We start from the raw sequence: 72089 nt of genomic DNA, 5'->3' as shown, positions 1-72089 counted from the left end.
TGCAAAAAACTGAGTAAGAGCGAAGGAGAGGGAGTAAAGCCCATGTGAGGGCTTAATCGCTTCACAACTGTGTGCTTCAGTGCTAATAGTGCAACGGGGACCCTGTTTTTCACACCAGGCACACGAGAAAGTTCTGCCTTCTGCAAACGCGCGCTTCACGCTCCACTTTTAATTTGGAGGAAGTGAGACTCTTACTGAGTAGAGGAGGGCACAAACTGAATTGTTTTTATTATGGGTATTAACACTTAGTTGGTTGAAATTCTAAACTGCCTCAGGCATTGTGATGTGAAGCAGAGGAAACTAAATATTTAAAATAAATAAATAAATAAATAAATAAATAAATAAATAAATAAATAAAGGGAACAAACTACTATGTGCCTCCACAAGCATGCAGGGAAGAGAGGCTTTTTATGACTGTGGGCTTTTACAGGACTTTTATGCATTCTCATTTTCCTTGCATCTAACTTCCTGTTTCCTCAAGGGGGAGGGGGGTTCAGTTCTGCATGCGTTTTGCTCCCTCTAGTGGTCAATTCAATACAACACCAATTTTTATCAAGAGCAAAAAGCTGCTGATTTAAACTAAAGGGAGAAATACTTTATTTAGAGCTATGTGATGTTGAATGACCATCAGGGGGAACTGGGGAAAACCCCCCCCCAAGAAAAACAGGAAGTTAGACATGAGGGAACTGAGAATGCATAAAAGCCCTTTAACATAATCTCGACAGGTACAATAATTATGAGTGTGCAGTGATTGGAGTAGTGGCTTTGGCCCAAATGATTCAAATAGGGCTGTTGAATTAAAAAAAATTCGGTATAGTTCGGATTCGGCTGAATTCGGCCTGTTTAGATTCAGGATATGCTGAAGTCCGAACTCCCCCACTTCGGGTCCGTGCAATTCGGCGGGAATTCAAAGTTCGGGGAAAAAATTCAGCCGAATAAAGCCATTAAAAACACAACCGCGCCTTTCCGCGGCTCTGGGGGGGCATTTTGGGGGGTAGAGGTCCCAAACTTTCAGCAGAGCTTCAAAGGATGTTTCTTGAAAGACCCCCCAAGTTTTGTAAAGATTGGGTCAGGGGGGGCTGAGATATGGGCCCCAAAAGGGGTCCCCCCACCCTTAATGTGCATCTCTGAGCAGAGCTTGCCGCCCACGCACAAAGCTCCCAGCCCCGACAAACAGCTGAGAAGTTTGCAAAGCATTGCAACAGGACTGCAAAGCAACACAATCTTGTAAGCAACACCTTTGCAACTGTACAAAGCAACACCTGACACCTGGGAGTTTGCAAACCATGGAAAGGGACAGAGGCAGCTAGCTATGCATAATGAGCAGGAGGGGTGGAATTTCCCCTTTTGCATTGGACTCCAAATGCATTCTTTAAGTCACCATTTGAAAACCAGTGTTGAGCAAGCATCCAAATAGACCTAACCGCTCTTATGAATGAGGGAAAACCTGAAGACACACAACTGAAACCCCCCCTCAAACCAGGGAGAGAGAGACTCGACGGGTAACACACACTCCAGGCAGAACCGGCAAAAGCCCCCTTTGGCTTCCCCCCCACCCACAGAAACTGCTCCCTCCCCACACACACACAGACTCTGCTTCCCCCCCCACACACACACAGAGGAGAAAAAATATAGATTAAAGCCCCCAAAGGGGTCTTACTGGGGCTGTCTTCTGTTCCATCAGGAGGGGCTGCGGAGGACTCGGTAATCCAAGACGATTCCATTTAGGCACGGGACGTTTTGCTCTGGAGATGCATACTGATCCATTCATCCCAATAGGGAAAAGGGGAAAGGGGAAAGCCCATATCTCGGGACCCCCTGACCCAATGTTTACAAAACTTGGGTGGTCTCTTAAGAAGGCTTATCTGAAGCTCCGCTCAAAGTTTGGGATTTGCACCCCCAAAAATGCGCCCCCTACAGCCACGGAAAGAGAAAAGGGGGGGAGCCGATATTTCTGCCCCCATTGAACCTATCTTTACAAAACTTGGGTGGTATCTTAAGAAGGATTGTCTGAAGTTATGCTGAAAGTTTGGGGGCTGTATCCCCAAAAAAGCGCCCCCTGCAGCCACGGAAATGGAAAAGGGAGGGGAGGGAAAAGGGGTGGAGCCCGTATCTCGAGACCCCCTGACCCAATGTTTACAAAACTTGGGGGATATCTTAAGAAGGCTCATCTGAAGCTCCACTGAAAGTTTGGGGTCTGTACCCCCAAAAATGCGCCCCCTGCAGTCATGGAAAGAAAAAAGGGGGGAGCCCATATCTCGGGACCCCCTGACCCAATGTTATTGTTAGAAAATACAAAGAAAAACAGAACATCACAGTTAAACATGAAAAAAACCGATACATAAATTACATAGACCAAGGAAAAAACTAGAAACAACACTACAAAGACCAAAGAGAGAAGCCATGCATGAACTTCATTTGGGATTTGCAGGAGTACTGAATTACACATAATGGAGTAAGCTCTCCTTCCCTGGAGGTTTTTAAGCAGAGGCTAGATGGCCATCTGTCAGCAATGCTGATTCTATGACCTTAGGCAGATCATGAGAGGGAGGGCATCTTGGCCATCTTCTGGTCACAGCTCAGCCCACCTCCACCTTTTTCTCCCCTGGCTCCAACGGACAGCACTGTGTCCATCCAGCAAAAACCTCCTTCTCTCCCGGCTTCTCCTGCTGTCAACCAGGAGCAGCCACCCTTTTAGGACACCCATTCCAGATTCCATTCCAGACATTGCAGAAATCAAGCAGCTTGGCCCCCCCTCCCACAGCTCTGCTCCTCTACAGCTACCATTCATCAGCCGCAGTGCTCCTGACATGTCCCCCCCCCAATCCCCCAATGCCAGACTTTTACAATCCTGCTTCTGACGGGGGACAGAAGGAGGGGGAAAAGATGTACTTTGCAGAGGCTGACAGCAACCGGGGTGAAGACGGTGGGGCCGGCAACAGCCAGTGCAAGGCCTGGGGGAGGGGAGATTGCCAACCCAGATGTGAGATCCTGGCTGCCTGGAGAAAGCCTCGAGAGCCACCTGTGCCGGGAGGGGTGAGGAAAGCATTCCCTGCATCAGAGCCAGGCATTCTTGGAGGGTCCAGTCAGACAAAGAGACTTGATAACTGCCTTCCACCCACAGGCGGTCCTGGTTTTACCGAGTATGCAGCCTCGGCAGCCTCTCAGCTAGTCCAACCGTTGCCAGATGCACAAGCACTGCAGAACCTTTTCCTGGATGCAGGCTTCCTCATTTTCGCTACAGCCTGCCAGTTTGCAGCGGGAGGGTCTGATACCACCTATGCCTTCCTTCCTCCCTGGCCTGAACTGGTTTCCGTGACTGATAGCCTCGGTAGATAAAAACTCTGCTCAGGGAACGTTTGGATGACCTTTGGGTACATTCTCCTTTTGGGTCAGAACTTTGGTTGCCTCCTTCCCTGATCCTGTGCTGCAGCCAGGATGCATTTGAAAAAGGGGGAAACACTTTGGGGAGGCTTGGGAAGTTATGAGGCCTTGGCAAGGACTTTGCAGCGGTTACCACCTCACCATCTTTTAGTTTGAAGTTATGAGGCTTTGGCAAGAACTTTGCAGAATGCCACCTCACATCAGCATGAAGCATCTTTTAGTTTGCCTTTTTCTTTTTCCGTGGATCTGTTCCAGATGACCTGGAGCAAGGACCTGAAGCAAGGAAGGAAGATTTTTGATGGAGATTTTTGGGGGTTTGAGAAAAAGTAGCAATGGTTGCTTATTTGGCTCTGAGAAATTTACTCAGTTTAGTAGCTTTCTTGAGCATAAAAATAGTCACTGCTTTCTTTGTGTCAAAGTAAGGGGGGAGCCCCCCCCCCCCGTGTCAAATATATTGCTCTTTACATGCTCTATGCTCTTTACATGACTCTGACTTTTGAGATTTTCAGGTATCTTGTTCCTTACATGCAAAAATTGAATTAATTGCCTTTTGAGTTTTCCAGGTTTTACTTTCAGCTAGGTTTTACTTCTAGCCACTTTTGTCTTTGGACAGAGCTTTTGTGTGGCTAAAAACTCTTTACTATGGACTTTGCTATGGACATTGCTTTTCTACTTTTTCAGCTATACTCTACAGACATTAAATGCTCTATTTTTCCAGGCCACTATGGACTTACAGGCCTTTGGAACTCTGCATATGCTCTTTATATTTTTATCTCCTGCTGTCTGGCTCCTGCTTGCAACGTACACAATTTTTCTTGATGTCAGATGAAGTCTTCTTGAGCAAATGAATGTATCTATTATATGTTAACATTGTTTGCCTTATCTTGTTTTCCTGTGGCTCAAAATCTGGGCTCCGAATTACTTATTGGCAGAAACTGATGGTGTCTGTGGGAAATTTTATTTCTCAAATTGATTGTTTACAGAATGATATTTTTGGAGATGCAGTTCAAATACTGTGATGTTTATGAGAAAGATTATGCATGTTTCCATACAAAGTCAGCAAAGTGATTCTGGTATTTGGGATGCTTTGTTTGCGAAAGGATAAAGGGATGTTGTTGGTTTTACTCTAGAATGTACTTTCCCCACCCAGAGCTGGTAACCTTAGATCTCCTGTAGGAACCACAGAGTGAAGGAGAAATGGAAGTCCAAGTGGCTATGGAGAACAGATGCTCTAGTAATTCCAAACCCTAGCTTTGAGACATATAGATGAAATGTAATGTAAACTGGTTCAGGTTGGAAGAAGTAAGAGACTGAAGCCCTTTCTCCTAATAGAACATGGCCCCTATTTAAAACAGGAATTAAATAGAACACTGAATTCGTATCTGAATGTTACAAATGGTGGGGACCTCAGAGCCAGTCTGTGTACTCATCGAATCATAGAATTGGAAGGGACCACCAGGGTCATTTAGTCCAACCCCCTGCACAATGCAAGAAATTCACAACTACCTCCCCCACACACCCCCAATGACCCCTACTGTATGCCCAGAAGATGGCCAAGATGCCCTCCCTCTCATGATCTACCTAAGGTAATAGAATTAGCATTGCTGACAGATGGCCATCTAGCCTCTGCTTAAAAACCTCCAGGGAAGGAGAGCTTACTCTATTATGTCTGATTCAGTACTCCTGCAAATCCCAAATGAAGTTCATGCATGGCTTCTCTCTTGGGTCGTTGTAGTGTTGTTTCTAGTTTTTTCCTTGGTCTATGTAATTTATGTATCATTTTGTTTTCATGTTTAATTGTGATGTTCTGTTTTTCTTTGTATTTTCTAACAATAAAACTCTTAAAAAAAAATACTCCTGCGAATCTCCATTCAAAAATGGAGCTCTCTGGGTATCTGAGCTGGGGTAACTCACTATTAGTCTAAACCGCCCTCAAAGGGTCAAACCTACTGGGCCTACCCCACAGAACAGTGCAAAGCTGAACGACCACTTGCATGAAGATCACCAGTGGGCGCAGCGTAGAGATTGGTGGACATCCAGAGCGAGACACAAATCTCTGCTCAGGCATGAAGCTCCTGGGTGACTTTGGGCCAATAACTAACTTATCTCAAAGAGCTGCTGTGAGGATAAACAGGAAACCCCCAGCTTTGGATCTCAGCTCCTTGGAGAAAGTGTCATGCACAAATTAGATTCGTTTCAAGTATGTACATGCCACCTTTATGCAGCCTACAACTAGAAACAATGCCATAAAAACAATAAGCATAGAAAACCCTACTAGGAATGAGGCATTAAAGAAAGGCCACGCGGGATATGAGCATCGAACATACTGGGAAAAGTCCATAAAATAGACCTCATGTCAGAAGCAGACCATAAAACAGCTTTAAAAAAACAACAACCCTAAACGCCTGGGGGCGGAAGGGGGGAAAGAAATGTTGCACACAGAGAACAGGGCTTGGAAGGCAGAGCTTAAGTGACAGGTGAATCAGTCCAGGAAGAGGCAGCCCTTCAAGACATATAAAGACTAAGTTATGTAATGAATGAATGTTTAAAGCAGCTAATGTGACATGTGAGAATACCTTAAAGCTTGTAAAAAGAGCCCACCGTCTGTTCCTCCAGAAATACATTCGTACTTCAGTGATTTACACACAAGGACAGGCTTGTGTGGTTTCTCTATTGCTGCGGCACCCACTGATACAATGCAGCAGTAACTGGGCCTGCCACATGGCAGGTTGGCCTGTCCCAGCCCGCTCCCCCAACCAGGGCTTTTTTCATTTAAAAAAAACAGCAATTAAACACTATCATATGTAATGTCAATAATCTACATCAGGTTGTCTCAATTCCCCGCTTTCAAAAATAAGTCTCCAACCCCTTTCAAGCAGAGATACGCCTTATAGCTGCACAAAAGGAAGCTTTTCTTTAAAAAATGAAAGCTGGGAATCCAGAGACCCAGTACATAGGTTGTTTTTTAAAATCAGTATTAGTATTTGATCACATGAATTATATTTAATTACGGATTTAAATGCCAAAAAAAAAGTGCGTGCACACCCCAGTGACGAGGAAAAATGGCAGCTGAGGGAAAGGGTCAGGGAAAATCCAAACTTTCCACACCCACATTGCAAGCTGTCCTGACTTTACCAAGATCTTTCCCAAAACTTTAGAGCAAAGCAGGCTTGAGAAAGATTGGGGAAATCCCAGGAGGTGCACGAATGTACCACAGTTCTACAGGGGAAAAACCTGCTTCCCCCAATAACATTGAACCTGGGGTAAAAAGCTCATGTAGAAATGATCTCTGTTTTACTCTTCCTTGGCTTGTTCACCATCTCCAGATGTTTAGGGGACTTGTGAACAGCTCCTGCCAGTAAAAGCCCTGCCGATCTTCTGCATGTAGTCGTACATTTCCAAGGTCTCATCTCCAGTGCAGCAGAAAAGCAATTTCAAATTCTTCAGGTCAATTAGCTTTGGTGATGATGAGTTAAGAGTTGCAGCTTTTCCTCTTTTCAAAATGCTGCCTGTTAAGCATAGCTTCATTAGCATCTTAAAGTTACCCGTTTTTATTTTATTGTATTTTATTTTATTGTAATTTGGATACTCCTTCCCTTCAGAGAGCATTTTCTCTTGCCAGGGTTAATGCCTTCCCATCTAGAATTTTGTACGGAAGGTTTCACCTTCCAATTCAGGATCGAATTTGCCCATGTGACTCTAACTCCCTGGATACGCTTGATCACATATTACTTGACTGCTCTTTATATGTATCACCACGTGAGAAATGGTTAGGAAATAGGCTACATGCCAAGTCTCACTTGCCTAATAAAATAAAATGCCAATTCTTAATGAATGATGTAACTCCAGAGATCACTGTGGATGTAGCCAAGTTTTTGGTTGAAGTGTTGAAAACCCAAAACCTTAAAATCTTTGATACTTATGGTTCTCAGTTTTGATCTTATCGTACCGATTTTAAGATGTATGTTTTCTGTTTGTGATATTTGTCATAATGTCTATGCCATTAAAGGTTTATGGAATGGAATGGAGTTGCCCGTTTTTATTTTTACTGAAGCCAATAAGGCCTGCAGATTGGCTTAATAAAAAAAGCCATCTACGTTTGACATTATGGAATATTCCTAACATACCTGTGATTCTAAGGTGTGTGTATATAGTGGTACCACAAGGACTCCAAACATCTGTCCTCAGAGACAAGACTCAGGCTGCTGCCACAGCATGGCGACACAAAAATAACGTATTTTCACTGTAGGAGTTAAGAAGTTGGTTGAGAGTTGGTGCAAATAATGCTTAAAGTGTCTGAGTAACCTGGAGTTGACATCCACACTAACACAGAACTCTCTCGGGTGACCTCGTACCAGTTACCCCCAATCTAATGTACTTTACACAATTAAATTGGAGGGGAACCATGCCAGCTAATAACATCATTTATATTTTGTAACCTTAAAGATTGATTCCCGCAGTGTGCTTTAACCATGAAGACTGTTCAAAGGCTTCCTAATTTGGTGGAGGCACTAATGCTGACCTCGAAGTCTCACTTTCCTGCAGAAATTGCCCCACCCCAACCCAAAAAAACCAGAGCCCTGCTTAAAGGGCTGTTTTCTTGGGAGACCAGGACAAAAGCACAGAGGAAACTTAAACTAATCATGCACCATCGCCAAGGCCCGTAGCTTACATAATTTCCATACCAGGCTGCAGAGACAACAAAACAGAAGTCCGGTGGCACCTTAAAGACTAACATTTATTCCAGCATGAGCTTCTGGGAGTCAGAGCTGTTTCATCAGATGCTATGGGAGTCATTTTCCACTTTTTGACACTGGTGTTGCAAGATAATCAAAGCTATTTATATTTCCTTTACAAACTCAGTTCCTGAAACTCTTATAATCAAGCCGACCATTTGCACGTCTCTGTGTGAAGGATGTCAAAACAAAAAACCATCAGAAACACCTTAGGATATGCTTATTCAGGTGCCCCTTCTCTTATATGAGGACTACCCAATCACAGCCTAGATTCTCGACCTGCACCATTGGGGATCAGGATCTCATATCTGCACCAATCAGAACACAAATTGTTCAGAACTAGGCCCCAAAGTGTGGTGCAATTCCAGAACATATCAGTTATGCTCCCAATTGGACCAATAGCAAACTTTCTCCATTAGCATCAGCATCACCAGCCTCAACCATTTGTAGTTGGTTCTGCTCCCTACTGAATATCATTTCATCACCCTCCTGGACTTTGGTCCCCTGCTGAAAGTCACTGAACTCCTCCTCCCCCAAGACGACTTCCTAGTGCCACAAACCTGAAAGTACTGGGACCCTCCTCTTCAAGACAAGTGACATATGATTTTAGGAGTCCACTTTTAATAATCTCTGGGGGTTATTGCACCCAGAACTTAGCGTGTTATCAGCTTCGGTGTGTGAGTTTTGGCTGTGTATTGGCAATTCCTGATCGCACCGTGCAAACTCACAAAGCTTCCTTCTGTTTTACTTTCGTTCTGCTTCTCCGTTTGTGCAAAACATTCAGGGGAGGAGTGCGTGGAAGCGCCGCATCATGCCTATGTCGTGGATGCTTCCCCACCTCCTCCCCTCCTTTTTTAATGCATGCGCACTAGTGTTGGAACGATGGGACGCTGTGATTGCCCTGGTTTCCAAGTTCCCTTGTTTTCATCCGCCATTTTATGAGTGGTGGTGCTGGGGCGGCGGAGGCACTGTGCTGCCACTGCACAGCATATCGGAAGAACTTTTCCATAATGTTCCATACAGGCACTTCTCCCCCCCCCCCCCAATCAAAAGCCGTACAAATCATCATACGAATCACAGAGCTGTCTTACCCTTGGGGATTAGACCAATGTCCTATCATTCCTTCGTAGTAAAAGCACCATGAATACAACAAAATTAGGAACTGGAGGAACCCTGTACATCTGATTGTGTGTTGTGGGGGCCCTTTTGGAGAATGCTGAGCTAGTCATCGCCACAGAGAAATGTTCCTAAAGGGAAAGGAGTCCTCAGTGCCCTGCTTGGCGTCGTGCACGGATCGATTGCTGCCGCCCGCTTGCAGACTTGCGCTCACTTTGCTAATTAAAAGGATCCTGCAGCTTCCTCCCACCTCTCTTTCACTGACCCCATCTCTTCCCGCCGCTTTCCTCCCTTTTTTTTCAAGTCCCCCAAAGCGGGGAACTCTCTTTCCCCTGCCGGCCCCCAAGTCCCACGGATAGGGTATAAAATCCACTCCAAGGAAAACCATTGCAATGAAAGAAATGCATCCAGAAAAAAATAGTTTAATCGGGATTCCCACACAACTCGTTCGTTCAATGTCCCATTGTTCCAACGTTCCTTTGGTAGACCGCAGGCGGTTAAGAAAAAAAAATTAAGCAAAGTAAATGATTGGTGGACGCAGATGGGAGGGGGAAAGCTTTGTATTGGGTGCCGCCAACAGAGGGGTGGAGAAAACAATAGTGTCTGTGACTGAACGCACCCCTTGGATTGCCGTCTTTAAAACGACATGAGGAAATACTTTGTGGAATAGGCGTTTGGGGAATACATAGACATTTGACACTTCCAAAGCATTTCCAAGCCAAAACGGGAGGTGTAAGGTGCTATCAAACATAGATAAAATGTTTTTATAAACATATTATATACTTAGTGTGGTAACCCTCTCTCTCTCCCGCTTGCAGTTGTTGTCTTGCTGCTGAATTCCTGCTCCACAGCTTCCCCATTCTGTCCCGCCCAAAAGTTCAACCTCCATGCTTTTCTATCCACTCCAGCTTCTTGGCTCTCTTTCCTGTTTGCAGCTGCTCCATCTTTTTTAACAGCTAGAAGATTTTCCCACTAGCCAGGTGGGAGAAACAGAATTCAAACCTAAAAGTAATTTGGGCATTTTATTTAAATTGCTACAATTGAATATTAGGGTTGTGCCAAAGTTACTACCCTGACCTGGAAGGCCCAGGGTAGCCTGATCATGTCAGATCTCGGCACTTAAGCAGGGTCAACCCTGGTTAGTATTTGGATAGACCACCAAGGAAGTCCAGGGTCACTACACAGAGGCAGGCAATGGCAAACCACCTCTGAACATCTCTTGCCTTGAAAACCATATGGGGTCGCCCATAAGTCGGCTGTGACTTGACAGCACTTTTCACCAAAGTTATTAAATGGTACTGGTTTCCATGATATAATTACTTGCTCATTGCTTTTTCATACTGATTCCCCATGTTACAGTCTGTATTGGCCTAGACTAATTAAAAATTACTTCCTGTTTGTTTCTCTTCCATCTTTCCCTCACTGGGAGATATATTGTGTCAGACTAGGATCTGGGTAAAACATCAGCTTCAAGGTTCCAGTTTAGCCCATCACTGTTGCTTCCGGGTTCTTTGTGTGTGAAGGGATACCCTTCGCATGACAGACTGGGCATGAGGACTGTTTTGGATAATGGAGAAGTGAGCATGCAAGATAGGTGTAAAGAAGGGGAAATGTTATACTGTGGGCAAAGTGTCACAAAGAACACAGGTCTACACTCTCAACAGCTGCACTGCATTCATCAGTGTGGGAGTGGATAGGGAGAAGAGTGCTTTCTCTTAGATGAACCATCAGTGTAACAGCTGACAACGAAGACAGACTTAAAACACAGAACATCAGAGAAATAGAAATATCAGACACTACATTTAGAACAGCAACTCTGTGACATTATAATTTTAGTTGCAGAATGATAGAAAAACAAAGGATCCAGAGATCTCTCATGCTGGGAAAACGTCTGGAAGAGGATATTTTACAGAGCCGGCCAAAGGCTATTTGCCAATAAAGATTTCACTTGACAACACAAGGTGGCAGAACAATAATTTTGAAGTCAAGATCCAGATTGCCATAATTTACCCAGGAAAGCACACAAAAGACAAAATGACAGTACAACACAAGACACTTAGAATCATGAATTTTATTCACTAAAGCAACAGTGAGGAGAGACTTTACACATAAGATCTTGAATCATCTTTACAAGCAAATTCCAATATACAGTATTTACTTTGAACATGGTTTTTATTTTAAAGGGAAAAAATGTTTTAAGGGAACTTTTGCAGATAGTACTGAATTTAAAACAAATACTGTCATTAATATGGATTTATTGTGGTGCTTTCGACATTTATGTAGGCAGTGATCAGCTTTACCACAGCAGTGATCAAAATACTTTTGGATTTTCATAGAGAATGGTTGCAGAATAGTCCAAAACCAGAATCCATGATCATGTTTCAGGTGGGTACAATCCAGCCAAAGTTCATCATTTAAGCCCCGCTGATTACACTGAGAGAGAGCTCATTACCAATGGACTTTAGAAGTGTTTAACCTTGGCCAGACAGTGTCCATCATGTTCAGAGAAGCTCTGCAACCAGATAACAGACAAACCAATCCCATTCCTAACTGATGACCATTTTTATAGTAGAATGAACCTCTATCAAAAATGGGAGTTATGCAAAAAGTAATTATATTCTTCCCAGGCATGCTAACCTACCAGTATATGAAAGGTTTCATGAATGCATATGGAGTGACATGCAAGGGACAAAATAAACCACAAATGCCATTCATATTATCTAAGTTGCTTTAAAACAAATATCAGCATTTAAGACCAAAGACTGGTTTAGAAATGAGCCTATGGCTGGATTTAGAGTTCACATAATGCATTTCCCCGTGAGCTACTATAATGATTCGATGCTCATTGATTACTCAGTAGCTCACTTGACTGATTTTCTGGGAGATTAATATTGCACATGGCTTCATTTAACACCTCAAAAAAACCAAATGTAAATATATAAACCTGGAAGGCCGAACCTCTGCTAGGCATGGAGCATTAGTTTCCGCAAGTGCATCTCAATGGGTTTCTTTTTTGCCACAATTTTCAGCAACACTATGCAGGAGGCTTATCGGCATCACCCTTTGAGGGTTTCAGCCCTGGAGTCCTTTAAGTTATGAACATCGACTGGATATAATGAAGAACTAGTGGCGGGGACTTGAGGAGGCAGGAGGTATTTTATGGACTGTATTGTCCATGTCAACTTCCATTGTTTAGAACAAATCCTAACTATACATAACAAAGACTCAGCCACAGGCATTTAGATTAATTTAGGCACAACTCCAAGCAACGGAGTTCATTGTTTAAAGTGCAAATTAGTTTCATTCCATTTTCACATCCATTGTTAAAAAGATCAATACCTTCGTACGCACATGTGAGGAACAGTTTAATACTTTAGGAATTATTGCATAATATGGGAGAATCCAAAAGGATAAAATGCGCAAGACGTTTAAAGAAACCTAAAATGTCAACAAATCCCAACTGTTAATTTATATAGTCATCATAACCTTCTGCACTGGTACCAACAGCACTGTCACTTTAAATAAGCATTTGTGTCCCTTGAAATGTGTACTTATACCTATTAGAGTTCCGCTTCTGACGTGAAATTCATCAAGCACCTTCTCCATACTCAAGTGAGCCTTTGGTCCCACCTCTCTCCAACTAAATGACCTTTGCCTCATACCCTGGACTTTCTAAACATACACTGAAACATTCTTTGATATAGTCACACGCTGGAGTGTTCACACATCCTCTTTAAAGGGAGCAGTCAAATACCCACTGGGAAAGCAAGCATCTTCTAATCTGGCTTCCTGGATGATAACTGAATGGCATGGCAGTGACCCAAGACTGTGCACCCATCATTCAGCATGCTGCGATTACAAACTCACTCCCTAGATCCTTAGTGTGGCATCAGACAACATAACCTCAGCTGTCACAACCGTATTTGTAGTAGGTCTGCTGTCCTCAGCTTCACTTAGTTACCAGACTATTAAAAAAATACTAGTATATGTAACCCTAATCTTTAGAAATTGTTTTTATAAATTACTGTACTTAACTGAAGCTACTATTTGAAGAAAAGTCAGGTCCTGTCTCCAGTGTTTTCTGCTCATTGAGTGCTCTAAGGAATGCTATTGCAAGTAATTTTAATCATATGCATAAAAAAACACCCTTGAAGCTTTCCCACTTTAAAATCAAAGCAGACATTCAAACATTATGTAAGGATTTCTGAAACTCTGCTCTCAGAATAGTCGTCCAGGGCATTAAAAATGTCACAAGTGGCAACTCCTTCTTGGAGAGCAGCTGATCAGACTCGCTGTGCTAGCTACGCATAAATACACCTTGGTGGACCAGTGGGTTTTATATACATTGACTGGACTGGAAGTGACATAGTGAGAGTAGATGTGAAACAGGATGCAGTCAAGTCAAAACAACATTTAGCCAATAACAGTCTCAGAACTGCATAGACAAATCCAGGTAGAAATATTGTCGAAGGCTAGAGCTAAAGAACCGAGAACTTGGTTTTCCAAACTTTTAATTATTAGAAAACCAATGGGAACAGCATTACTGAATGGGAACCTGCTATATTTTTCTTTTCAAGGGGGAAGACCGACCTGCATCTCGACCCCAACCAGAAACAAACCATTTTGCTAAAATATCTGCTATAATGTCTGTAGATGAATGCCTAATAAACTATTATCCTATTTCAGCTGTCATAACCGACTGACGATATAAGCAAATAAGTTTAGTCAGACTGATTAAACAGCGCGAGAATGTGGTTTGTAGTCCCCTACATCCCAAAAGTTCAAGATGGATAATACTATAAAAACCCTTACAAATATCAGAACTTAGTCCTAACACCATAATTACTTCTGGCCACCAAAAGACAAATGAAATTGGTCACTTTAACCTTGAAGAATCACCAGAGCTGGAGCCTTGCTGTTGTCTTAAAGAGTTCCACAATTGAGGGCAACAGCCAAGAATATTACTTAGCATAAAAGCGGTGCACAGATAAACCTAAGAGGATGCTCTCAGTTGATTCTGGGTCTATGGCATATTTCTCAATATCCCTTCTAAGGGAGGTAGCTACGCTTGGCTTAAGAAAAGCAAACATTACAAAGGCTTTGGCTTAATTTTTTTTTAAGGCATACCTCTTGCAAGCCCACCTTTTGAATTAATACTTGAAGGACTTGAACCCTCTGATGTGGAACATCACCGAACACCTGGAGATGCCCTAGCTGGCAATTGTGCTCTGGTTGGAGTAAGACACAGATGCAGTTAACCTAATAAAGGGTTTGATTTTGGGGGATGAAACGATGCCTCTCAACCAACTGTTCATTCCTTATGTGCTTATTTAAGTAGTGGTTTATTCCCATGCTGTATGGTCCCATAAACATCTGGCTTCAACCATCTTCAGACATTTCACTTTTCAAAAGAGCTTCTCATTCCATTTCTCAGTCACTCCTCCACTTACTATTCACCACTTAGGAACTCGCATTGAAACCAAAATTATTAATCTCTGAAACTGCGAGTACCAGCTCTGCTCAGTTATCGCCACAAGATTCCTCAAAGCAAGTGTGGGATTTTTTTTTAAAGTGGTTTTAAAATCAAAGCTTTTATTATGAAAAAATAACTTTCAAATCCCTACATTTATGGCAGAGTTCTGTGCAAACATTTCAAGTTGGGTACTTTGAGTCTTGCAATATTAACAGAAATCAATAAATAAATGTTACAATAAAGTTAAACCTTACATGAAACACGTTATGAACATCATCCCCATGGGTATCACGGACCTTTAGGCTCACAGTCATATTATATACTATTACACAACAGTCTGCATATCCAACCATTGGTGTACAGTTATACTTCAATACCTACAGAATACAGAAGAATTCCACAGGCTCCCTACAATGCATGGATGGATTAAACGTGTCAATATAACTAAGATCCATTTCACCCTGTGAAATGAACTGTGAATACAGATCCAAAAAAAGCAATGAAAGCAAATTGGGACCCATTGTGACAAAAATAAAAACTAGATTAAATACCAAATATACATCCTTTAGAAAGTCTTGGGTAAAGTGTTTCTATAAATAGGAACAATTTGCATAGGCCTCTGAGATGCTGTCAGAATGATGGCTGAGAATGAAGATAAAGACCAGCTCTCTACAGAAGTCCACCACTTACAATTGCTAAATCAGAACCAAAAAAAAGGGTAGACTTAACGATTTATTACTCAATTGTCCAAACTAAATAGGAGTAGAATTTTGAACGAGCACCCCGTCCTCCTCAAACCAATTGCAGAACTCCAGCCACAAGTGATCACTGCAAGCTTCAGCATTTGCCAAACAATTCCTTTGAAGCTGTTCTCTTCAGTGCCATCGATGGACACCACAGGCTTCTGCAACCACTCGATAAATCATGTTCCGAAGAAATGATGCACATTTCTGTCAGGCCCGAAATCATGAGAGATCAGAGTAGAATAGCCAAGTACCAGCAGAGATGCATCATTCAAATGCTTGTAGGCTTTTGATGAAGAACCTTGACCAAGTTAAGAAAGGATGACAGTAGCAGCGTAGCAATACAAGACACAGAGATGTACATATGCAAGTTATAACTTTCAGTATGTCTTTGGTTTAGGGAGGCGGGAATGCCGGTTTGAAGTCACACTGTCACCAGAATGAATGCTTGAACTTTGATTCTGCATATTTTCTTTTGCCTGTGTTGGTGGCTTGGAGCGGTTTGCCTTTGACCAGGTATTTTGAAGCTCAGGAGGTACTGGGAGTTTCGGATTTGTCGTTTGCTTGGGCCTAAAGGCAACTGTTGGAGGACGGAGCTTAGAAGTTCTCTGGTTCTTACTATTCAGGTTCATCTGACTGGATCCTGACTGCAGTTGCGTTGGGCTGTTTGGTGGGAGTAGCTCAGGCTCATTTGGAGCAGAACAGTCTTCCAGCGATGACGCTGCAACAGTAGCTGAAGGAGGCACTAAATCATTCTGATTCAGGGGCTTTGTAAGTTTTGAAGTCTTTGGCAGTGAAGCCTGGTTTGTCCGTAAGCAATGCTTTTTTGGGACCAATCTGGTCTGGACTTCTTGGATACTCACTTGGGTAGATGATTGCAAAGAAGAGGGATGTGGCTGTGGCCAATTCATTTTTCTACCAGTCAGCTCTCCTATTTCTTCTCTGGCACTCACTTCCTTGACGGAATGTGCATTCTCCTCTGGCTTCCTTAACTGCATATTTAAAGTGCTTGGTTCATTTAGGCTACGGGTGAAGGAGCCATTTGCAGCATTTTGATATTCGTGGCCACATTTTCTCTGTTGATCTTGATTGGGGTGTTCACTGTGGGCCGCGATGTGTGATGTTTTTATTAATTTTCCCTGGGCGAGGTCTGTGAAACGGGGAAGGAGGCTGGAAGGCTGTAGTACTTGAGGCTACAGGAGAGAAAGTTACATGCCAAGAGATTAGGGGGTGAAATCAATAAAAAGAACAGAAGACTCAGTGATTTACTAAGACACTTACAAAGTCAATTTTTACATTAAAAGTTGACATTTAGAACACAGGTGAATCACAACACATTCCAGACATGTGCAAAGGAATACAACTCAGCAATATCAAATGAATTGTTCAGCACAAAGAGACTCAACCTCTAGTGATGTTAAAGGGACATTTAATACCTCAGCGAAGATCCAGAGGGTAGCCATGTTGGTCTGCAGTAGAAGAGCTAGATTGGAGTCCAGTAGCACCTTAAAGATAAGATTTTGGGGGTATAAGCTTTCAAGAGTCAAGGGGAGCTTAGAATTTTGAAAGCTTATAACTGAAAAATCTTGTTATCTTTAAGGTGCTACTGGACACCCTATCATTGCACCTATCATTTTCTATTGTACAACAGTTTTTTCATAAATGCGTAAATATTTTAGAGGTCGTAAGCTTACATATGTTTGAAGTGTTTTCCAATGTATTTTGAAGACTTTCTTGAGATGAACACTTCATTAAAACATATCTACTCAGTGAGCAAAAAACCATTTTTAATAAAAGACTTTGTATAAGCCCTGCTTACTAAAAACGTACCTTGTGACTGGCTATTTTGGCTACTAATCTTCATTCAATCCCACCACAGCAAGATTTAGGACAGGGAGGGTCACAATTCAGCTCAGTGACCGTGTGTGCTCTGCACGTGCAAGAACCAGGTTCAACTCCTACCGATCTATTTAAAGCATTTTAAGCTGCAGGGCTGGAAAAATCTCAGCCAGAATCTTGGAGAGACATTGCCAGACAGAACTCAGCAAGATAAGGCAACTTATGAGCACTGCATTTGATTGCAAGAATGTGCAGGTTTTACCAAATGAACTACTGAAATTCATTTCTATTTTGTAAATATTTTAAAAATATTTGTTCAATGTATATTTTTAAATATCTTAGTTCATTAATCTTTCTCAATTGAATCTCAATTGAACAAATTGCCGAAGATTTGCTTATCCTCGCAATTACCGTATATACTCGGGTATAAGCCGACCCGAGTATAAGCCGAGGCACCGAATTGGACCACAGAAAAGGGATTTTTTTATTGAGCCGAGTATAAGCCGAGGGTCAATAATGCTGCGCTCTAAAATGGCGGCCGCCATTTTAGAGTGGGAGGAGGATCTCGCCCCTGCCCTGGGTCGCCCTCCCACCCACCCCGACCCCAGCGCCATCCTACGGGTGGAGGGAGAAGAGCCCTTGAACCCCCTACTCACCGGGAGAGGCAGCAATGCAGCCGGCTAGGGGTGTGCACCAGAGGCCCCACAAGCACCAACAGGCCCGCTCATCAGCTGGCGAGTGGGAGGACCGGCCCGGGCGGGCCCCGCCCAGCCGACGAGGCGCCGATGACGTTCCCTGGCCCCCGGGTTGGCCAGCCAGACGGGGCTGCGGGGAAAGGTGGGACAGCATGGTGGTGGGGGGAAGAAACCGCCGCCGCCCAGCAGAAGGTACAGGGCAGGGGCTCCCTGGCGGAGCGTCTAGCGCACAGGCCGGGTGATCCATGGGGGGGGGCAGGGCAGGAAACCTCCGGCGGCGCGGCCAGCGCAGAGGCTGGGGGATCGGGGGGGAGGGCAGGGCAGGGGCTCCCCGGCGCGCGTCCAGCTCCGGCGGCACGGCCAGCGCAGAGGCTGGGGGATCAGGGGGGAGGGCAGGGCGGGGGATCAGGGGGGAGGGCAGGGCAGGGGCTCCCCGGCGGCGCGTCCAGCGCGCAGTCCGGGTGATCCATGGGGGGGGGAGAAGGGCAGGGCAGGAAACCTCCAGCAGTGCGTCCAGCGCGCAGGCAGGGTGATCCATGGGGGGGGAGGGCAGGGCAGGAAACCTCCGGTGGCGTGGCCAGCGCAGAGGGGATTGGGGGGGAGGGCAGGGGCTCCCCGGCAGCGAGTCCAGTGCGCAGGCCGGGTGATCCGGGGGGGAGGGCAGGGCAGGAAACCTCCAGCGGCGCCGACGACATTCCCTGGCCCTCGGGCTGGCCAGCCAGATGGGAACGCGGGGAAAGGTGGGACAGCGCGGTGGGTGGGGGGGAAGAAACTGCCGCCCAGCAGGTGCGGTGGGGTAGGGTGGGGGGTGGGGGGGAGGCGGGACAGCCCGTCCATCAGCTGCCCGGCGGAGGGGGGAGCACGCTGGCGCGGCAGGAGACTCAGCGCGGCTCCATGAAGTGTGTGTGTGGGGGAAGAAACTGCAAAATACCGCATTGACCCGCGTATAAGCTGAGTTGGGATTTTTCAGCCCTTTTTTGGGGTTGACAAACTCGGCTTATACGCGAGTATATATGGTACATTTTTCAAAGCCCAGTACATTGCAAATTAGTGGAACTGGTTAACAGCCAGTTTGAGCTTTTTCAAATCAGTATTTGAGTTGGGAGTAACTGGGCAATGCAGCATGATAAATCTTCATTGTAACAAGGGCCATTATGACAACTTCATGGGCATGGGAGGGCGTTGCTCCAGTGAACTGGACCTGGGCCAAAAAAAATAAATCACTCTGTTGTCTTGAACAGGAATTGGAACTGAACACCAAAATGCAAAAAGGCAGTAGCCAAAGTAAGTGATATCATCAGATCTTCATCCCTAGATAGGGAAGCAAAAGAGCCTGTACTTCCCAGGAAACCATGGAGGAAAAGAAAAAGGAGAAGGAAAGAGGATTCTGGGATTAATAGCTCTCTCATTTACTTTGACCACAAGTGCAAACTAATTCTTTCAGATACAAGGATACTGAAAATCACTCAGGTTGTTTAGAATTTAGCAACATTAAATAAGCCTACAATTGATCTTTATGCATCTTCTATTAGAAATGCCTGGCACGTGCAGATTATGATTTTGAGCCACTCTTTAATGCATGTGCACAAATTCCAAACAGTGAGGTAAATGTGGTCAAAGACTGATTTATCATCAGTGAGCCACCTCACTGATGAAAGAACTGCTTCACAGGATCAGAACACTGTCCCTCAATTCTAGCATTCTGTTTCGAGCAACTGTCAGCCAGATGCCTCTGCTCAAGAACGAGGCAGCCAATCCGTCACTTTGCCCTAATTAGGAAAAATGTGTATGTTTATTGAGGTCTATTAAAAATATTCATAATGAAAGTTAAACTGAACCTCCATCTTTAGAACTACACTTTCCCTTGGCACAGAGCTTCCAATTAACTATTCTGGCCATTCTCCCCCTCATTGTTATTAGCATTTAATGGGAGCAACATAGTTTCAAAGGGTGCTTTTACTCCTTTTAAACCTCCACAGCAGTGTTGGAGAGTATATTTCTAGCAAAGTGAAGATTATAGGATTGAACCTCTCCCCCTTCCTCGCATGGCCCCCATACAAATAGGCATTTGTAGAAGGACTGAGACCTGCGATTTTCACCCATGTGTTTCTGCCTGAAGAAACAGAGTGTCTAGTGCACACCCCCTCCTTCAGTCATGCCATTTCACAGCAGAAAAGATGGAGTGCTATTAACACAAGTTATCATCGTGCTCTAGAACTTTAACATCTAGAGATGAAACCCCAAGGAAGGACACAGTACAAAATACTTTAAAAAATTGGCTTATTTTATAGACAGCGAGGAGCATGTCAACAAGTTCTCAGAACACTTAAGATTACAGAGAAAACCAATAAAAATGTTTAATGACGTATTTACTATGGGTATTTCTGAGCAATTTTTCATTTTTGGCTACTTAAGTATATAAATGCAACGCATAAGGTTTATGCCCTACCCAACCTTCTGCCAAAATTACATATAGAAAGAGGTACGCATATACCAAATGCTGCATTATACTACAAGATGCTACCCAAACACCCTTCTTTACACTTAAGTCTACTGATATCCCTGCACTTCCATTTCATCATAAGACCACAGGTGCCCCACATCTATGTATAACCCCTTTCTGAGTGCCCAGCATTCATTTTTGACTGCCTGTAAATACACTTTCCCATTTCCCAAGGCATCTAAAGCTGACATCTCGATGGGAGCTTTTGTGAAAGCAATTGAAGAATTCAATATCCCAACCTGTTATTTCCTGGCCTTAAGAGGTAGCTATACAAATACAACTGCTGCAGGCACACCAGGGTTTCCTGCATCAGTGTGAATGAATGTTTTTTTAAAAAATGGCCCTGGGCTTCCAAATTTGCAATCATCCAAACTGCTGCAGGAAACACTGAACTAATACCAACACATTGGCAGCATTTGTTTTTGCCGAGTAATGAGCAGATATGCTCTTATCTGATGGTGGAGATGGAGAAAAGAAACAGGCAGAGGAACCAGAAGAATTCTCTAAGCCTTACAGCATTCTTTCATTCTCTGACTTAGGTCTAGGGGGGAGAAAAGGGAAAAGGAAGTTGTGGAAAAGGAAGGGTAGGGACACTGAACTACCTGCCTGTCCCCAAGACATCTGCAGAAGCTGCTAGGTCAGTATTATGAAGGCAAAAATGATAGTTTGAGACTACAGCAGATTCTCTCTCCTTTCCTTCTGCCACTATCTAAAGCAGCCCTCATTTCATTATAATTCACCATTAGAATATTTACATAAACAAAGCATATTATTAAACGGGGAAATTTGTACTAGGTAACCACAGTAATGGTTACAGAGTGTTTACTCATGGTGAGATGCAGAATGCTCTAAACAGGACCATCAACTGAAGCAGCCAAAATGAAGAAGAAGAAAAGAAACCTTGAATATACTGCCCATTAAAAGTTTTACTCCATAGAGCAGATCTTTGGCCATGACTTCAATTTGTTTATTGTCCCTTCCAACTCTGATTCCTCACTGTGAACAGCCATGAAAATACTGTAACCTATACATAAGTGATTTAATGGAGAATTTGAAAAAAAACTTGACTCGGTATCATTGCCCCATAATTTATTGTTATGTGGATATGTTCTCACTTTAAAAGCCTTAAAGACTATTATTGCAGAACTTCAGAAAAAACACCTGAATGACAACTAGATCCAAACAATGGTTGCTGTCTTTGGAAAGTATCCAGCCTGTCATCAATGGCCCCTTGGTAGCTATGCCACTGACTGAGTCTGCAGTTTTAACTGAATGAAGAGTCAATTGCTCAGGCAGATGTCCTTCAGCCCACCATCTAGCCTGTCCCAATCTAAAAGTTCAGAGAGCATCAGCTATGCTAGCTTTCCAGCTTCCAAACTACATGCAGCAAAAGTTTCCTCCTAGTTGTCTTATAGGGGCAATATTTGGGGACAGAGATGGGAAAGCTGAAAATTCTATAAAAAGGCCCTGTCTACTATGTGAGTACATGTTTACAGCTAAGATGGAATTCATGCTGTCATTTATGTATAACTGTAAGCTTCTTAAAATGGAAGATAATACAATATTTGGAAAATATTTACGGACAAAGATTCAAAATCAGAATGAAATTCTTTGTCATAACTATTCAGCATGGAGCATCAGAAGTTCTTCTGACCAAGTGCTTTGTACTTATGGAGTCCAGGTGACTGAAATAATTTGTCTAACCCCAAAAGAAATGTTGCATGTTGACTTGCAAGATTTGCTGTAGTCACAGAAAAAGAAAAAAGTTGTACTCCAACTAACATGGTACATTGCAAAATGTACACATGAACTATGTTTTTAAACGTATGAACTATGTTTTTAAACGTATAAAGTATCCACCTATAGGCACTACACTTGGCTTTGTTAAATCTGGGTTTATTTACTCCTCTATTTCTATTTACTTGCTACAATCCAGGCTTCTAATGACCTAACTGAATAAGTGCTAAACTAGCTACACTGTATGGTTAGGGCATTGAATGTAGGGCTCAGCAGAGATGAGTTTGAGCTTCCACTGATACAGATCTACCTCCCATGAACACCAGTAGGCTTCGGGCAATTTTTTTTTTTTTTTTTGCCAGGTGCTATGAAAGTGGGGAAGTGTTTATCTGTGAGTGTCAGGAGAGAACAAAGGTGCCACCGAGGAAAAGGCAGTTTGGCTGGTTTACATGCTGTTGGTGGTGGTGAGAATAGGGTAAGCAAACCCTTGCAGCAAGACATGGAGCGTTGTCATGCCTGAGTCTCCAAAACCTAAAGTCAAAGCTCAACCACCACAGCCACCTTGGAATGGCTACTCCCTGTCTTCATATTCCCTTTAACCCCAACTGGCTCAAGCAGCAGACAAAGGTAGTGCTAAGCCAGCAGCAGAGGGAAGAATCAGGCTCTGAACAGTTTCAAGTAGCTACAAAGAATTAGGACTAATGATTTTCCCCAGGGGATTTTGTCTCTCCCAAAAGCACTACTTCCACCTTGGAATGCTCCTCAGCAAGTATTCACCCCTAGATGAACGGGTGTGCAAACACTGTTTGTTAAACTGCTTTATTGAGCTTCCCATCAATGTAGCAAATGTAAGACCTGGAAACCTTGATAGTAAAGAATAAAGCAAGCTGAGAAGGGAAGTTTTCCATTTAAATCTCATTTTTGCCATAAATCAACTAGGGGTGCTAGGCAAAGCCACGTTTTCAGCCTCAGCCACCGCCCCCCAGTATTATTCACATAGGGGATAATACTAGACTACCTTACAGGGATGTTGTGAGGATTGACAAGAATCTATATGAAATGCTTTGAGAACTTAGAAATGCTTTTTTAGCACAATTTAAAATCATTATTCTGCTATAAAATACTCCTGTTGCCATGCAACAGAGGAAGGCAGAAACTACAAAACATTACGGACAGTGCAAGCATACACGGCAGTACAATTTTGGACCATCAGTATTCTCAGTGGGAGATACTTTCATAGCAGATGGATGCTTTCCAGAATCACTATCACCAGATTTCTCAAAATGCATTAGTTATAAAGGACCCAATATACCCTTGCCACAATATAGCAGCATCCTGTGAAGACTGGTTTCTACATAAGCAGTCATGGGATGCTCAACAGCAGAAAAATCAATGAAGAGAATCACCACTTAAAATATGTGTTAAACTGGAAATCGCTTCATAGGTTTCAAGTTCACATATAGCTTGATGTCACTCAGAAATGTGGTGGGGGGAAACACAGGCATGGACGTGTGGCAATTATCTAGCTCATAACAATAGTAATAAGGTGCTGGCCTTGATTTTGTTAAGGACTACAAAATACTTTTGGAAGTAGGAAGGAAACAAGACAACCGCATGCACCACTTTGATATGCATGCACCATGCAGGGAGCGAGCACTGTGGTGAAGTGGAAGGAGGAGACAGGGAGAAATCTGAAGTTGTACTGTACCACGCTTTATCATAGAAGTAATGGACTAACTCCTCAACTCCTTGCCCATAGCAAAATGGAAAGCAGAGACAAGAAAGAGACAAGGACAATGATATCAGAGGACCAAGACATAACAATGAGCAATTGCCATGACCAAAGAATAGTCTCTTCAATTTCCATGGAGGAACTCTTAAGTAACGGTTTCCATTTCAGCAGAAATATATTGTGGGTAACATTTCTGGATTTTGATGTATTTATGGTAAATTCCTTGCAGCGCCAAAATCCTCTTGGAGACTAGTTTCTACTCACCTTCAGCAGGACATAAGCAGTTACCCCATTTATGGTTCCTCCCTGACACCCAGTCCTTTAATTTACTTCTGGTACTGTTTAACTTCATATGCTGGAACATGTATATTTAGCTGTGTCTGCCCACCATCACATGCTTCAAAACCTCTTGTGATGCACCACAGACATATCTCCTTTTGGGCTTTTAAAGACATATTTCCATTACTCATACCCACTAAAAGTGTAACTGCTCTGCCTAACCTCCAATAGTGCTTGCAAAAGTTTCTACCCGGTAATTATACAGACTCCAATCTATTTGCTTCCATCACCCTGTCTCAAGACATGTTAAGAACTGCTCCTGGTTATCCAAAGCCCTTTTTAAACCTCTAATTGTTAACGTGCCAGAGTCAAGGACCATCAAGGGTAGCAACTGCTATGGTTAAAGTATACTGGTTACTATGGTATCATGCATAAGCATTAAAAAAAGGGTGGCAGATAAAAACATTTCCCCAGATTTAATAAAAGGGGTTTTTGTGAACATAGGCTGATTTTCCCACAGCAGTATGAATTAGCATTTGTTGCATGAATAGATTTGCTAAGCTAACCTGTCAAAGGCTGTGCATAAAACTACTGACAATCTGATAGCATGGAAACCCTATTCACTTCACCAATCACTGCAGCATAATTCAAGACACATGGATAAAAAGTTAGCACCCTGGGTTGGATCTAACATAGCACAATGGTGTTCATGGATCTCTCCTGCTCTCCCTTTTTCCCCTGCAACCCCCCACAAGCAATGCTGGAAGTTGTGGGATCTACATGGACAAAGTACCACCAGGAGCTGCAGTGAGGAGGAAGAACTGGGCAAAATAGCCCCAACTTCCTCTTCTGCCACTTTTGAGGCGAGAGCAAAACAGGGCTATTTTATTGAACTCCCCTTCCTCACTTCAGTGCCTGGGCCATGTGGGCTCGCTGTCTATGCATGTCCTGCAACCTCCAGAGTCAGCTTTTCAAAGATCTCAGGAGGTTGTTGGAGGAAGGGGGAGGCAGGAAGATCTGACTGGCAAACACTTTCCACTGCCACTTTGCTGGATCCAACCCCAATTGGAATAACTGAAAAAGCTATTAGGATATGTCAGGTGTGGGGGAGACAGAGACAGATAACCTGGTTGGCCACTGTGTGAACAGACTGCTGGACTTGATGGGCCTTAGTCTGATCCAGCAGAGCTTTTATTATGTTCTTACCAACATGCCACTGATCAGCAGAATGAGCACTACAGAAGTGCCTCCTCCTTACAAGGGAAAGGCTACTGAACTCTTATATAGTTAACACTCACTTTAAACAACTCAGAACGTTTTATCTGACAAGCTGCACAACTATGTTACGCTGTTTTTTAATGTCACTGTTTCAAAGAGGGTGAACAGTAGATGATGCAACTTATAAAAAGACATACTGAAAATTCAAAAGCCCAGTTGGATCAGACTGAAGGCCTATCTAGTTTTGACATTCTGTGAGTTGAACAGCCAAAAAAGTTTCCCACCTCTGATTGAAAGACAGACCTAGGCACGAATGAAAAAGCTGATATGCAGAATTTGTTTTTTAAAGTCTTATTTTCTGCAGTATTCTCCTGCCAAGTTAGAATGTAAAGGAATAATTCTCTGGTAAGATTAAATATATTTCCTCAAATATAATATGCTCAAGCAATATATATATTTAACAGACATTTAGCACACAGTATGAGAAAACTGGAAATGACTGGCTGTAAGGATCAGTTTATTCATTAAGCTTTATCTTTAGTAACATAGTTTTGAATTTTCAGTGCACAAGCATAGCGCCAACCCTAGCAGCAAGTCTGCACTTATCACCAATTACATTCAGTGCCTCTAATAGTACAATCCTATGCAAAGTTACTCCAATCTAATCCCACTGATTGCAGTGGGCTTGGACTGCAGTATCTTAACAGGATTGTGCTGTAAATCATACATTTAGGGAGCAATTTTATTCAGTGGGGCTTAATTCCAGGAATACGTTCATGAGATTTGCAACTCTAGCCAAGAACTAATCCAAGTCTATTTGCATACAAGTTCCTGTAAGGATTCATGAGTCCTGATCCCCCCTTTTCTGTCTACCCACATTGACCCAGAACATTTAGGCAAAGGGGCCATACTGAAAGATAATGCAGTCATCCTTGCTGAACTAATTAGACAGTACTTATGAGCTCTTTGCTCTGACTTCCTAGTATTGAAGCACTCCAGAGATGAGTAAGAAACGGTACCCCTCAGTACCACCTGGAAGATTTTCTGTGCTTGTTTGGAACTGAACTGTCCAGGAATAGCAGTATGTAATTTATTTTGAAGCAACAAAACAAACACCTAGCACATTGATGTGTTGCCCGTTATAAAACAGTAGCAACCAATTTCACCCAGTATAAGTGCCACGACTCTCAACCAAGCAACCACTGGCAACTGTTCTGTGAAGGGGGCTCAGGATTTCTAACTCAGGCCTGCTCATACTCTAACAAAACCAATCCCCATTATTCTCTGAATCAATCTACAATATTCAGCTTTCAATTGATTTACAGTTTAGACAGAAAACACTAAATTACAGCACTGCTGGTTGTGAAGTTTCATAACATCCAGCTAAAACCATGGATTATCCCAAGGCAACCCCTCCCATTCACTGGGATTAAAGGGAGAATAAAAACACAGCAGATGGAGAGGAAGAAGTCATCCTAATTTCTCATATTTATGCAGATTAGAACAGGAACCATAATAATCTTCTTATCGTGTTGCATATATTGACTAGCATCGATTGGAGTATTGCATGGCATTGTTACAAAGACAAATGCTACATATATTTAAATATAGCTATTTCTCATATGTCATTCAATTACTATAGTATGGAACTTCTGCAAACAAAACTGACAAAACCAAAGTAGCTAAAAGAAAACAGGGGTAAAAAACACAAACACAAACACAAACAAATCCACCCTTCTACAAGGCACAGGGCAGCTTGCTACTTTTGCAGCCCGCTTGTACCCAATTCCAGTAGCGGCTGTGTGTGTGTGTGAAGTGCCGTCAAGTCGCAGCCGACTTATGGCGACCCCTTTTGGGGTTTTCATGGCAAGAGACTAACAGAGGTGGTTTGCCAGTGCCTTCCTCTGCACAGCAACCCTGGTATTCCTTGGTGGTCTCCCATCCAAATACTAACCAGGGCCGACCCTGCTTAGCTTCTGAGATCTGACGAGATCAGGCTAGCCTGGGCCATCCAGGTCAGGGCTGTAGCACAAGCAAAAACGTAACAGCTGCTGAAGCAAGCCAACGGAGCTAGAGGGCAGAGCTGGATAGCTCTATCTTGCTTATTTCTAAAAAGGGGAAATCCTTCTGCTACATGTCCTAGCAGGCATTAATCTGCACTCCTTGCAGGAGATGTCGAGTCTGTTCTGTGGCCATTCTGTGCAACAGGTTCCCCAGATTTCCATCTGCTGCTGCGACATCAGAGGCACGGCTAAGCCCCAGAACAAGGGCAAGAGGATCCCTCTTGCAAACGTGTTCATAGTCTAGTCTGACACGCTGTAGCACAGCATGCACTCAAGTTAAAGCAAAAAATGAGTTTGGTGCTGACTAGAAACGCCAGGTACTCTGCTACTTCCTTTTCAAGGTGTTACTCACTGAGTATCCAGCAGGAGGACCAAACAGCTGGCCACGTCTGAAGACCCAGTTACAGGTACTAGGTTTGTTGATATACTGAGAAGAAATCCAACTAAATGGATGTTGCAATTTCTGTACCTCATAAAAAGAAAACAGTGCATAACACACGAGAATGTAGAAAAGGTCGCTGCTAGTGTATTGTGCTACACTAGTTTTCCATACTGGGAAAGGTTACTCTTTGTTGATACTGAATAAATTTAGTATCATTTGAAATACTGAACACTGTTTCTTAAATTACTGAAAAATCTTGTGCATGATAACAAGTTTTTAAAAAGAGTTTTCTATAAACCATTGCTTTGCATTTTAGCTTCAGAGTATTTCAAAACTCAATGAACTGTCATTAGCAAATTAAAGTGTTTGGCCAAACAAAGTGTTCAGCTGACACAGCTCCTGCAATGTAATGTTAAGCTACTAACTCGTAATAGAGAGACACTTACCATTTTCTTACTATACATAAGTACAGTACAAATCAGCAAATCTGTCTTCAATTTGTATACCAAAGACAACATGAAGGACCCCGTTTTTGTTCAAGCAGTTGCTAGTTCATATGTAATATTAGTAAATCATGCATTGTTTGGATAAGCCAGTTTTTCCTTAACGTGTTGCATGTATCTCCAAACGTAACTGCTTTCAAGACACATTGATTTTTTTTTGCTTTTCCTAATACACAGCTAAAAGAAAAGTCTAATATTCCATGACAGCAATGCTTTACATACTGTTCTTAAGTATGTAGTTCACAAATCTTATTATGCAAATATATCTATATAAGCACACATGCAGATAACATGAAAGAACACGACAGACACACACAGTTCGAAAAGCCACAGGAGGGTAAAAAAAAGCAAGCAAGACATATGTTGCAGGACGGGCCTGAAACCAGGTTTTCAGCTCGGTTTTAAGGTTTATTATGAAAGTGCTTTTGGCAAAGCTGTAGTTATATAGGCAAGGAAGGAGGCGCTGAGGTTATGCCACATATCAGCATGTGCCTTCTGTTTTTGCTCCAAAGAGAGGAATGCTACACGGATGAACAGGGCGTGCAAAGGGGGAGACTGCTACTGGAGCACAGGGGAGGGATATGAGTGAGGAGTCCAGACTCACTCTGTCTGCGCTGTGGTGGAACAGTCCGAGGGATGCCCTGGAGTGAGCCCTGCCAGGGAGAGAAGGAAGGAGCAGAATACCCACCCTGTGCAGAGAAAGAGATGGGGGGGAGAATAATAATAAAAAAGAGAACGGGGGGAATAAACACCATAAACACCATAAAGCCAAATTGTTCCATTTTTTAAAAAACACAAACGAATTTGAATACAGCCACCTCAAATTACTTCAAAAAGATAAGCAAACCCATTCAATTTCAACTCTTTATTATTTTGGGCAGAGTCCTTATTTCACTAGCTTACATCACCTCATTTTGTAACAACTCCTGAAAGATATTTAAAGGGAAAACATGGTTTTAGGGATTTAAAATGTATTTGCTGAATACAGCACCAAGTCAGCTAAGACAGGAACAATGTTTGGACCCACATTTGAGATTGTCTGATTATACCTGTTGTCAAAATTAGACTTCACTGTAAAATTACTTGGCCAATACTTTCAAAGGAAACAAAGAATACTTCTGTAAAAAATTATACATTTCAAAATCTGGAAAGGCCACCAAGTAATAAAGAATCAAAAGATTCTGTAGCCTGAATATTTCAAGATGTTTGGAAACTATATTAATGGACCATAGTGGGGTGGGGAGGGCACATACTAAGTCCAGAAAGCTTTCATGTGGCCGATTAATTCATTTACCAGCAGCTGTGCCGTCCCTCAGTCTCTGGACTAAGCCACATCTCCTGACTTTTGCCAGGAACACCCAAGTAATCACAGTGTTGCAATTTGCTTTTTGGACTCGTGACAATACAAAAGCAGCAACCTGAGAAGTTATCCAGCACGCACACAGGACAATCTCTTTTTCAGGTTGTTTTGACTGTCAGTCACCAAAAACTGCTATGTTGATTGGTCATGTAAATGATACTGTGTACTAGCATGAGGGCAGGAAAAAAGTCTTCCAACCTCTCCATAGCAACTAAGAATTATTGTTGTGTGTTGTTTTTTAAATTACATGGGTTCCTCATGCATACACACCAGAGATGCTGCCAGGTTGAAGATAAGTGGTATGCTTCTTTCAAGTTGCCACAATGTAGAAAAGCGAGATGGGAAAATTCCATTGCTTTTACTAAAGCAGATGTAAAATTAGATGTTGAAAGAATGGGCTGGGGAACTGCATGGTATTAACAGTTTTTTTTTTAATTAATCAAGCCTAAATTATCTTCTGAGCAATCACACAAGGAGTTACTATTCTCATGTCATTATGCTGGAAGACTCATGAAGAAATGTGAATTCACTTGACTTTAGCCAACACACTACACATACAAGAGGGACTGTGTTGTTTAAATTAAACACCCATGTAAAACAGCTATTTCATCCCAAAACTTAGGCGAGCTTCCACAGATTAAAAAGCCACTAATACCCATTTTCAATTCAATATACTACTCAGAAAAAGCTGTGTGTGTGTTTGTATAAAGTGCCATCAAGTCATAATCAATTTATGGCAATCCCAGCAAGGGGTGTTCAAGGCAAGTGAGAAGCAGAGATGGTTTGCCATTGCCTTCCTCTGCAGAGTCTTCCTTGGTGGTCTCCCTTCCAAGTACTAACCCCCCCCCCCCTTAGCTTTCGAGATCAGGCTATACCTTGCTGCCTTCGTTCCTGACACAAAAGAAACTAGAAACACCAATAATTGTCTCTGGCCCCCAAATGGCTGGTGAAGTATTATTAAAGTATTAAAAGGTTTCCAAAGGTTCCTCTGTTTGGACTCTGGAAAGTCTTAGAGAATATTCTGCAATTATGGGTCAGCCAAGAAGCCCTCTTCTTTGTGGACATGCTCCTGATGATGACATGCAAGCCCTTACAATTTTTTTTCAAAATCACTATACCAAAATATGCACACATCTGTCCATGAATGCATGACCATTTGCTAGCTTAATACTCGTGGAGTAGATTAAATGGTCAGCAACCACAGGTCATGGGGGAACGGAGAATTTTGTTCAAGTTAAGCATCTAGATGCCAAATTGAATTGTGCATCAATAACATTATCAAGCCTGAACTCTCCCTAGAAGCTCTAACATTACTACACTAAGGCTATTGTACTTTGGTCACATCATGAGAAGACAAGACTCACTTCATAAGATAATAATGCTAGGAAAAGTTGAAGGCAGCAGGAAAAAACGGAAGACCTAACATGGGGTGGACTGACTCAATAAAGGAATCCACGGCCCTCAGTTTGCAAGACCTGGGCAAGGCTGTTAATGATAGAATGTTTTGGAGGTTATTCATAAGGATCACCATAAGTCATAAGCAACTTGACTGCACATAACTTTGTGTGTGTTATCCTCTAGATATGCTATATGAAAACATGTACTGGAGAAGGCAGAGAGATTCATGCAGCCCAATCCAATGCATGTTTTCTCAGAAGTCCCAAAGAGCTCAATGCGATTTACTCCTAAGTATATATGCACAGCACTGCAGCCCTAATCTAACTGAACTATTACAGATTCTGCTAATTTAAAATGAAGAAATCTAAGCATGATATGGAAAAAAGGAATTTATACACTCAACAATTCTTCCGTTAGTTCCAAACTTTTAAGATCTTTTTTAAAAAATGGGTGCAATAGGCCTTTTCCTTTAGGAAATGGCTTACTTTAAAAATGTATCTCCTGAATTCCAGGACTTCCAAGGCTCACAAACATGTAAAAATACAAAAAGACTTAAATGTTTCATTTTAAATTCACAACAATAGCTCATCCACCTTCGCATAGAAAACTAAGTCTGAGAGAAAAGGCAAGTGTTAGCCTCATAGCTAGTACTTGCAAGATTAGACACAAGGCAAACTTGTGCTGGAAGAGAACTGTGTGGGAGAATATTTTCACTTCTGAAGCTGCATGTGCGAACTGTACCCATTATTGTAAGTCTCAGAGAGGTCCAAAACTTGTTACACAACGTCTGCAGTTAGATATGAAACAGTTGAGACTTCTGACAGGGAAGCAACCCATTGAGCAGTGCAATCTCTGAAGAAGAGATAGCACAGCGCAGTAAATCAGGCTCATACATACCTCCTCATTCAGTTGCCTGTGCTAGGAATCCACAGGTGAGCAGGGGGAAAGGTCTACATTACAGATGATTACCAAATCTAATACAGGGCCCTTCCACGTCCCTTGGACTGCTCATCTAATTGAATTCCATTTCATGGGACTTCCAATTAGCAGTTCAATCAAGTGAACAGGTCCCATTTTTTCCCTGCAGTTTTGGCAGAGATCACAGACACTGGGAAAGAAAATATTTCTAAGTGCTATTGAAATGCAGTCATGTCTCAGTTTATTGACCATGGCAAATGCACTCCCATGAATCCAATTACTAAGATTACTAACATCATGCGATCACATCAGCACACTCCCACGGTGTTTCGAAAGCCTTCTCTAAGTGGCAAAATCACTCCCTTTACCCTTCCAATAGAGGTACTAGCAGACATGTTTGCACTTACAAGGTGTTCGGTAAACATCTCTGCTGAATGTGCAACTGTGGGCTCTGGGTACAACTTCTACATGCTACAGGAGCACATTTGTGTGATCTTGCAATGTAAGCAAGACTTGGCAAATGTAGTTCCATACTGCAGGACTGCACAAGCAGACTCCCTTATAGTCCTTAAGAGTTTTGTTTCTACAGTCTATGCAAACATTGGGTCTAAAATTGGTTAAAACAGCAGTGTGACAACTCACTCTGTACTTCTGGTTCTTGTCTGTCAAAGTTCCCAAACTTTGACGGGAGATCTTCCAATCAAATCTCCTGTAGTGGAGAGGGATCTAACTCAAGAGGGATGAAGCTGCATGAATCTGCTTCTTCCTAGTTTATACTAGTCCACCTCTCTTAGGCTTCAGTTTCAAGGCTACAGTGGCCTCTACGGAAGCTTACAGTGCAATCCTAAAGAGAGTAACTCCAGTCTAAGCCCATTCATTTCAATGAGCTTAGACTAGAGTTAGTTATACAAGGCATGTTCTGTAGAAGACTGCAGGGTAAAGACTAAATATTTCCTAACAGACTACAATCTAACCCTGACAATTTTCTGAAGAACAGTTTTTAAAAGGGTGAGCTTGTAACAAGAGTTATTCAGAGGGTTGACATTTGATATTAACACAACTGAAAAACAGGATGGTTTATGCAGCACTATGTGACAGACACTATGACTACCCAAAGACAAGGCTGTTGATTTACATGAGGTTTCAAGAGATGGTTACACATTACAAAAGCTTATTAAGCATATAAAAAGGATGCAGCTGTATTTTCACTGATGCAGTGAAGAGTAGAGTCACTTTCTTTTTTGATGGAACCTTAATGCAAAAAGGAACTCTTTCAGGTGGTTCTTAAAAATCTACTATTAACAATGAAGTGCCTGAATGCTTGCATTATAAAGCAGCTAGCATGTATGCCGCCTGTCTGATAATCTACTAGAGCCTTCTGAAAGTAATATACCATTATTAACATTTAATGACCAATCCTAAAACATCATTCTAATACTATATCACATGATCACATGAAGATGCCTTATACTGAATCAGAGCCTTGGTCCAGCAAAGTCAGTATTGTCTACTCAGACCGGAAGTGGCTCTCCAGGAAGAAATTCATTATATGAATTCATTATATATAATGAAGAAATTATATGAATTTCTTTGCAGCACACTCTGTATATTCAAAGATATAGTTTCCCCTTTTCTATAGTAAAATTGACCATCAGTCTCTACTGCTAATTTTACTCAACATGAGGAGTATTAACCATGCCCATTTTTAGCACACTGATCCTGTTTAGGACATCCTGCAGATATCAATCTGTACCTTGTTTTGTTACAGAAGCTAATGTATCTTTTGTTTGGTACCAGTGATAATTTCCACTTTATTCCAGCACATGTCTTCTTTAACCACCTCAGCTTTAAGCAAGCAATGTTTGGTTCCCAACTTTGTAAGGACCAAAGGCATGTTATCAGGCTTAACAAAAAGCAAAGTAAAGTGAGACTATTTTTAGCACTTCATTCTATATTGACATGTGGGGGCCCTGCAAAATCCGTGATGGGGAATACCATCTCCCTCCCCCCCCATCACTGTCCACAGTCACTTAGGAGCCCGGCCACAGCAGTGTCGGTGTCGAGGAGCCGCTCTGAGCCTGAAGAAGCCCCTAGCCGCTCTACCACTGGCTCCAGGGCTCTGCCACTGCTGGACTCCCGGTCTCCACTACCTCTAGGCTCTGCTACAGCCGCTACCACCAGGCTCCAGGGCTCTGCCACAGCAGCTGCCGGGCCCCTCTTCAGCTGCCCAACAGTAAGTGCGATTTGGGGGTTTTAACCCCCCCCCCATGAATTATTTTTAACTTTTCAGATTTTTCTGCAAACCTAAGGGTTTCCCCAAGTTTGCAGAAAAATCTGTTTGGGGTAAGTGTGGCCCTGATTCGTCGATTTAGATATCTGCATATGGGGGCCACATTTGGAAAATAGAGATAAAGAATTGGAATGCATGCACCTTTTAAGTTTTATAATATCACAGGCTACATTCAGACATCACAAGCAACTGCAAGGAAACTCTAGTCCTACACGAATACAGCTTGCTGTGTTTGCATGTGGCCTTTGCTCCTTCCTGCAGATTCAGAATCTTGGCACACGTAGGGAATAAACAAACCCCAATTCAATGACATTCACCTGCATTTGAATATTATTGTCCATTTATTGTCAATTTACCTGATCACACTGGGAAGGTTTGTATCAAACTCCACACCAGGAGAGGAGAGAGGAGTAAGATGCACACCTGAGCACAGCAACAAACTGAGTTACTGTATAACTTGCATTTCATTGCAGCTTGTTGTGGTCTGAGTGACCTACCATAGCTAGTTAAGCCTACAAAGGAAAGACTGGGTCTCTGGATTTTTGTTCTTGAAACTGTTGGGCAACACTTTAAATACCTAAAGGCATCACACCATTGCTGACTTTTGGTAAAATGTTTAATGGGGGGAATTAAGTTGGAAGGTCAATTCAAAACTGTTCAGCAGTTCTGAAGCAACTAGGTAGTGCTACTACTTAAGAAGTGGGTGTCAAAACAATTTAAGAAGCAGAGGCCAAACATTCAGGCCCTGCTCTAACTTCATAAAATAACCCTGCCTACTTGTGGTATGCCAATAACCTTTTTTTGGGTGAACTTAGGCCAGTCACTTTTAGCCTAACCCCCTTCAACCCTGTGCAATAGATTAAAGCTAAAAGAGAGAGCAACCTATACTACTCAGAGGTCCTTGGAGGAAAAGTGAGATAAAGAACTAGATAGGTCATAGCAGAACAAGTAATGGATTCTTTTTCGCTACCCTCACCAATTGATATGGGCAGGAAAACCTAAGTCAGTAGGAGCACAGGACAAGACGGGATGTGACACATTAAATGACAGAGAACTCGAGAAAGCATTCACATGGGTTCCCATGAGATCTTTTATCCAGACATTTGTTATAGATGCTTACAAAACTCCCATCTGCCTGCATTCTTGCTGAATTTTCAAGATCCATATCACCAGACTGGCAGATAATATTAGAACCAGAAGTTCTTCTTGACTGGTATTTCTGAAATTAGTGCTGTAAATAGGACGGACTCACATAGGAAAGAGGAAGTCATTACACCTTAAGCTAAGACCTAGGTTCACTATGGGAAAATAAGTAATTCAAAGCAAGTTTTTCCCCTCTTCTGGAGAGAAGGGAGATAACTTATTTGTTTAACTCAACTCAAAGGAAAAGGAGGGAGCAATTCTTTTTCTACTTTTTTTTTTTTTTTGGTAAATGTTATTCTATTTTTTGACCAAAAAAATCTTTTGTACCAGAGCTCTAGCAGTTAACACAAAAAATGTTTAGATTCTTTACTGTGAGAATGAGTGCAAAAAGGAGAAAAGGTTGCGTAAACAAAACCAAATCTTAAATTATTTTCAGAAACCTCACTTTTCCAAAAGCAACAGAGATTTTCTGAAATGTATTTATACACTATTACTGTTATGGAAGGAGAAGTGCCATCAAGTCGCAGCCGACTTATGGTGACCCCTTGTGGGGTTTTCAAGGCAGAGGTGGTTTGACAGTGCCTTCCTCCGTATAGCAACCCTGGACTTCCTTGGTGGTCTCCCATCTAAATACTAATCAGGGCTGACCCTGCTTAGCTTCTGAGATCTGACGAGATCAGGCTAGCCTGGGCCATCCAGGAATGTACTGGTTACTAAAGAATTCATTGATGAAATAACTAGTTTCATATAGATTTCCTTCAGAACAATATTCAGAAGTAGATTAAAAGTCTGAAATTTAAATTGGAACTTAATCTGGGCGCGCGTGTGTATATATATATATTATATATATATATGCGTGTGTGTGTATATACACACACACATGTATAATGTGTGTGTATATATATACATACACACACACGTATAGATATATATGTGTGTGTGTGTATAGATATATATGTATACACACACATACATACACACATACACAAATATATATATATATATATTTGCCTTAATCATAACTTACACTTTTTGATAAAATGGTTTAAAATGCCATTGATATTGCGCTTTGCAAGCAAAAACATGAAAATTCACAAATTCAGATTCCCACAAATAATGTGCAATGTAGTTCTCAGCACAAAGTCTTCTGCATCAAATAGAGGCTCTGGTCTACAAGGTGAGGAAAAAAAGTAGATCCATGTAGCCTAAGAAGTTATATAAAGGAGCTACAGTGTCTTTCAGTGGCCAAGGGGGGCGCTGACATTCTCTGGTGTCCTACAGAATAGGCTATTTTGCCTCCAGTCTTATATATCAGGTAGCAGTTTAGGAGTGGCAGACAGGGATGTCTGGGCCATTGTGAGAGCCAGCAGTCCTCCTGCTTGAGACACAGCTGTTTCATCTGTGGAAGTTATTCTGCAGGTTGGCCATCCATGGACTACATAATGCACACCTAGGCAATTCTACTATAAAAGTGGAAGTACATGCCACAGTTGAAATGGCTATTTTTACCACAGAAAAGGTTCTCAGCCATCAATGCTGAACAAGATGTATAAACTAAAGTAAAACGTGTTCCTCCTTTTGTGCAGGTTCATGAGCCCTAAAAAGGAATCCAATTTTTCTAATTCAAGTTCAGACCAAGTGGCATTTCTCAAAACATCTGTTAGCTGTACAGTTTTTTATCCTGATAGCATCAAGTGTTTTAGGAGGATTCATGGCACACACATGTTTCATTTGCAGCTGTGCGTTATGAAAACTAATGGCTGGCAATGTCTCCTCACCATCCATAAAGCTTAAAAAGAAATAAACAGCAACTAACACCCATTCCTGGACTTATATCTGTTTCCAGTAATGAAATTGGCATTATAAGCAGCCAAGGCATGAAAAATTAATCTTGTGAAGAAAAACAATATCGGCAAACTGTTTTCACAAGTTCTGAAATTGAGAATTTGTCCACAACAAATTACAAATGGAATAAAGCATCCACTTGTACTTTTCCTTAAATTAAGAAACCAGTCAAATAATTTCTGGATTCTGGCATGTCTGCAGCTCTATACTGCAATTCAATCATTTCTGGATTTTGATAGCACTCTTAATAAGGTGACTACTTAGGAATCAGAAATTACTAAGATCAAAGGTTCTACTGGAATTTTTTTATCTGAAAAAAGAAGAGGAAAGCAGATTGACACATAACAGACCCCAGTCTTCTCCAGTGCAGCCACATAATGGAACACATCTTTTTGTACAGAATTTCGAAGTCCAAAGTAATACCAAAAAAAGTGAATGGATCCAAACAAGCAGCCACTGTAATTAGAGAAATGTGGATGAACTACTCACAGCACTTTTCCTCGAGGCCGTCTGTGTATATTTGTCAGCATACATGCACCCAGCCACTTCAGATTTCTGGCCGTCTTTGTTGCAGTTACACCTAACGGACTTTAGACATACAGAAAGCGCAAAGGATTGGGTGAAGATGGATAAATTGTATTTAAGACAAATATATTTGTTGCTTGATAATGCAGTCTAATGGCTGGTTCACATGACATAGCTTAGAAGTAGTTACTTGTGTACTATTTACATATGAACAGTAGTGTATGTTTGTGATACTTACAGTCCCACCAACTACAGCAAAACCATCACTTCCCAGATACCAACATGGAAGATTTCCAAATAGTTTACAACTGCTTTAAAACCTTTTAGAGTTTTAAATTGAACTGTAATTCTTGAATGTGTTAGCCATATATAGAAGCACAAACACTACATATTTTTTGTAGTATGGTTTCCCTATTCAAATCTCCTGCACACCACACATCAGCTACCAAAAAGCTGCTACAGCCCAATCCAGAAGTTCTTTTTCCTCATATGAGCTCCAGTTAACTATGCTTCTCCTACAAAAGAACTATCCAATGTATTAAAACACTGAGGAAAGCTCGATACACACACACCCTCTAAACAGGAAATCCCCTGAACACCACTGACAGATGCTGCATAATTCTGTGTAATTCTGAACCTAGTTCAATGTCAACACAGATTCATAATCCCACTACATAAAGGTGTTCAGCTGCGTTTACAAATTACAGGTTGTATGAATACCTGAAGTCTAACTGCACCATATTCAAAAGGAATTCAAAGAAATTACGTTGGTGATCACATTCTCTGAAGATTTAATATACTTACAAGCCGGTTTTCAAGTCGTCTGATTGTTTCATCTTTCTTCTTTAAATCTTCTTTAAGTTGTGTGATCTCACTCAACAAATCATCAGTCTGGCATAAGGCATAAAAGGAGACTAATTTCTATACTCTTATTTAGCTAAATGTTTATCTAATTACCTCTCTCAGAGAAAAACTTACTTTCTGGCAAAATTGTTTCCCCTGTTTTCATTTGAAACTAACTCTAGAAATATAAGGTTTCACTGTGTTTTCATTACCAAATGACAAAAAGCAATACAAAGGGCAGATATTGTGAGCTTTCTACAAGATACAATTACAATGTGCCAACAGTGCTCTTATTTTGTTTATTTCTGATTTTGTACATATTAAATGCCTTTATTTCCAGTTATTTCATCATCAAGAATCTACAGCAACTCTGAGAATGTATAAGTGTAACTTGGTTTTGTTAAGCAAGAGAATGTGTGAACTACCCCTTAAAACATCCAGAGGGTTCACCGGATAGCATTATTAAATATACCCCAAATGTATTGTATCTCAGCCCCAATTTATCTACTCCTCTATTGCTAAGCATTGCCTGAAACTTAACTAACGTAATTAATGAACATTATTTATTTAGTTAGTTTTATGCCCTGCCCTCCCCGGCCAAAGCCAATGTCCTCTATTTTCTTTATTTCCCTTTAACTCTTTGTAAACCCCAAAATTCAGTTTTAACTCTTTCGCAACCTCTCTATAGCTACTTCCTTTGACTGAAATGCATTACCTGCTGAAATCTGATTCATGAGATCCCTGTTGGATCCCTTTTAGACAGCCCCCATTATGGAATAATTAGAAGTCTTGTTACATTACTTTATTATATGATTGGTCATCGCGATGATTATCTTTTTTCCCTTTCTTGTATTGTAATTACTATAACTTTGCTAAAACTGAACTTCACTTTTCATCTTTCCGGCTCTGGTTTATCCCATCTGTGTCTATCTGGAGCGAGCATTATTTCTTATTATTCTTGGAAAAAGGTGTTTGGCCCTTCCGTTTCCTCTCTCACATTCTATGGCTAAATTTTAAGAAACTGGTAATCTAAAATTCAGCTCTTTTTCTTGACTTGGTTTGTTGTTTAGTTCATTCTCATTTGAATGACTGCGATGCCTGAAACACGTTTTTCATCCCACTTTTTTGACATTTTCTCTGCTAAGAAATGTCATTACATTAATATCTTGCTGTTCTCTCTTCACTGATAACTTACCCTTTTTTATCCAGTTAAAGGCTGTCAGCGTGCAAATGTTCTTTACACATTTATTATCTTTATTTCCATTTGACTCTTTGTAAACCCCAATATTCTATTTTAACTCTTTTGCAACTTCTTCGGTCACTTCCTTTGACTGAAACACACTATCTGCTGAAATCTGATTGATGAGATCCCTGTTGGATCCCTTCTAGAGAGACCCCGTTATGGAATAATTAGAAGTCTTGTTATATTAATTTTATTATCTGATGGGTCATCATGATGGTTTTCTCTTTTCTCTTTCTTGTATTGTTCTGTAACTTAAACAATAAGCCCTGGGAGAGGCTTCTCATATCAACCACACAGGATGCAAAAACAGCTTATTTGAAGTGTTTATTTGATTTTTTATTTGATATAATGAATATTAAACTCAGCAAACTTATCAAATGGCATTTGTGAAAAACCGCCCTTGCAAATGTTGAATGACAAAGGTCAAACCAACTGTAAGACAAATGTGTACAAAATAACTAACATTTGCAAGTGTACAGAAGGTTGGATCTTATGAACTGACAGTCCAAAGAGTTTGGGGAGGCAAATCTTTGCACAACAGTCTAAAACCCCTGAAAAGTTAGAGCCATGGGCTGGGAAACCCTCAACAAATGCCAACAGCGCAGAATTCTGCAGAGAGGAACGGAATTGGGCTGGTCACATGGAGCCACTGGGGAAGCAGAAGGCATGCACGATGACCCTCCACAAGCTCCCTGAGCTGACAGCTGGTAGGATCCAACCCAGTTTGTCCATTGTGGTTCTACCTCTTCCACACACAGAAACTCAATGGAACTTTTAATCACATGCTCCCTTCAGTTTTCTATGGATGCCAATAATTCAGAAGGTTCTGCTCTGCTACAAACATAGCCAGTTTACCTTATATATTGGTTCAGGCTCCTGGGGATCTGGGCTTGGAGGCACAGAAAGAGTGATGTTGTGGAGTGACACATTTTCGTCATTCTACGAGAGAGAAACATTTCCTCCTTTTATTTGCTAGCCATGTAAAAGTAATAACTAAATTAATACTACAACAAATTCTTCCATCGGTGCTGGAAGTGTCGTTTGTAAGAGCTACATTGAATTCAACTGTTTAAGGCTTGGGTCAGCATTCTGTTTCAAACGCAGAATTATAAACCCATCTTCTGAAATCTCCCAATAATAAAACACAAAGAAGCACATAGGGGACAAGGCCAGAACCCTTCTTCCTGATGTTCTAGTGTCTGAATACAGCACAGACACAGACCAGTCTTAAACTCTCACTGAGGTGTGAAAGGCCAGCCTTAAAGAGACTGTTCCAAAAAGCCTGCCAGTATAGCACACCAGCTTTGGCTCCTCATAGCCTAGATATTAGGTTATTCTACAGGAGCATGTAAGATAGTTTGCTTTAATTGTTAATGCCACGCCTTCTCTCCTCGGACTCAAGGCAGCTGTTCAAGCAGCCAACGTTGCAAGAACACAAAAACACCATAGCTTCAGAGGGGTGATCCGCAGTAGAAGAGCTAGATTCGAGTCCAGGAGCACCTTAGAGACCAACAAGATTTTCAGGGTATGAATAATTCAGGTTTATATAGTCTACATTTATTTGTATTGTATATATATGTATATTTCTGAACCCGACAGAGGCCCTGGCTGTTTATTTTGGGTTGGTATGATTGGATTTTGATCGTGAGACTCTGTATGAGATGTCTTTTGAACTATGCCTATTAAAGGTTAATGAATCAGGGTATAAGCTTTCCAAGTCAAAGCTTCCTTTGTCAAAAACACAATTGTCCAGTAACAAGTTAAACACAATCCACAATTGAGACTAAAAACTAATTCATATACGGTAGTTAAAACACCACCAGACTGGGGGGAGGGAGGTGTTAATCTGGGGTTTTAACAAATTTGTAAATCATCCTGAGCAATGGGAAAGGCAGGATATATATATTTACACAAACAAAATGTGGGCAAACTATTGAATAGAGAGTTATTGAGAAAGTAGAAACAAGGCCCCATCCTAGCTGTCTCTGTCTTCTTTGTCCAAAACTGATGGATCCTATTCAGAATCTCTAACTAGAGTAGGGCCATTTTTTAACTGTTCTGGGATTATAGCTATTAACCCTAGCACTCACAAAGGGCTGTCTAAAAGACTATTCCCCCCCTTTGCCTCCCACCATTGTGGCATTTCCCCCCACACTTTTATTTACTTTGCTGCAATATATCAGGTAATAAAGCTGCAATAAAAGATTTACATGGAAATGTCTCTATTAAGGAAAACTGACATGGTAGTATTGTCACACAGAATACGTACATGTATCATGAACAGGAATGGAACCAGCTAAAAAAGATTACAAGTATAAAACCACACATGGCTCCATCCTAAGTGACATAACTAGAAGAGCATCTAAATCTTTTTAGTTTTGTGCTAAGAGGTATATGAAAGTCATAAGTATCAAGGATTGCAAACACTGCATGAAGACTACATCTCCCTTTAGAACCTCCCTAGTACTATAACATCATTTACCAATTTTACTTTTTGTCCACATGGCCTGTATCGAAGTCTTAGTATATTTTCCAGAGTAGATGAAAGAAACATAACCTCCTTGACCAAAAGCTACATAGCTGCATTTAGGAACATAGAATGCTGAGCTCTGTTACTCAAATGAGTTTCATCATCTATGATGTCACAAACATTGAGAAGAGAACTCTTCTACATAGTTACTGCTGGTACATTAAGGAAAAAAAGAGATAATTTCAAGGATTTCGTAATTTAAATGTAAATAATTTCAGCAACAAAATGCAAAAAGGTGCTTATTACATTATTAAAGAACTCAGTGTTTTCAATTTTATGAAGTTTAACTTAATGTTCAAATATGTAGATAGTCCTACCTATTGTGATTGTATGAGAATGTTTGTGTCCAAATACAACTTTCATTTACTACAGAATTTTTCTTTCTTCCAACTCCCTCCCCCCATCAATCTTTCAAAATGGCAGAAATTAAGATACATGTGCTACAGATAGTAGCTTAGGATGCAGCAGTTTGCAGCTCTCTCTCACATACTAAGTATACTTACAATTTTTCTTATGGAAAATGGAGGCATTTATACCTTTAAATTCTGAAAATATGCCCAACTGGAAAATTTTATATGCTAAGCTATAAATTTTGCATTTTATAGTATTAAATCAGTATAGGTTTGATAGGAAAAGTATATTTCAAATTTCCCAAAAATACGAGAGTTTAATGAATCAACATTTCCTGACATTTTACATCTCAAGCTACAATTTTTCTACATGGAAAATGCAGTGAAACACAGTGACCGAACATACTGGCCCTGTCCTATTTTAACCCTGCCTTTCACCAGTAAAGGGACAGCTATTGAGAGAAGGGGTTCTCCGCAAGAGCATGTTTCTTCCTTCTGCACTCACCTACTTCCTCCAGAGACACACCCAGCCAGTTATGTTTTTCACCCAGCCTAAACACCTCTCAAAGGAGGAGTTATGGAAGAACTGGGTGGAGTCTGGGATACAGGATAGACTGGCAAAAGTTACTCTTGGTCACAGCTGCACCCATCGAAACAGTGTTGCAAACTATCAACTCTCTCAAAAGCACAAAACAAACATCACATCACCACCATAAGCACAAAGTGCAAGTGACAATCCAATACACAGAGAACACCACCAGCAAGGCAATCGTTCCTGAAAGCCTTTTTTACCCAGAAGACTAAAATCACATGTAGGAACAGACAGCATGATAACTATAGAATGTGCATACACGGACAGATTTCTACCACTAATTCATGCCAGAGAGGATACAGAAACATATGGATCTCTACGCTAAGGATATAAAAATCATATATAGGAAAGTATTTTACTGTGTTTCCATGTGAAAGCAAACACATCCAAAGAACAGATAACATATAAACTGTCTCACAAACCTGATTAAGTATCCTTTTCATTTTTAGTAACTGAGTCTTCACAGTTGTGCAGTCTTGAACCATATGCCGAAGGGTCATTTCATCAAGCATCACAGTGTTCGGCGGCAAGCCCACAAAGGGTGGGTACCAGCATGGTGCTCCATACCCCCCTTCAAGATGACCAATAGGAGGAGAGCCTAAATAGTTGGGAGTCCTGAAAGATGTTGGGGGGGGGGAAGGGGGAGAGTTAAGGTCATACATTGCACTTAAGCAGGAAGCATATTATGCAAACATGTGTATTAGCTTAACCCAGGAGTCCCCAACATGGTGCCCATGGGTGCCATGGCGCCCACCAAGCATTTTCAGAAAGTGGGTGTGGTCGGGTGGGACTTTTACCCAGCAAGCCTTCTGATCAGCCGCTAGAGATTTGATCAGCTGTGCAGACTTTTAAAAACTTTGTTTTGGCATCAGCTGTGATAGTGTGGCTGAAGGGTAAACTGTGGCAGCAGCCATTTTGAGGCTCTGCCCACCAGGCTGTGTCAGAACTCCAAAGGTGCCCACAGGCTGAATATGTTGGGGACCCCTGGTTTAACCAAATACCAAATGTTTTTCGATGTACCCAAGAGAAGCTATAGTTCTGCACCTCTAGCCAAATGGAGAAGAGGAACAGTTTACTCTGCAAACTGCAGAATCAAATATCACTAACACTAGACACATTCTTTTTTTTTCTTTTTTTAAAAGATGGTTCATATCCCCAAAAGAAGAGTTATCTAAGGATCGTATACTGAAAAGGAAATTAACATTCCAGACCATAGATTACATTGACAGATCAGGATACTCTTCTTTAAGAACATTTTCCTGACCGAAATCTTATGCAAATATCCATGAGTTGATACAAAAAGATCAGCTCACCAAAACTTATTTGTTCAGCACTAAACCAGTTCACACATTCCTATACTTCTTTGAGCTTTAATTCCAGCATCTTTTCAAGGAAGAAGAGTATTAACAAAACAAAATATGCACCACCTTGACCAAACATGCTAGATTACACTTGACATAACACTATGGTAATCAAGTGAGTATAGATTTAAAAATGAATCCTTTAAAAAAATGAATGTTACAAGTTATTCTATCCATGAAACTGAGAGAAGCATAAACACTAGATGGGATCCCCAACTTTTCTGAGCCTGCTGTTTTGAGAGGTGGTAGTGAGCACCTCAAAATGGCTGCCTTAGGAAGCTCAGCCAAACACAGTATTGCCCGCCTAGCTTTCCAAAACCATCACATGGACACCACACTGAACACGTGAATCTGCAATACCCAAAATTCCACCACGGGTCTGTGAAGGTTAGTCTTATCTGTACTTTGGGTTGGAAGCACGGTCCATACGCCGAGAGGACAGCAAGCCTGGAAAAGGAGGGAGTGGGCTTCTAACTCCTGAACGTTCATCTCCTGTCATGCAACAGCCCAGCTCCCTGGACTCTAAGACTTGAGTACAGCTTCCCCTGCACTTTGCAAAAGAAGCTTGTGGCAACACATGAAGCACCGCTATGCTGAGTAAAACCCCTGGTCTATCAGGGTCAGAACCGGCTCTACTTTAGCAAACATTCTTGGTGACATTCCCATCATCTAGATGTCTCTCAGGCTTTGGGGGTGGAAAGTGTTTTCAAAAACTTCCTTTAAAAATGGATGAGCTTGTTTCTCTAAGAAGAGTGGGGTGGGGAGTCAAAAGGAAGGAAGGAAGGAAGGAAGGAAAGCCTGAGTGGAGAGGGAGAAAGGAAAGAGAATAAAAAGAAATAAAGGAAAGTCGGACAGGAGGAAGGGAGAAAAGAGTGTGGAATAAAAAGGAATGAAGCCTGAAGATGGAATGGTAGCACACACTGACTAAAGGAAGCCAAGAGCTTACCAGACCGCCTGATCCTCCAGTGGAAAATGTTATTTCAATGAAGCCATCCAATAACAAGCCCTGCTTTACAATGGCTCTGCCCACTTTCAGAAAAGTTCAGTAGGTGCCAGTGGTGCTGGATACCCATGGTCACCATGTTCAGGAACCCTGAACTGGACCAATATGTGCTGATGTTTCCTAGAGGAAAAGTATCAGGACTGGTCCTCTAAATAAAACTTGAGGCTTCCATCTTGACTCCCACCATCCGAAGCATTCAGATTTAGATCCTATGCTTCTTATGAAAGAAGCTTACCTTTGCTTATGCTAATCTACAAAAGCACCACATACAGTAATGCCACTAAACAGTAATCATCAACATAATTTATTTCCCTTACCTGTTAACATCATTTCTGCCATGGTGATAGTGGTCAGGATGACCAAGATGATAGTGATCTTGAGTATTCCAGCGTTGTGGTGTTCTCTTCCATAGCCCTTCTTTCTGTTGTCTGATATTTCTCTCTGGTCGCTCATAACGATTCATATTTTCGCAATCCACTGGAGTTTGGAGAAATGTTCATAACATTGGTCTACAAAGAGAACCATTACCACCCAGAAATCTAAAAGAGCAACTAATTAACCACTACTTATTAGTGATTTACAACAATGTACCTTATTATTATTAACAGTTGGTATAAAGAAGTTTGATATTAAACTGGTGCTGCTAATTTGCTTGTTTTGTTTTAATATTGTGATGTTTTCTATTTCTAATTATTGCTATGGACAACCTTAAGCACAGGAGAGGTAGATGGTATTTTAAGTGAACGAATTTAGACTACTCTAAATCTGAAGCAGCAAAAATTTAATACTAGGAATACTCAGTTAAGCAACTGACTATGAATGGGAACAGGGCTGAAACTGATGACTTTACAACACAGTAGTATTTTGTTCTAAGGAATAATCTCCTTGCTGTTAGAATCTCAATACTCCAAGAACTTTTTAAAATGACACACACCATTTTACATTATAAGGCAGTTTCCTTCTTCAATACCCTTATAACTAACATTCATTAGGCTGCACAAGATGGGACAGATTTTAAAAACTGCTCTGTCACTTTGCAGATGGGTTGGATTGAGGAGGTTCTATCTGGCAACTGAGGAGGGAAGGCAGCATGGTACGGCCCGATCTCGTCAGATCTCGGAAGCTAAGCAGGGTCAGCCCTGGTTAGTATTTGGATGGGAGACCGCCAAGGAATACCAGGGTTGCCAGGCAGAGGAAGGCACTGGCAAACCACCTCTGTTAGTCTCTTGCCATGAAAACCCCATAAGGGGTTGCCATAAGTCAGCTGCGACTTGACGGCACTTTACACACACACATGCATCTGGCAACTACTTATGACAAGTTAAGCCAAAACATACATTTCAGGCAGACAGAAAAAGTTTCGAGAAACCCTTTAGACGTTCGACTTACCCAAATACTTTGTCTTCACATTGTTAGCCCTTGACTACAAGCAGCTTTTCATAACAGAGCAGTCTCTGACTCTGTGTCTGAGTAGGCAGCAGTTTTGCATAAGAGTGGTAAACAGGCCTTCCTTCCTGCCCATCCCCTGCTTGCACACTGTTGGGAAGTGAGCCCAGTTTGACCCTGTGATTTAAAACTACCGTCCTCCTTCACAGAGAACATACTTGTTGCACTAGAACAGCTGCTATAAATAGAGTGTGAGCTTCACCCCAGACTTAAAATGGAACAAGGAAAATAACAAGCCTAAGAACTATTCTAACACTTTTGCTTGCATTTGAAAGATGATTAATAATTATAAATATTGTGACTTGAAGTATATTTAAATATTCCACTCAATCCCACATTAAAACACTCTTAAATAGAGATCACAGAGTACACTCCTTAAAAGTAATTAAAATACAGAGAATAAGATTTAGTGGAAATGCAGTTACACAGAACTCTCTCCCACACTAGATGCTTCAGCAGAATTAAACAGTATTTTTCAGAAGCCAAGAACAAAGACCCAGTGTGGTTGCTAATATCCTTGGAAGAATCTTGAGTTCAAGGACAACAGTGGCGGCAGAGGATATATGGAAAGGGAGAATGCAATCCATGTAGCAAGTGGGCACCTGTGAATTAAGACATGTTAGATTTCTTTCACTAACCATTATCACAGGGTACATCTTCTGGTAACTCAACATCAAGCATAAGATCATCATCTTCAAGATCGCATGAATCAAGATTATTCAAGATATCCTACAAGGAAATAAGCATACAACACTGCAAAATATGTTCACTTCAGCCTGCTTCTTCAATGGACACTTATTTATGTGCATTTTAAAATTCATATTTTACTCAGAGATTGTACCTCCCAGACATCTGATATATTAGCAACCAGAGTAAGAAGTTGTCAAAATGCAAATGTTTGTAAAAGGCACACTCTATCTATTCAGGATTCTGAAGAAAATCCAGGACAGCTAGATCCTTCTGCCTTCCTTGGCATTTCTACAGATAAGGGAATAGGTTTGAAATCAGAAACACACACAACATGTGTAACACACTCAATCCTTACCAACTGCTAAGCAACTCAGTGAGATGGACAGCAGAGTCAGGCCAATGGTTTCAGTAGAAACATCACCAAAATCATACCCCCCCCAAGAGTCAGGAACTAAAAAGCAAATTATGGAAACACTTACCTACAAACTTTTGAAGTTAAGTGGGGGGTATCCATTTGTTTGTTTGTTAACAGGTTACTGGCATAACATTAGTATATAGTGTAGTTCTTATTTTATTCAAAATCTGTGCATGATACATTTGAACTGGAAAGTTTTTGCTTCAAGATACATTACTTTCCATTATTAAAAGGACCAAAAATGCATCTATCACAACAGACTGAGTAGTCCTGTATCTCAAATATACTAAGAAACTTGACTGGCTCTAACATGTAATCACCTTGCATCATTAAGATAAAGGAAGAGGCAGAGAAAGAAGTGCACAGGTAAAATATAATACAGATACACAGTATAGAAATTGGTATAATACAATTCAAGCCCTGTTCCCATTCCCTTGGCCATGCCGCAACATTCAGTTTAGTGTCAAACCGTGCATAAATAAGTGATGGAATTAAAAGTGAAGCTTTATGCTCCCCCACTATGTTACAGCCGCTACTGACAGCTTGTGACAAAAGTACAGACCAGAAAAACTTGGCTATCAAAGTGGCACTAATCCTTCGAAAGGAAAAAAAAACCCAATAATTGCAAGATATAAACGTCTAGTTTTAGGACAGCTCAGAATTCAGCACCAAAGTCCCCTGAGTGTCACAGTGTTCCCTACCCCCCACATAATTAGCATCGTGTATTGTCCATACCTTCAGAAAAGGGGGAAAAAAGAGGATGAATAGTAAAAATACTTCAATGAGCTGCAGAGGCTGGGCTTGGGCTTATTATTACTGGTACCATGACAACCTTGTGGCAAAGTCAGGGAGGCCTCCCAGCCCAATAAACCTGCTATCCAATCAGGAAGCAGCAGCCGCTGACACTGCCTGCATCTTCAGCCTCTCTGAAGCCACAATCACATGGGCTAGTATGCCTGTTGTCATGGTGAGAACACAAATGCTGCTGTAAATACTATTCCTCTACTGCCTCTTTTACCAGTTCAATCAAGGCAGACAAATCATGCCACATAAATCTCCAGTGCAGCACATTTTGAGGTTACCAGAAAATTGATTTGGACAAATGTGAATCGGTGGAATCAGGATTCAACAAGCTACTCAAAAAGTTGTTTGTTAACTATGGCCCTGCCAAAGATCAGATATAGGACAGTGCTAGAAATCTCAGACTCATGTTACTTGAAGAGCTGTTTCCTCAAAACCATTAAGAATAGTCTTCTTAACAAAATGGAAGCCAAGTACTCTATTAGGGCTGCTCATCCCCCTACCCCACAAGATATAAGAACTGAAGAATTACTTGAGTAGAAACATTTCTGTGAAAATCCCTACACTCGGTTCGGAATACAAGGAGACTAGGCTGTATGCACAGCATGTATGTCATTATTTTGTGATATATTCATTTCTATGAGACTGGAATCAAATGAGATGAGGAACTGAAAAATACCAGCATTTCTCTTTATGGGCTCATTTTTGTTCGATGCAGCAGGGTGTGACCTCTCTGTAGCCCTGTATTTTATTTTGTTGCCAAAGGCAAATCTTTAGACAATAGGGGGAAAAGTAGCATGTGAAGTTCTAATGCGTCTGTAAATAAAATACTAACAAGATTCCGGCTGGTAGAGCAGTTTTGACTAGAAGCAGATGAAAACATTCACATAGCCCTAAAAAGCTGACAGGCCCCAGGAGCTAAGTAAGAGTCATAAGCAACTTGCAGAGCTTTGGAATAGCAGTTAAAACTTTCTAATACCAAAACTGAGAATTAGTACATTGGGAACAACACTGATAAACAGCAACAAATTTAGCACTAGGAACTGGACCTATTTCACAAACTTTGAAGAGAAAGACTATTTTATTAATCTCTCATTATAATCCTTTTTTTAACAATGTTTTGTTAAGGTTCTGTGCAAATACTGCAGTTACGCAAGAAAGAGTTCAAGAGATTGCACTTTTAGATACTGTGGGTTGTATTCTCACAATTTAGAATGCCTTCTTAAAGGACACTTAATCCAACTATCTTGCAAATGAGATTATGACAACTCTGAGATATGGCCACAGGGCTCTATCCACAGATCTCTTGTCCCTCTTGTGGCCCACCCCTTCCCTGCCACCAATCAAATACGGAAATGGACAGCCATGCACATATGGCTGACCAGGAAACTGGCCCTTTTCCCACAGATGTCTCAAGAAATCTTCCTTCATGATGCACTTTTGATTTCCAAGCAAACATACTGGGAAACATTTGTATGCAAGGGGAAAAAAACTCTGAAGTACTCAAATGCATAACACTGGACTGTTTTTCTTCCCTGCCACACCTCCCTTTTCGTATGCTATTTTGTCTATTCTGTAGTTCTAAATTTTTTTTTATTTTTTTTTTGAGCAGCTACTCTAATTCCCGGCGACTTTCTTTTTATGAGAGAGTTTGGAATGAATGTATTCTATCATTTGTACTTACAGAGATAGCTAGAGAAATCAGCCCAGAAAGTCACGAAGAATCATTGTTAGAATTGTAGTTCCTGCAATTCTTGGGATTAGTTAAACCAGTGATTTCACTATTTGAGATCTTTGTGTGTGTGTGTGTGTGTGTGTGTGTGTGTGTGTGTGTGTGTGTGTAAATAAAAAAAACAGCTTGGAACTGTCCTATTATTCATATTCATATGCGTATACTTCTCAGCCTTGTGTTAAACTGCCTGTAAGAGTGGTGTGTTGTTGTTTTTTAAATACACATTTTCAGGACGCTTTCTGCAGCATATGCTCAAAGGCAGTTGCCATTAGTGCAAGATTTTTAAAAAAGACATCAGGGAGGCAATTCTGTAAATGAATCCTATGAAAAAATATATCTTAAAAATGGACAACCAGTTTAATGTTGAAAACAGCATGATTTCATATGTGAAGTTGCTAACAGAAGCAGAATACCACAGATACCCACCAATATTTTTTTTAAATATACTTACTCAATGTTTCTTGCATAAAAGGTGCATTACTATCAGTACTAAGCCTCCCTTCCTATAACTATTTTCCTTATAGGAAGATTTACATAAATATTTAAAGTGGCTCGCCTATACCCTAACAGAAAGTTGAACATCTGCTTCTTGTATGGAAACTGTATCAAGATCGCCATAAAACTGAAAATATACCTGGCACTACTAATCTTAATTTATAGCACATTTTCCTGGACTGGAAGATTTTAACCAAGATTTAATTTGGTCAAGTAAAAAAGTATGCTAGCTTCTGGCTGATCAGACATCTTACTTTGTAGAGACATTTGATATCAGTTTTGACATCTGACTGCACAAGAGAGGGGAGACATGAAAGCAGTCATGCTGTGGGCCTTGAAGTGTTGAAGCCAGAAGAAGTTCTAAATAATAGAGTAACAATGCTCCTTTGCTGAGGCCTGGTCTCCACTATTGCATTTACTTAGCATATACATTAAAGTAGTCACCACCACACAAAGTTCAGTCAAATTTTTAAATGGCATGGAAGTGTTTCCTAAGTGCGGGAAGGATGCTTAGGTAATCTATGTGGAACCTGGAAAGGATTAAAGGTCCCCCCCATTTTTGCCAACTGACCCCCCTCCCGATACTGCTGCATGTAACTGACTGTATCATGTAGCCTGGTCCTTAATTTATCACTGAAATCAGGCACCTTAAAAGCCTGCCTAGCTAGTATGGTATGCTTTTCCAAGGAGACTGTTGGCAGTATACAACATTCACAATACAGCTGTGCGTGTACAGGCACATATGTAATCCGGAGCCTCTCACAGCCAAGCTCGTGCCACTGTGGGGCTGCCCTTGAAGACCGTCCAGAAGCTACAGTTGGTACAGAATGCTACAGCCAGAATGCTAACTTGTGCAGGCTGTAGGGACCCCATCATTGAATTCTTGCTCTATCTACACTAGCTCCCAACTTGCTTCCAGGCCCAATTCAAGGTATTTAACTTTAAAGCCAAGCCCTATACAGCATCCCTGGACCACCTACTCCCATCTGAACCTACCTGACCACTGTGTTCGTCTCCCAAGACCCTGCTTTCAGTGTCTAAATATTTTATACATATTTGTGTTCAAATTTTTGTTGTGTTGGGGACCCTGAATTGGATGGAAAAGCAGCATAGAAAAGTTTTAAATAAATAAAAGGAACAACTATTTTTACACTAGTATGATTATTACCATGAAGATGCCCCCATGTACTTTGATTATAGATGTTTGCAAAAAAAAAAAAAATAACCTTGTTAACTAAGCATTATTTAAAGGGCTCTGTTACTCTAAGAATTTTAAGACAGCATCACTTCTTGCGATCTGGTCATATACAAAACTGAACAAGAGTCAATGAACAATGCTTTAAGAGAACAAGAAGCAAGTTTCACTAGTGGAAAAAAATCACTCCCAAACAGAGATAAATATTTAGGCAATGAACTTATTCTCTTTGATCTCTTCAGTTGGGAGTTTCAGTAGAACAAGTACTCCAAGTAACAGTGCTCAGCACTGCAGAAAACCAATCCATCCATATAAATCACTTTCCTGAGAGGTGAGACCACACTTGCTAGATTGTTGAACCAAATAGTTGACACTCACCTTGAAGATTCCTTCTATCTGGAACTTGAGGACGTAAGTGAAAGCTGGGTACCACCTTTTCCCATCATCCTTAGAAAAGTGGGGTGCTGGTTGCAATTTTAGTCTCTACCCATAGGTGGCGCCCTCCCTGTTTTGTTCAGAGACTTTCGCAGCCACATATGAGTAAAATTCTGTACAGCATCTACAGCGACAGATATAACCAGGAACAGATACAAAGAATAGTTGCCCAACAAAAAAGATAAGGACCATAAATATACATATAAGGAACAAGCAGAATGCAAAGTAAGTATGTGGCTTACCCAGGTATGCATAAGTCCCCCGTAACAAGAAGATGGGACAAAAATGATGCCCTCCTGGTCTAGATAAAAGGACTGAAGAAAAATGTTACCTAGTTTTTACAAAAAGGGGTCCAGAGGGGAATCAGGAAGTTACAGGATTCAGTTAGCTTAATGCCTGCTAGGTAAGTCGGTAGAAACTGCTAAAGAGAAAATTGATCAGCACAAAGAGGAACAAAGCCTGCTGAGGTAGCTGCTGCAAAGGGAAGCAATGCCTCATGGACCTATTGGAGTTCTTTGAGAAAGCGAACAAGCATGTAGTGAATGGTGAGCCGCACGGCATGATATACTTGGACTTCCACCAAAAGACTGTTGACAAGGTACCTCACTAAGGACTCCTGAGAGAGCTTAGTAGTTGGGGGTAAGAGGACGGGTCCTCTTATGGGTTAAAAATTGGTTAAATGACAGGAAGCAGAAAGCAGGAATTTCTGGCAATTCTCTCAGTAAAGGAACATGAGCAGTGGGGGTCCCACAAGGATCTGTATTTTGGGTCAGTGCTATTTAATCTGTTCATGAACTGGAACTGAGGGTGAGTAGTATAGTGGGCAACTTTGCAGATGACATAAAATTATTCAAGAAGGTGAGAAGCAAATCTGTGAAGGGCTGCAGGAGGATGGCTCCAAATTGAGTAAGCAGGCAACAGCGTGGAAAATAAAGTCCAACAGAGGTAAGTGTAAGGTGATGCGCACTGGAATAAAAAATCCCCTTTTTAAGTATTTGCTAATGGGGTGTGAAATTACTAAAACTGAGAGGGAAAGGGATCTTGGTCATGTTGAACAGCTCAACGAAAATATCGACTCGGTATGTAGCAACAGTAAGAAAGGCAAACTCAGTGCTGGGGATTATTAGGAAAGGAGCTGAAAATAAAAAAAATGCCTATATTATGATACCCATGTACTGTATAGATCTTTTGGAATACTGTGTGAAGTTTTGGTTGCAAACCTTAAACATTACATCACAGAGCTGGAAAAAAGTACAAAACAGGTCAACCAAGATGACTCAGGCGCACCCAATGAAGCTGACGGGCAACAGATTCAGGACAGACAAAAAGTAGTACTTTTTACTCAACAAGCGATTAAAGTACAGAATTCACTGTCAGAGGGTGCAGCGATAACCATAAGCATACACAGCTTTAAAAGGGGATTGGATAAGTTCATGGAGGATAGATCCATTAGTGACTACTGGTCAAAGTGACTAAAGGGAACCTCTAAATTCAGAGGCAGAATAGCAGTGCTGGGAGGTAACTTCAGTTAAAAGCCTCTATACCCTGTTGCTGGCCCGCTGTAGTAACTGGTTGGCCACTGTGTGAGACAGGATGCTGGACTAAATGAACCACTGGTCTGCTCTAACAAGACTCTTCTTCTGTCCATCACCATAAGTATCTAATGTCCCATTTTCATCAGGATCTAAGTGTATAATTTTGAGTACTGGAATGCTAAAAAGCACCTTTGGGAAGGAAGGACTGCAAACTACAGTATTAAAAAACAAGCTAGAACATCCTATAGCTAAAGGCCACTATACTAAGGCTGTAGCGCCTGACAAAAGTAGGCACCAAAGAATATTTTGCTGCTCTGAGGATGTTTGCTATTCAGATGTTAAAGGCACAGATATGTATGCACTTCATAAAGAGTGTGTTGTGATATCTTCTGGTGGTTGAAGACCTCGAGACCTGTACCCAATGTAAACGCATTGCCTTAACCACTTTCTCAGAGATGCTTCTGACACTTTCTTTTGCAAAAGGGCTGAAGGTGATGACTACTGGAAGATGTACAATTCAGTTCTTTTCAGAAGTTAAAAGGAAAGCTGGTGGTGCTAAGACTCCATTCTATCATTACCTCCAGATAATAAATGTTTCTTACAAATAATGTAGTCCCAGACACATATTTTCCATCCTTTAAATAAATTTGAATGTATGATGGCTAACCCAAGAAAAATAGATATACGAATAGCATCTATCTATGCTACATTAACTGACCTAGAGAAAAGGATGTTAGTTTATGAAGACAGATATCTTCTGAGAAAAATCTCAAAAGGAGAAGTGGCTTTTGCTTCTCACAGAAATTAAATAAATGTCTACCAACAAAGACATATGGGAGAATGCACTGAAAATATTGTATAGGTGGTTTCGGACACCTGATGGAATAATCTTATAATAATACACTTGACAGAGTACTAAACTCTAAGTATGATAATTTGATGGGATATACATCTCTATGATTGTTTTCTCAGCTTTGCATATATTACATATTCAATATTAATTTAAAAACTCCAATTTCCAAAAGGATTTTGTTTTCCTAATAAGTGTGTAAAGCCCTGCAAAAATACAACATGTACCGGCTCTTCTCCTTTGGATGAATGGGCTTTGGATAAAACCAAGGCAATCAAATCTCATGACTTCTACGAAAAATTGAGTTCACTTCCAAGATGAATGAAGGAGCTGGACAAAGGAACACCTTACCCTTGTGGAATACACAAAGGCCTGCACAGATGGGAAGCGTGCTGACCCCCGACTCTCTCCTTGCTGAAGTAAACACCACTACGAACAAAATCTTAAGATCACTGTATTTCAGAGAAACTTCCCACAGAGGTTCAAATAGAAACTTAGGGCCAAACTAGACATGACAGCATCTTCATGGCTGTCACAAGGACACTGTCACCATTTTAAAATGCTCCAAGTGCTCGATCCTGATTGGACTACATCATGGTGGACTAAGCTGCTCATTTCGTCCCTCCACACACTATCAAATGCCGAAATGGGCACCCCCCCTCTTCAGTAGCTATTTCAGCACCTGATAATGCATGGGGCTGGGGGGGGGACAGTATTGCCACACTATGGACTGGATCAGACTTGGGCCCTTGTGGCATTTTGAAATGACAGCAGTGTCCTCATGGCAGCCATGAAGACACCATCATATCTAGTTTGGACTTTAGTGAGAGTCTGCAGGACTGTGTCAAGTTTCCAAGAACGAAACTGGTGCATTGCCAGAGGACAACACAGAACAGCCCCTCTGCTTCTCTCCAGACATCTTCATGTTAAGAAGTCAATCTACCTGTAGAAAGATAGAAACAAGACCCGCCATATGTCTCCACAAAATGTCTGGACAGATCCTGCAAGTATCAATTTTGTAAAAAATAAGCAGCTGTGGAAGAGTAGCCATTTGGCCCCTGTGTTGGTCACTCCATAGGTGAAACAGAATAGGTGTAGTCTACCAGGTTATTAGTTTTCAGTAGGATATAGAATTAGGAATAGGACTGTTCTGCAAGAACAAAAAATGCAAAATACAGCTCAGAACAGACAATTTTACTGTAGCCTCTTTATCTTAACTGTATGAGTGATTTTTTTATTTAAAAACATTGCAAACAATTTTAAGCTGAAATTTTCCTTGAGACATTTATTAAGTATCTTAAAAGGCTTTTTAGAACAGCGCTACAACAGTAAAACTCCAGATGCTTGGTTTTGCAGTTCTCAAAACTGAATTGTGTCTGCAGAGATAAGATGCCTCATCTTCACATCAAAAATGTTATAAAATAAACATAGAGTTGAGAAAATGACCTTAACGCCATTGTTCCTTTGCAAATCTATGTATCAGCCCCTTAGCTCTTAAGTGCTAAGTTTCAAGAAGTTCAATGAACAGAAGATTGTTTGGAGTGGAATAGATCTGCACAAGGAGCTAAGTGTGAGGAGGGAGAAAACCATGATTTAAATCTAGTCTTACTGACTAGTGATTTAAATCGATTTGATTTAAATCCAATCCACCTGCCAAAAAAAGTCACAAAATAACCCAACCCTTCAGCAATAGTGGAGCAGATCATCCAACCACCACCAGAGGCTCTCTAAAAAAGTGTGTGTGCATGTAGTAGCTGTAACCTCAAAAAGCAGAGATAACCACTAAAAGCGAAATTCAGGAAGCAATTAGAAGTTGTGCAACTGTTCACTGCAGAATTCAAGAAGAACCTAAGCTTTAATATTAAATTCAGTGGTGTGCATACTAAAAATATTTTAGATGACAAACATTGGCTGCATTTTGTTAAAATCCTTAAGCTGTTAGGAATGAATGGATAAGGAATTAATAACTATAACTTGTGAACATTCTCTTCATTTGTTTTCAGTTTGAACTAGACGTGTTGTTTGCTCTGTATACAGGTTTTGTGTATTTCTGCATTTTAATATAAATTAAGAAACAATTCTGTGAATTCAAATTTTTCATAATTTATTCCACAGTTTTTACTATTTTGTGTAATTTAGTATTGTTTTGCTTATTGTAAGGAAGGCCAACATGCTACTCAAAGCACTAAACACTGTTAACATCTCTCTCCGGCTATGAAATTTCAGCTGCTATCACCCATATATTTAAAAAAACATCTAGCACATATGACTGTAGATTTGCTTGCTTTTACAAACAAGGTAGGTAAGCAGCCTGGTCGTGGATTTCTATATCTAATACCTCACTTTCTACTCTTGTAGAATATCAGTGTCCTTACAGTGCAGCAAATATTTTTCAATTAAGTGAAAAATCCAAACGAGATTTCAAAAGAAAAAAGACACAGCAAAAAAACAAGAACTGATTTCACCCACCAAAGCATCAAACAAGGAAAATAAATCTGAATGCCACATTATATATGGCATATTGGGCAAAGTTTTCCTGAAACAAATATCACCTTGTGCAGAAAGCATGATAATTCATGATAATGTGTAATTCTGCAGGGGCTATTCAGAACTAGTGCCTTCCTTCTGAATTTATACAGAAATAAAAATACAGTAAAGTTGTATGAGAACAATCCAAGGCTCTTATTTCTTTGAAAGGCTATGATGCCACTACGCAGCATAAAAAATCCCAAAAAACCAGCCTTTGTAGGAAGTAGATATCATTAGGGATGTTTATCCATTTTGGACAGAGGTACTCTGAAAAGTTCTTGATCATTCTCACATCAGGTCCCAGTGACAGTATGACAAAAAGTTTGTTGAATGTAGAAATTATTCACGCTGCCCAGCATTTGAGCACAGAAAATCCCCATATTATTTGTGTTTAAAAAGCTAAGAAAAATCGTATTCCTATTATGTACTGACACAAGCTCTTAAAATACACTCCAAAGCCTTCAATTCAAGGAAAATTTATCTGTGTATTGCCTTGTTTGTGTGTGTGTGTGTGTGTGTGTGTGTGTGTGTGTGTAAAGTGCCATCAAGTCGCAGCCAACCCCTTTTGGGGTTTTCATGGCAAGAGACTAGCAGAGATGGTTTTGCCAGTGCCTTCCTCTGCACAGCAACCCAGGTATTCCTTGGTGGTCTCCCATCCAAATACTACCAGGGCTGACCCTGCTTAGCTTCTGAGATCTGTCAAGATCAAGCTAGCCTGGGCCATCCAGGTCAGGGCATTGCCTTGTTTACACACATGCAAATATACAAATATACCACACCCATCAGAACTACTACAATGTGCATCTCAGCAACTTTAAAATGCAAAACTTGCAGCATGGAGATCAATAAGTCAGTGTTCTCTCACACAAGTAGGTGGTGGTCTTTTAAGATTACAACCTTTTGGAGATTGTAGCCTTAACGAGACATAACAGGAAATCTATTCACAGATCTCCTTCTGTTGTTGTTTTTTTGAACTGCATATAGCAGTGATAGGCAACCAGATTCAGGGCAGAACCACAATGTAGGGGGGAGAAGGCATTTAATTCTCCCTCACCCAGATTATTTTTGCAACCTTAATCTCCAATTCTCCCCAAATTGCTATTCGCTCCATAGGAAAACCCATTTAGCACGAGTATCAGCCCTGGTGATAGTGTGAAATATGACTGCAAAAAAACAAACTGAAGTAGAAATTGCTTATGTAGGGATAAGCAATTTGGGTCAGGAATGCAAGGGTTTAATAATAATTTGAAGCTTTAAAAACAGCAAGCCTGTTTACAGATCTCTAATAATCATTTTAATTTAAGCCCTCTGACTCGACTCCTAGATATGTTCACAAGGAGGCAGTGTGAAAGAGTAAAATATTTTGAACACTTAGCCACCAGAACCATCTCTCCAGAAGAAACCAATGTTGTTTTAAACTTGGTCATAGTACTACACTACTCTAAAAGCAAGAGTACACTGCACTACTCTTAAAGCAAGCCTTTTATTTCAGGGGGAAAGATCAGCTTCTGCAAAGCTCTCCATGTAGTGAACTGAAAAAGGGTGGCTCCCCAAAGAAGACAAAAAGCTAAAGGAGTCTCCAGCTTCCTAAATGCAGTGGAAGGAACAACCCATCCATCAAGAATGCTCTCAGAAATAAGTGTATGTTGCTTTGTGTTATTGGTATGTCGTCAGTGGATGTTCCTATTACAGCAAGTCAGTAGTTTTTTAAATCTTCTACTGTTATAAAGCACTTATCTTACTACTGTGTCACTCACAGAACTCCTGTACATTGGAGAAAATTTACAGCTTGGACTTTACACAGGACACGCCTGTTGGGCCTCATCAAGCAAGATTGCGTTTGTACCTGCATGCTGCAAAGAAAGATCGTGGTGGAAAACAAAGGAAAGGCTTCCCCACCCAAGCAATGCATACCTGCTCTGAAATGTTGTAGTATTCGAACAGGCTGCCATTTTGTGACTGGCCCCACCCAACAGGCCACTAGTGAGCCCCCAAGGCTCTTAAAAATTAAATTGCTCCCAGAACAAAGCTTGCCCTCCCCTGCTCTAAGCCAAAGTTTCTTAAACTGTGGGTCATGACCCCATATGGCAGTGATGACGAACCTTTTAGAGACCGAGTGCCCAAACTGCAACCCAAAACCCACTTATTTATCGCAAAGTGCCAACACAGCTAGAAGTCCACATGGGGCTAGGGGTTGCCAGGTCCCTCTTTGCAACCTGCAGGAGGATTTGGGGGCGAAGCCTGAGGATGGTGGGGTTTGGGGAGGGACTTCAATGCCATAGTCCAATTGCCAATGCGGCCATTTTCTACAGGTGAACTGAAATAGCAGATCTCCTGCTACTACCTGGAGGTTCAGTATAGGAATAGCTGTAAATAATGCCAACAAATTTGTGGCTATATATTTTCAGTATGTGAAAATATATAGCCACAAATTTGTTGGCATTATTTACAGCTATTCCTATACTGAATTTCTCATCTTAGGATAAGTGTATAGAGGTGTCTGATTTGTTTTCCACTACCTGGAGGTTGGCAACCCTGCATGGGCGGCCGAGCAGGGGAAGGAAAGCAGCTGGAGCATAGCCCCCACCCCTTCAGTTTGGTTCTTTTTCCAACTGTTATCTTCATACGAATTTTAAAAGACTGTTATGGGGGGCTGATGGTGGGGACAGCCCTTTGCACGCGCTCAGAGGCACCTTCGGTTGCATGAACGAGCAGAGTGGAAACCCGAGCTAAGAGAAGGGCTTGGCTCCAGCACAAATGCCAGGCGGGCCCCCGTTCGGCCCTCACCGCCAACCCCCTGCGCTGCAGTCACCAACCAGCCCGCCGCAGACGGCCGCCCAGGCGTCCCACTCCTGGTCCAGCCCTGTCCCGGCTCCACCTCTTCCAGTCCTCGGCAGTCCTCGTCGTTGTCTTCACTTCCGGAGCGCGCAGCCGCCGACTGAGGAGAAGGCACTGGGAAGGAGCCCGGCGCTTCCCGGAGGAGCTGGGAAGGCACCGCTGGTTCCCAGCCTCCTCAGCCGAGGGAACAAACTCAGGCAAACTCTGTACTGGGGCGACGGCTCGCATGCCCATAGAGAGGGCTCTGAGTGCCACCTCTGGCACACATGCTATAGGTTTACCACCACTGCCATATGGGGTCACATTACTGAATGTGGGGGTCATGAAAAATTTGAATTATTATCAGTAAATGTTTGATTTGTATATCTGTTTTATATACATATATACCCAGGGTCGCATAAAAATTTCTCTGGCGAAAAGGGGTCACAAGTGGCAAAAGTTTAAGAAGCCCTGCTCTAGGCAACCAACGGCACACCTCACTTGGACCCATCCTCCAAGGCAAGATGTAGAAGCCAGCTAAAGCCTAACTTATTTTGAAAGCACCCTCCCCCCGAAAGATATTAGCTCAACCAAATAACCAATCGTAGGAAACGGGAATCAAAAGTAGAAAGTTAAGACTGAGGTAGCACATCAAAACTAGCTCTACCAAATGTTTGTTTGATAAAAGCAACACAGTCTCGAAGTGCATGATATAACCCAACTGGAGTCATCAACCAATATAAAACTTTGCTGATTAAGCAGTTAGAGAACATAAGATTCAATTCCATTTTTTGTATTTACAAATACAGGTGTATGGGATATGCAACATGTTATACTACGATAAAATTTACCACTTGCTAAAAGGCTATTTTTTAAAATTCCATATTACAGCAATATATCAGAGTCAAAGTAAACTCAAGTAAACAAGTGTGACCTAATTAACAGTTGCCTTTACCAGTTAGTAAATGAATACTTAAGTGGACTAGCCTACCAATTAAAGCTTGCAGCCTAATTCCAACTACATCTTGTCTGCAATTCTACAGTGAATTATCTTCAGGCTACTTTTCCATTGGTAATTAGTCTTGTAGCTACATCAAAGCCTCAAGACTAATTTTTTGTATTAGTTCATGATTTGAAGGAAACACCAGAATCAGCTGAAATTTTTTTTTTAAGACCCTCGGACATTACTGAATAGAAATTTGTCTCCAAAAGACTCAAGGTTAAGAAGTGATTCACGCATAAAACAAACCATGGCTGCCATTTTGAGAATGCCGCAGGAACCCTCAAGCTTTCTGAGCTTCATTTGCTGTTTTATGTGAAGACGCCTAAGCATAATTTAAAATACTGTAATAGATTACTTTGAAAGAGTCTATGGGCACGATTGCCTAGCACTCACAAATGACCACAGCACAGCTCAATGGAGCACACCTCACCACCACTACAGGAAATGTCATGAAACAGTGTGCACTTCACCCATGTTACCCATATAGGCCTTCTTCTCCATGCCCCATAGATGACTTACGCTCCCTAAAGTCCCAGTACATTGCCTGCATGTGAACCCATGGAAACACAAGGGAGGGGCTGTGGCTCAGTGGCAGAACATCTGCTTGGCATGCAGAGGGTCCCAGGTTCAATCCCCGGCATCTCCAGTTAAAGGAACTATTCAAGTAGGTGATGTGAAAGACCCTTGCCTGAGACCCTGGAGATCCGCTGCCGGTCTGAGTAGACAATACTGACTTTGATGGACCAAGAGTCTGATTCAGTATAAGGCAGCTTCATGTGTTCATGTGACAGCTTAAGCCCCACTGAGAAATTCAATTTGCAGGTATTGCACACACTGTGCAAGTGTATGGTATCATTTTAGAAGACATTCATGTACACGTTTGTACGACAAAAGTAAAAGAATAGCTTTTGTGATAAATAACTGTCCATCAGTTTCTAATAACTAAGCTCAAATATCTGCAAGACAAACAATAAGAACATAATCCAACTAATGAACATTTCCAGCACTAACAGGCCAATATTATGAATGTTTATTAGGAAGCAAGTCTCCCCGCATCCCATGCTCAATAGGTAGGGTTGTCAGGTACCTCTTCGCCACCAGCGGGAGGTTTTTGGGGTGCAGCACATAGCTCAAAGCTTAATGGAAAAAAAATGCCAGTAAATTTTAATGAAGCCCCTTTCAGCTGTCAGTGATTATCCATTTTTACAAAAGTGCAGTGCCCAATAAATAATGCATTACCTTTCATATTCTAATTTCCTTTTGTATTTGCTACTCTTTCTCTGTCACATCCAAATTTAGATTGCAAGCCTTCAGGCAGAAGCCTGCCTTTTTTTTTTTTAACTTCCTGGAACCTTTAGCTTTTTTCAGAAATCATGAATAAGAGATATACGTACTATACTGTTCATTTCTGAAGAGTCGTAGCTTCCACATGGATGGACACTTCCAATGGGCTCCAGTCCTTCTTCATCCCACATATAGGTTCCATCAGAGCTATCAGATGGAGAAAGCTCAAAAGAAGAGCCAGCTCTGTAGTCCGCGTCAGAAGAAATCACATTGTTCCCAGAAGGATGTTTCGCATTCTCACTCTTGTCATCGACAGCTTAAGCACAAAAAAGTTAAAACTGTACTTGAACTGTATATGCATACAGCATTAAAGGTAAAGGTAGTCCCCTGTGGAAGCATCAGGCCATTACTGACCCATGGGGTGACGTCACATGGCAATGTTTACTAGGCAAACTATGGTTAAGGGGTGGTTTGCCATTGCTTTCCCCAGTCGTCTACCTTTACCCCCAGCAAGGTGGGTACTCATTTTACTGACCTCTGAAGGATGGAAGGCTGAGTCAACCTTGAGCTACCTGAAACTGACTTCCACTGGGATCAAACTCAGGTCATGAGCAGAGCTTTGACTGCAGTACTGCAGCTTACTACTCTGCAAACAGGCCCTTTTCAAATGCTATTTCTAAAAGCAAAATCATAATACAAATGATGGAATAACTGCATCAAGCAGGTGAATTGCGAGGTTACCTGCGATCTAATGACAAGCCTTTAGGAACAGAAAGAACAAAGTATTTTGTAGCCAAACTGCATGGTTCTCATCTGTTAACACTGATGTCAACTGAGTCAAGTAAACTGGAACACTAGATTTACCATGAAGGTTCCTTGTAGTTGAAGAGGCGGCCACTCTATAATCAGGCACTCTCCTACCTACAATCCCTAGAGGCAGGAAATCAGTTCTTCCTTCTCCAGTGGGGAGGGAACGCCCACCATCCTCATTTCAGATACTTCCTTTACTAATGTAGCTCAGCAGAGTGTGCCTTATCCAAAATGAATTGTAACGCTGTGGGAGATGGTACTCTCAAATAGAGTACACTGCATATGTGAAATAACAGAAGGTAGAAAAGAGTCCCCAACTGCAAAGACAATTATAAGTTGGAACAACACATGAGAAACCTGAACTGGTGTTGATCCCCCCCGTAACAGAGGTCCACATTCTTTGAGGAATCAAGCCACTTGCTGAAGAACCCATCGCCCAAATGCTGCATCAGCCAAGGCAACAGAATCTATTTTATAATGCCTGATGAACATGGAAGCCAATACCTACATAGCAGATTTACAGATATTAGAGACTGGAGCACTGGAGTTGAAAGGTGCAGAGGTGGCTGCGCTTCTGACTGAACGAGCTGTGACTCCCACTGGCACCTGAAGACCTTGAGAGGAGTACACCCAGCTCAGGGTTAGACTTTTTCCACCTCACTAATGGATGGTACGCCACCAACAGGCTGAAGATCTGGAAACTCTTAAGCAGTTTGCGCAGCCAAAGGACTGACACTCTGACCATGAAGGATGTGGCCACAGAAGCTTTAATTGGCAAAGCTAAGACTTAATGGGACTGGTATCACACTGCATAGCTCTTGTGGTCATTAGTGTCCTTAAGGTATCTTTCTCTCTCCTTGGGGAGGTGTACAGGCCACGCTAGCTACAGGGATGTCCACCACTTGAAGTTTTAGTAGTCTAAGAACCTTAGGAGGAAAGCTTTTCAGAATGCCCAGCATGAAATCTCTACAACAGCCCATTCTTCCTTCATCTCTCTGGTAAAGAACCTGGAAAATGTAAAAACATAGCATAGCTCCCTGGAGTCTGACAGAACTTCCAGGTCCCCTTCATATGATTCTTCCTCATTTGCAACTTGTGGCTGCTCTGCTTTGGGAAGGAGTGAGAGGAATTCATCTGAGGGGAAGAAAGTCATTTGGTGTGCTGAACAGAGTGAGGGGCTCTTTGTCATCAGACAATTCCCTTTCCTCCCTGGCCTAGTCATGGTCAGGGTCTGCTGAATAAGTCACAGAATATTCCTCATGGGACCGGAAAGAGGAAAAGGATGAGGGTGCTTGTGGCAAGGCTGTTGTGCCTGTCATGGCTGTCTTGGTAGGCCAGGCTTTCTACAATATGGTGACAGCCTCCCTTTGTCCCTCAGAGGACACAAGTGTCTGATCGAGCAGGCAAAGAAACCACCAAAGCCACTGCAGTAGCTGAACAGAGGGCTTGGAGAAATGGAAAGTAAACGTCAGGAGAAAAAAGCAACCTCTTTCTCTCTTTTTTTTTTTAAGAGCACAGAAGAGTAGACAGATCCAGTAAATAAAGGCACACAAAGGAAGAAACAGTTTAAAAGCTCAATGAAGAACTGTGGAACTCTTTCTTTGCTCTCAGGTGGAGGCAGGAAATAACTAAGGAAGGTGGACACTCCCCAGTAGAGACAGAAGGAACAACGTATTCTCTGCCTTCAGGGTTTGTGGACAGGACACTACCCAATTGTCAAAGTGTCCTCCTCTCTTCAAGTTAAAATAGGCTTCGATTCCCCTGTCAAATTAAATGGGACTTTAACACGCTTAGATTTGGCAAGATCATTTTCATTATTCCACTTAAGTTTGTACATACATATTTTCTATCGTGTGATAGTTTAGAGAATCTGAACACCAAGATGTCAGGCTCAAGAACAGCAATGGGAGAAAACGAAACCACAAAACAGGCAATTGCTTTGACAATTATTTGGATTGGTGATGCATGCACATTGCATTACCTGAGGTCCTCTGTAGCAATTAAAGTTTTTTGTAGATCTGAGTTCCTTGGTAACCATCGCCTGTCAAATTTGTTACTACTACTTTAACATAACTGCAGACAGTAAGACACTATAGCACAAAAAGTAAAGGGAATATTTGCTTGGGACCTCAAGCTGGTTTGTCATCTTAATATGTACTCAGCATTTTTTAAAAAAATATCAAAACACCTATGCTTTGGGAAGAACCAAAAAGTATTCCTGTTTATTTAGAGGGCTTTATGCTGCATCGGCAAAGTCCTGCACGAGGCAATTACAATCTTTATTCCTTATTATTCATAATCTAAGATCCATTATTGCCATATTTACCTGAAAATGAAAATCCTGAACATAAGGTAATTCCCCTCAAAAAAAGTTACACAAAGGGTTTTTTAAATAACTGTACATAAATATAATTTGTACAAAAACATAAGATTGTTTTTCTTGACAGCACATATGGGGGAAAAAACTAGCTTTCCTTTCAGGTATATATGGGTAGGAGACAGATGACTATAGGGGGGAAAATTGTTTGTAGCTTTCATTGACCTAAAAAGTGCTTTTGACTCTATTTCTAGAGAGAAATTACGGGACAAATTGTCAAAATTAGGAATTGACCCTGGGCTGCTAATACTTCTAAAGAAATTACACTCAAAACAACACTTGCCAAGTTAAATTCTCACCCAATGGTGGTCTAACAAAATTTTAATTCAAAGAGGCGTTAAACAGGGGTGTGTTTTAGTTCCCTGCTTTTTAATATTTTTCTTTCTGATCTAGCGCAATCACTAGATTCAGTCAATGGCCATCCACCTAAATTGGGGTCCCAGTCTTTACCGCTACTCCTCTATGCGGACGATACCGTCATTCTTTCTTTTACTAAAGTAGGCCTACAACGATATTTAGATGCTTTTAACAATTATTGCCAATTGAACCTACTTTCTATTAATCCCTCCAAATCAAAGGTAGTGGTGTTTTCTAAAAAGTGGTCTTTATATAAATGGCATATTGGGAAGGATTCAATCGAACAAGTTAAAAGCTATAAGTATTTGGGGATTACTTATAACTATAACCTCTATTGGACTGTACATCGACATAACAATCAAAGCTACAAGGATTTCCTTAAACCAACTTAAGCATTTTTTTTTACGCGAAAGGGAATCAATGTGTCCCCGCAGTGATCAAAATCCTGAACATAAAAATACTCCCCTAATTTCTGTTTGGTGTTCCTTTATAGATTGGAGCCCTTAATCAAGGAATGGAGAACATCCAAGCCATATTTCTTAGACAAATACTGGGGATACCTAAATGTGTTTCATATTTTACAATTTGCCTCGAAATCGGAGAAAACCTGATTACCATTAAAGCTTGGATTCAAACAATAAGATATTGGCACAAATTATATTTTCAAACCGAGCCAGGTTCCCTTTTAAATCTTTTGAAAAGGGAACTTCACTACTCTTCATGGGACATATTAATTAGATCTAAACTTTATCAAATTGGAATTGATTTAGATAACCTTACTCTAGACAATGAATCTTATATTTTTAAAAGAATTAAACAACGTCTCCTGGATGTAGAACTGCAGAATCTTAAACCAGCTCTACCCTCCATCTGTTCTCCTGTGGCTTTAGGCCTTAATAATTACTTGGGTAAAATGGCTAGGTATTTGGATAATCTAGAGGTACCTTCTCAATGCCGCATTTTTTTATTAGCTAGGGTTAACGCATTCCCATCTAGGATGCTCTCAGGCCAATATCTTCAGATCCCCAGGCATGAACGCTTATGCCTATGTGGCTTAAATTTGCTTGATACAATTGATCACATCCTCTTAGATTGCCCTCCTTATGTGACTCTGCAGGATAAATTTATTTACTTTGCTCCAGCCCATGAGATACAGGAGCAATGAAGTGAAACGTAAATTTTTATTGAGTGATCAGGATCCTAAAATTACGGCTACTGTGGCTGAATTTCTTACAGGAGTTCTTAAAGAACAAGAAAAGCTTTATTAATCTGAATTGTGAATTATATGTATTGTCCTTTGGAGGTATATTGTTGTTTTATTTTTGTTCTTTGGCATGCCAATAAAGGTTAATGATGATGATGACTAGAAGCGCATTAAAGAAACTTGATGTCTAATCTAAAAAGAAAAAAAATATCATATTTACCAGGCACACGAATATCCAGCCAGTCATCAGAATTACAATTAGAGCTTTCGTTTTCCTTAAGAGACAGAAGTTGATCTAATGGTATTTCATTTCCACACTCCAACTCTTGAACAGACACTTCTTCTTCTTGAATTCTTAGTGTTCTTTTTCGATATTCTAGATCTACAAAATCATCACTAAAGTCTTCACTCAGATCATTTTTCTCAGAAGATGACAAAGAAGATATAGATATTTCATCTACATCACCATCTGTGCAAATAACTTTACCACCATCTTCTACCAAATTACACACAGGTTCACTAACTTCTGGTCTTTCACTGTTTTGTGTGCCTTTTCCAGCAGTGCCTCCATGAATATTTTTTGAAACCGAAGAGTCCTCCTCTAAGTATTTTTCAGTATCGTTATTTGTGCTGCCATCCACTGGAATCCTTCTCCCCAAATGTTGGTTGCTAGGCTTTAATAAAGAAGGACGGCCTGTTCTAAATCTTAAGGATGGTGCATCCCCAGAGCCGTTTGACAGCGGTGGTTTCTTCAATCCAGAGGACCCTAAGGTAGTATAAGACCTAGGAAACCGACACCTTAGGGGTTCATTACCATTGGGTATCTCCAGCTGTCGAGCATTTCTTGATAACAGATTTGACCTCTGAGATGTTCTAATAGCTAGGTGTTGATTTTGATAAGGCCTTGTAAGATCCACAGCTCTATTAAAAGAATGGGACCTGGTTAAGGTTGCCGGGGGCAAGAGGCTGTTTTGAATGGAATGAGAAAAGCTTTGTGACCTAACCATTTTTTCACAGGAAGGTTTAACATTGTCTATTGACTTTGATAGACTCTCTCCTGAGCTGCTTCTCAGTGTAGTGGAATTACTTCTATTCCTCTGAAAGCCTATGGTTGACTGGGTCCCACAAATTCCATTCAAGTGTGACTTCGGAGCATTTAGTCCAGAATATGAAGTCCTGCCTAACAATGAACTTTTGGTGAATTTAGCCGAACAAGGCAGCCCAGACAAAGACTTTTGGCTTAATTCTTCTGCAGAAGACACAAACATGTTGCTTTGTTTTCCAGTTTGTGAAGATGCGCTGTGTGAACCTATCCTGAGCACTTCTTTACCAATTGCTCCTTGAGACTGAGGGCACTTTTCCGAATTAGTCAGTCTTTCATTGGAATTGTGATTGGAGCTAGATTCATTGCTGATCGGGTCACCCAGCTGGTACTTATTTGATTTTCTCCAGTTAAAGGAAAAGGAAGACATACGAAGAGTGCCATTGTGCTTGCTGAAATTTTTCTCAAAGCTCTGAGTATTCCCTGATAAATTAAGAGCTGTCCCATTTGGAACAGTCTGTAGGATACTTCCCACAGGTTTTGTTCCATACTTTGGTAACCTGGAAACCAAGGATGTCCTGATAGGATTTTTTTCTTCCATGAGCTATAGTCCTTCCATGAGAGCTAGCCCTTGAATGCTGCTGTATTCTAGAGAGAGGGAGATAAAAATAATATGAATGACTGTACAAGTATTTTAAAATTAGTACACTTTAAGGATATCTGTACAATATAGCTAGCTGTCTGTTGAAATAGCAACCTCAGCAACTGAAATACATTTGTGCTTATCACACTGGCAATCCTTTCAAGAAGAGACCAAGTAAGACTGCCAAATATAACCATTTTGAAATAGCATGACTAAGGAAAAAGACATGGAGTTAGATCAGGATTTTAATAAATTAGCTCATGGGCACTTGTGGCAATTCTTAATGTTTCACACTCGTGGGAATACTTATCACTTGCTTTAGCACATACTCAGAAACAGGATTCATAGGAAAGAACCACACAGTGTCCTCTGCTGGATCCAGCTCATACAACTGTATTTGGACTCTTTGGGGTACAATAAGCAACCATGTCAACAGTTATATATAACAAGCCACATGTCATGTTAAAACTGGCTTCAAAACTTGCTAAGTTCTATTCCTTGGCTAAAGTTCTCATTGATCACAAAAAAACTGTTCTCTAGAAGACATGCAGCATTTCCTAGAGCTCCACAGCAACAACTACAATGTATCCATTTGATACTTTGGCGCTATTAACAACTACTGGCATAAAAAACAGCAACACTTCCTCTAAGTGAAAGCCAACACTCTAAGCAGGATCAGCTGTTCCCTTTTGAAGGAGAAAGCTATTCCTGCATACATAAAGTAAGGAAAATCTGAAGAGTGAACTGACAACCTTTTGGAATGACTTGACAGTATTCTTGCAAACGTAGACTTTCATATTCTAAAGAGACCAAACGTTTCTGACCATATGGACTGATGCACTGCCAATTCACACATTATACCATATCTATATGCCAACATGGAATTCATTTTTACCTCTGCAAAAGGGAAGCATGAATGAGGCTCACGAATAATGTCTGGAGAGGTTTTAGCATTTTCCCAGAGAAAGTTTAAGAGACTGCATATGAGAAGAGCACATACATTAAACTTAGTTCACAGGTTTCTGTATGTAAACACACTCATGTGTGCTTGTAGCTTTGGGAACATTATAGAAAATGCTCTGGGTATCTACTGTGCCCCAGTCGAGCACAGCATCATATCGCATGGAGAAGCTCCACAGCTGGGTGTGCCTTAGTTAGGATAGGGGCAAAATTTAGAATGCTAAAGCTACCAAAAATCATAGTTATCAGATGCAACTAACAAACAAATCCTTCCTATAGCAAGTTGTTACTTTTGATTCCACTAAAAATAGCAAGCAATTTTATAGCTGGAAATGGGTCATTCAAAATCCAACAAATCCTTATCTGCTCACAAGCTTCTATGGGAAGTAATTGGTTATAAAGGAAAAAAAAATTCTACAGAAAGCCAGGACTAAGGTACCTTGCTCCATTGCTGTTAATGTGTTTTGAAAGGAAGATCTACATCATAAATATTAAAGACTGCTATGGTTTATAAGAGCTTACAGTGACATTTTAAACAACTGAACAGTCAAATCAATCTCTAGTCAACTTAGTACATCGTACTGTGGTTTCAAGCTAGTCATGACCTACATTGCTTAATGTGAAATGTAGGTCATGTGAAACAAAGTTATAGTTTAATACAGCCTTGACAATAACTACTCAGTGTTCTTGTCCCACTCAGAGGGCAGCAATACCTTTCTCCATCCCTGTACTTCAAGCAGCTCCTTTCCCTTGTGAAATAATGCCAGACATATCTCAAGCAAAGTTACAGGAAGAAAGCTACAAGACCATCTCCATACCAGAATTCCACTATGGAGATTTTAAACAAGACTGTTTTGCTTCCAGCTACAGCCGGGTACCCTTTTAGAAGAGAGAATGAGAACCACCCAGTCATTGTGGCATAGCTCTGTCTCAACACAGAGCAACATATGGGAAGGGGGATCACTATAGCTCTTTCCCAACAGCAGGGACTTGTCCAGCAGCAGTTTTAAATGCTATTATGGAAGTCCAGAAAACAAATTTAATTTACTTTCTATATTTATACACCACATTTCTCCCCAGTGGCTTTCATCGTTCTCCGCTCCTCCATTTTGCCCTCTCAAGAACACTGTGAGGAAGGTTAGGCTGACAGTGTGCAACTGGCCAAAGGTCATCCAGCAAGCTTCCATAACACAGTGAGGATTTGAAGCTGGGTCTCCCAGGTGTTAGTCCAATACACTAACCACAACAACCACACTGGCTCTTGGGGAAGGGATACAATTTATTCCATTCCAAACCCACCCACTCCATGTACCTTGTTAGGAGCACTGGAAATTTGGCAGAACACTGAAAGAGATGTTTGAAATATTTTTTGTTTGGAATCACGAACATAATTTCTGAAACAAGGTTTCACTCACTCAAGAACTGGGCGATATAAAGATTTTTTCCCCCTTTATTAACAACCTACAGCACTGGGTAACTCCTGTGTATACATATAAAGCACATGTTCAAGGACACAAGTCCTTGAACAATATGACACTCTGTACATAATACAATCCTGGATGAGCCAATGTTTTCAACGCCCAGATCTGCTGATAATCTTAACTGCTGTGACTGAATGAAGACTGTTGTGAATCCAAACAATAAACTTCCTTTCACCTACTAAAA

The 72089-nt window shown here is 41.1% G+C and overlaps 1 protein-coding gene across 1 annotated transcript; it reads right to left on the bottom strand.

Annotated features, from left to right (window-relative positions):
- Positions 1-16434: 16434 nt before the first annotated feature.
- CCSER2 (coiled-coil serine rich protein 2) lies at positions 16435-69447 on the bottom strand. Its single transcript, XM_056849361.1, has 10 exons — positions 68000-69447; positions 63142-63347; positions 47889-47979; positions 46122-46281; positions 43863-44055; positions 40824-40907; positions 38687-38773; positions 37847-37945; positions 29008-29092; positions 16435-16645 (listed from the first exon to the last, which is right to left on the bottom strand). The coding sequence occupies exons 1-10, from the start codon at positions 69420-69422 to the stop codon at positions 16551-16553; spliced, it is 2523 nt and encodes an 840-aa protein (XP_056705339.1). The 5' UTR covers positions 69423-69447; the 3' UTR covers positions 16435-16550.
- Between the last annotated feature and the right edge of the window lie 2642 nt (positions 69448-72089).

This window comes from Euleptes europaea, chromosome 5 (assembly GCF_029931775.1).
Source record: "Euleptes europaea isolate rEulEur1 chromosome 5, rEulEur1.hap1, whole genome shotgun sequence".
In the NCBI taxonomy this organism is placed as follows: Eukaryota; Metazoa; Chordata; class Lepidosauria; order Squamata; family Sphaerodactylidae; genus Euleptes; species Euleptes europaea.
The sequence above is the reverse complement of the archived record's forward strand: the minus strand, read 5'-3'. Positions and strand labels throughout refer to the sequence as shown.

Excerpts from the sequence above, each read along its gene's own strand:
- CCSER2 (XM_056849361.1), bottom strand. The coding sequence starts at position 69,422 with ATGGAAGAAAAAAATCCTATCAGGACATCCTTGGTTTCCAGGTTACCA. Across the intron at positions 44,056-46,121 it reads GGCAGAAATGATGTTAACAG|GACTCCCAACTATTTAGGCT; the intron begins GTAAGGGAAATA and ends AACATCTTTCAG. Across the intron at positions 40,908-43,862 it reads TGAAAAGGATACTTAATCAG|AATGACGAAAATGTGTCACT; the intron begins GTTTGTGAGACA and ends TCTCTCTCGTAG.